Raw genomic sequence first — 71353 nt, 5'->3', positions numbered from 1 at the left:
TAACAAAGTACAGTGAAGACATGACATGAAACATGATGCGTATTGGGGGTTGTCCCGGGGTAGAAACAGTAGCATGCATCTGATCAAATTCAAGGTTAATTAATGAATGGGTTGTGATTAAGTTGAGATTAAAAATTAGGAGAAGAAGTGGGCTTTTGTCACTGGTATGTAAAATGCATAGCATAGATTATTTTAATTAATTTTTGTAGGTTGCTTAATAGTGGGTTGTCTACTTCTGAAAGTTGAGGTCCCCTTTAGTGTTTTTCCTAGTGTCCATACCTCACTGGATTCGGGAAGCATGTGTTCCAAGACAATGTGAACTGAAAGCCTGCAGCCTTGGACAGAAACTGGTTTTGTGATGTGATCTCGGACAAAGTCACAGCATGTTGTCCAATCAGGAAAATACACAAAGGCCTTGAGATAAAGAGAAGAAGGAACAACAATTAAATAAAAAAAAGTAAAAATAAAAATAAAAAACAGCTCCATTTAACTTGTAAAATTACAAACATTTTGTCCCTGTAACAGTCTACCCCTTACCCTCTTCTGCAGCATCAAGACCATCACGTTGTAGTACAGGCAGTGAAGGTTCTGTTTGGGGAAATAACGCCAGACCAGCTTTGCCACGTCCTTGTGCTTGTAGCCTTCTTCTGGTAAACCGGTCAACATGATTGTGGGAATCATGGAACCACGACCACTGGCCTTCTAGAAAACCCAAAGTTCAAAGACCAAAGTTTAGTTCATGCGTTGACACCAATTCCACTTCATGGTCCATTTTGATTACAGTACAGATCAGAGTGGCTCTGCTTCTGGTGCCAGTATGCCTCCAGTGTCTGATACTTGTTTGTCCTGTAAAGCCAGAAGAGTTCAGTGTCTTGTTTAACTTAAGTTACGGATGTCAAAAATCCAGATTTTTTTGGCCATGATCCTGATCCGACTCCATTGAGAACTGCCAATACAAAGTCTGCTCTGATATTTTTACCTAAATGTTGATAAAATAAAAATTTTCACAAATTACTTTAACCCAACCCTGAAGGTCTTGGGTCAAAACTATGAAGTCGATACGCACTGATTCAATATACTGTATCGGATAGGAAAGTTGGACTGAAAATAGGCTTACCTCAATGTCTTCCTTCCTCTGACTGTCAGGTAATCTTGGAGTAAAAAGTGAACAAAGGCAAACACATTTACTTTACTGAATACATTACTGTTAGAAAAATGATGCTACATACTTTTTCTCTGATTGTTATTAAAACCATATTATACTGATCACTCTAAACAAGAAAAGATGGAGCCATGGTCTGTCCTTGTGAAAGGCCCAGGATGTTTCTGGGGGCAGAGCAGGCCGAGGAGATTCCCAGACCCAATGAGATAAACGGACAACATCGACTTTGTTATGACTTTGTATCAACATCCACTTTTTATAAATAAGCAGCTGTAGAGAGCTTCCAGTTGGGCATTTTTCGTACTATTCTGTAATGTGGAAACTGCCTCGTGTTCAAGTAAAAATGATTTAACTTCTATATGATTTTTAAGGCCAACATCGATACAAATATTTCATTTTTTTAAAAGCCGATATTCCGATATATTGGCCAATATATAATTTAAAAGTTTTTATTTGAGTTCTCACTAAAATAATGATTTATTTTATTGTCACAACAGAACGGAGGAAAATCAATGTATTAAAGTTCTGATAAATAAAAATACAAACTTAAGATATTAAACTTAAAGTCCTTTGAACAAAAAAGACAGACAAAAAAACTTGTCAACAGGGACGTTGTAGAGCACCCTCTGGTGGATAAACTATGCAACGCAAACAGTCATAAAATGGTTGACAGTCCGTTTTTATTTTATTTTTAAATATTCATTTATCAGAATCATTTATTTGTCTATATATGTATATATTTTATCTGCCATTATAAATGCCGATACCGAGTTCGGGAAATGCCTAATATTGGCAGATAATATCGGCCTGCTGATATATCGGTTGGCCTCTATTCCTGTCGGCCTCTATTCCTGTCTATTCTTCATAATGAAATTATTCTAACAGTTACCATGGTAAATTTGGCACTATCAAAATATTACGTCACAATGTCACATGATAATGTGAGAAAGTGTCTCTTACCTGGGATGATGAACCAAGGAGACATGGTGGGGAACAGGAAAGGACTAGTTCTCAAGGGGACCCAGAATAGTCCAATGCTGCCAGCTGGAACACTCTCTCTTTCTGGCAGGATAGTTGCCCCATCAACAGCGCGTTTGCTGTCTGGTACAGCTTTCTCAGGAAGTCTTGGTGCTGTACAAAGAAATAAAAAAAAACAAATAAAAAAATAAGAGTTTAAAATAAGTTTTAAGAGTGCCAAAAAGCTTCCAATCTTTCAACTTGTACAGTTCAGGGAGTGAGCTACAGCTGCTTTTGACGTTAGTCCTATAGCCGGTTAGCTATGATGCCGCGGTTCGGATTTAATTTGATTTATTTGGCAAGTTAAATAAAAACAATTAACAAAAATGATACATTTAAGAGGCATTAAGTAAAAAAGAACATGCAAAGGGAACACAGGAACCCCTCAAGGAGCAGAAGGGAGATATCAGCATCAGGAAGCAAGTAGACAGTTGTAATCTTTACACATTTACAGTTGTGCTCATCAGGATACTATGCATCCTGGTTTGATTTGCATTGAGAGATGATTTTATGGAAAGTATCCCATGCCAATCTCTAGGTATGGTGAAGGGTATGTGATGATGGGGGCCTTTAATAATAAAAATCCTCCTGCCTCTATGGGAATTTAACATAGGGGTATGTTTACTTATGCCCCCTGCATTTTAAGGAAGATCATTTATTTATTTACAATTCATTATTTATTCACAAAGAAACTTGGTGTCCTTAAAGATTGGATTTTACCTCATTTTTTACTTAAGGCATTAAGATAAATTTCCAAAATATGATTTTTTTTATTCTTCTTTTTTATCCCTTGGGAGGAAAGGATTGAGGAGGCACACAAGCGCAAACTTGGAAAATATCAGTCCCTCAAAAGCCAGCGGTGGAGATGGAGAGCATGGAAACCCCTGAGTAAAAGTTGTTGTTTATGCCAACCGCCTCACATAAAATCAAATGCTTCAAGTTTCTAATGCCAGTAAAGCCAGGGAAGATTGTTCAGAGTGAAGACAGCGTTAAGCAAGTAGTTTCTTGAAGAAATTAACATGTAGAAAAGAATCAATCAATCAATCAATCAATCAATCAATATCCAGGTAACATATCCCAAACAGGACTTTAATTTCTTAAAACAGAGACTTACGTTGTGATGTACAGCTCGTGTATGGTATTCTTAGCCTGTGGACTTCGTAGCCAGGTGGTTGTTTCAGGAGACTCAACCAAACTCCAAGCCGATCAGCATCGTGAGGGAACTCAAATTCTATAAACACCTGAAACACACATGCCCATACAGTAAATACGTGACTGGTAAGACCCACAGGAAGTCTTTTTTTAAAGCCACTTAAAACGTTTTTAATTGTACGTGTTTGTTCATACCTTGTTGAGGAGAGGCAGGAAATTCTGAACAGAACTGATTTTTTCCAAATCTTTTCTGAGCTGGTCTGACTCACTCCATGAAATGTTCTTGATGAAGATTGTTTTCAATCCATCATCAAACACTTCCTGAATCAAGAACATCAGAACCATAAAATTAATAAGAGGACACATACAACCACTCTGCATTGTTTCATAAATACATCTTGCAATGAAAGACGAGGACTATGTTAATTAGTGTTTACTGTATCCCCCCCCACTGTTTTACGTCACTGTTGACAGTTTTCATCATTAATATATATTTTGGTAAAACAAACACAGGAATTAAGATTAACTATTAGGATGGCCCTTAAATTAAATTAGAACATCTAAAAGCACAAGTTTATTTATAAATTTTTAAGTCCATGTGTAAGTCCAGGGCTTGACCCTGTTAGCGGTCCGCTGACCCACTGCTGCTGGGTCTAACGTTAGCAGTCCGCTGACCCACTGCTGCTGGGTCTAACGTTAGCGGTCCGCTGACCCACTGCTGCTGGGTCCAACGTTAGCGGTCCGCTGACCCACTGCTGCTGGGTCCAACGTTAGCGGTCCGCTGACCCACTGCTGCAAGGTCCAACGTTAGTGGTCTGCTGACCCACTGCTGCAGGTTCTAACGTTAGTGGTCTGCTGACCCACTGCTGCAGGTTCTAACGTTAGCAGTCCGCTGACCCACTGCTGCTGGGTCCAACGTTAGCGGTCCACTGACCCACTGCTGCTGGGTCTAACGTTAGCGGTCCGCTGACCCACTGCTGCAGGGTCCAACGTTAGCGGTCAGTTAGTGAAAAAAAAAGAAAAAGATTTTGATTCAAATTGGTAACATAGACCTAATGAGTGGCACATAACGTAAGGTAACATGACATTTTATTTTTTTCAGTTTTCACTTGTCCAGTGGGGCAAGTAAATTATTTTTCACTTGCCCTACAAAAAATCCACTTGTCCCGGACAACCGGACAAGTCTTAATGTCGAGCCTTGAATTCCATGTGTAACATGAAAAATGGAGATGGAATACTTTACATACAACATTAAAAACAGTGTATGAATTAATGAGAAGTGTGTATGTTACTTACATTATGCACATGCTTCATCAGCCATTGATAAAACCCAAGCTTAAAAAGAAAGAGTAGGCAAAGGTTAAATGCAAAGATATTCAACACACCAAACCTATCCAATGCCAATAGACTCCATACTCTGAGTGTTTACAGTTGTGTTCAAAATAACAGCAGTCCAACATCACTAACCTCATACATCATATTAAACATAAAAACATAGCAAAAAACAGCAAAAATGATTTAACAGGCCTTGAAATGCCATCTAAAGCCTGAATGACGTGGGAGAAAACGGTCAACTACCATTTGAATGGATGGAAGAATAGCCAAAATGGCAAAGGCTCAAGCAATGATCTGCTCCAGGAACATCAAAGAAGACTTAAAGTTAACAGAGTACTGTTATGATCAGAAGGCTATGTGAATCAAAGCTATCGGCTAGAAGCCCCTGCAAAGTCCCATTGCTGAAAGAAAAAAAAAAAAAGACATGTTCTGAATAGGTTAAAATTTGCCAAAATGCTTACCAGTGTCATGTCGATGCCATTGGCAATGGCATGGAGACCAAGTTTAAAATTTCTGAGGAAAAAGCCCATGATTGCGTTGGCTTTCAATATCTTGCAAAAATCCTTCTTATTCGGCATCATGACAAAAGCCTGAGAGGAAAAAACAGATATGAAAATGTATTACTACTTTTTATTCACTTCTTCTTCTGAGCACTTTTTTCAATGTAGTTTGAATCAGTGTCATGAGTTTTGATTGGAGCAAACATGTCTTTTACATAACAATACATATACAAAAATTATAAATTATCAAACGATGTTTAGCTGCAATTTGTGATTTCACAACTTAAAAAGGCACAATTGTGCAATGTAAAAAATGAAAAATATTTGTCTCCAAATCTACTGTCTACAGAAACTACTAAGAAGCAACAGCAGAAACATGTGATATATAAACCAAAGCATGCAGATGTATAAACTGGTATCTACCATGCACGCCTGAGGAACAACAATGATGTTGTTATCTGCATATTTAAATCCAAAGGGTATGAGCAGATTGGCAAGATCCTTCTCTGTGTAGCAGCCGTCGTAATACTCCGGCAGGTTGGTTATGAGCAACTGCGTTCTTTTAAGGTACCTCAACTGTAAAAAGCAAAGAGGGGTAAACAATTAGGAGCCATAATGGTTTAGGTCAGTTTTTAATGAATAAAAGATTAAGATAAGCTCACTTAACATTTTTCCAGTGGAGGTTGACGTTATATGAGATAAAGAATTAACTGGAATCTTGTTTGGACATTTTAGAATCAACATACCAATTCATTATTTCAAGTTGTTTGTAGCGAATAAACTGATTACAAAAAACATTTACACACACAGTTAAATTGATCAGAAATTACATTTGTAAAGTTATGTAAGGAAACCTACCTTTTTCGAGTTCCCTCCTGCGTTCATCTTCAGGCACGCTGTGAAAAAGAAAATGTAAAAGAGAAAAAGTCAAAGACAGTAAAATTATGATCACATGCGGACATTTGTGACCGACGGTCTCTTCTTTTTGGATTTCTTACCTATTCTGGATGAACTCATGTACCTTTTAACCCTCTCCTCAGTAGTCAGATAGTCCTCATCATCATCTGTCACAGGAATTTCACAAGGTCAAATGTAATTAAATAAATGTCAGTATTTTGAAAGATCATAATCACCTTCTCTTCCTCATTTACATACATATTTATATGTTGAATTCAGGTCAACACCAAATAGTTTTGACCCACAGCCTAATTTTCCATCCATTTCAAATCTCCTATCTATTTCTTAAATACAACTCACGCGGGCGACACAATCAACCCTTTCATGGGAAATTCATTAGACTGAAACACATCTTTGAGAACACTGCGGCGCGCTTTGTCCTTGTCCTCACAAATGTGCTACTGCGTAAAGTTGGGACTTCAACAGGTCAGTTCGGGTGATTTAATATGCTTTATTATGTTTTTGCAGGCAAAATGAAGCCGACAAGACAATATTTAGGCGGCCAAAAATAAGTACGGCGACTTGCGAAATTTTTTCTGCATGTTTAGTCCATGGCTCTCACGACTGACTGCTGGATGGCGCTCACACAGAGAGCTACAAGACAGTTACATGCCCCAGTATCGATGAGGACTGGTGGGTTAAGTCAGACTTCCTACCAACAGAGTGTGTCAGGCCAACCCAAAGCTGACAACCATGCAGCTAAACTAATTGATGTGGTGGAAACTCTGGACTGGGAAAGTTTTCTGCGTCAACAACAATGCGCGCTACATTGTGGCTGCTAGCTCTCTTAGACGGGTGGACTTAGACTTAAGTCGGCTGATTGTTAATAAACGGTGAACACGGGCGGACCATTGGTCAGGAAAAAAAAAAAATCTAATAAGCATCCCTATTAGGATAAACAGATGCAATTTTTTTTTTACTCAAGCATGAAGTCCTGTGGGATTGAAGGTGTTTGTAATGACAGACCTGCAGGTCAGATGGACAAGCTAATAATAACCAAATGTAAACATATTGATATATAAACTTAAATCAGAGTATATAATTGTAAACCACATCTGTTGTACAAACCAATGTACATACCTCTTAGTATTGGTTTTGTCTTCACCCTTTTATCTGGCAGCTTTGGCTCCTCAGCGACTTCAGTCAGACTTCCTGCAGCCTGCTGTTGAAGGTGTGAAGCCTCTGTCTTTGTCTCCGGTCCTTGTGCAGTGGACTCTGGTTCTAACAAGGTGCTTTGTTGGACATGTGGTAAATCTGTTTCTGTCGGCAGGGTCTCAATTGTACTGTTTGGTGGTTGATTCTCACTGGAACTGCCAGGTACATTTTCAGGTGCCGCCTCTGAAGTTGCCGGTACAGCTTCTGTAGTTGTCATTTTTTCTCCTTGGTCCTTAGCACAACTTGCTACTTCCATGGGTTCTGCCACTTCAACTGCGATTTCCCCAATCTCCATTGGTTCTGCATCTTCAGCGGCACTGGCTTTGCCTAGTTCTGCCTGATGCTTGGGTTCAAAAACTGGGACATTCGCTTTTCCAACATCAGCTGTGTCTTTCAGCACATCTTCTTGAACCTTGGTTTCTGATTCTTTAGGCTTGGAATTTTCTACGTCAAGCTGATTTTCTGGATTTGTGGACTTTTTTTGCATCCCCATGGACTTTTTTACAGCTTTCTTTGCAGGTAACTTTCCTGTTTTTACCATTTTCGCAGGTTTGGTTACCATTTTTGTTATCGGCTTGGTTGAGACGTTTTTCGCCTTGGAAACCAAGACTTTTGCTTTAGTGACAGTCGGTGGGCCTTTTACTGAGCCTTTACCTGCACTTTTCTGATTTGTCTGTTTGCCTGTTGTAGCTTTTTTGGCTCCAGAAGGTAAAGATGAAGGCGTTTTGGGCCCTTTAAGCGGACGCATGTTAGGTGTAGGAAGAAGAACTTTTCTTTTGGTAGTGGTTTGCGATGTGGAAACACTGGACGTGGCAGGCTTTCTGTGAAATAAAGAGTTACATAGGTTAGAAAGGAGAGAGAAATGGAAAGTCCTTCACAGGTTGAATTCCTGGAATGTCTGTTATTCCAATCCCCAGTGCACACACAAACGTTGGCTGAAATATTTGTCATTAGAAAATTCCCAAAAAGTCACAAATTTCTCCTCCCCCCACTCCATTTAGGCAGAAACTGAGTATTTATAGTAAAATACTGACAAAAAACAAGATCATCGCTGGTAAAGAGAAGTCTGTGGGAAACATATCTTACCTCTGAGGAGGCTTCTTTTGCTCTTTAGAATCAGTCTCCTGTAAACAAAGAAATAGTTTTTTTTAGATTATTCTGATAATTGACACTCCCAGGGAGAGAAAGAAAGACAAAAAGTTGAATACCTGTTCTCTGACAACAGTGATTAGCATTCCTTTAACATCGAGGCTGTTCACGCTCTTCAATTTCTTTGCGTCTTCTTCTTTCTCGAAACACACGATTGCCTACATGTGCACACACAAACGCACACAACTTTGCATTACTACAGCCGTCAGGACCATTTACTCACTACATTTACGTGCTAAACATTGACAGCTCACCACTACATGCAGGGCTTATAGTGACAAAAAATTCATGAGCCTGAAACTTTTTTTGGAGGGGGAAGGGACCACAGTGTAATGTTTCAATATGCACTCAATAAAAGGTAATTTGACTGGCAAAAAAAAGTTAAAGTCCTTCTAACGTTACACAATAAGTCATTTTTTAAGAAGTAAACATTTTTGGATAATTTTTACTTCCGACCATATGTTAAATTAAGAGTCAATGTAGATTTTCATATTTCAATAATATCACAACCCTACATTGAATCATTGTGAAAACAAAACTTTCTAGATGTTGTGTTACTTTGGCCAGGTCATCTTTAAAAAAGTAAATTAGTACATTCATGATTTTATTCATGTTGACATTAGTTGCTTCATGTACATTTATTAAAAACTTTTCCTTGTTTAGCTTTTCATATAACCAGACGTCTAAACTCTGGGACAAGGCTGTTATTTGTAAGACATAAAGTTTATTATATACTTACAAAAAAAAAAAAAAAAAAAAACCAGGATAAGTTAATTGCATCTTTTCTTAGTTCTGTTGTTATAGTGCCCTCATTATTAAAGGAAGAATGCAACGCTTCTGAAACTGAGACAGACAAAAAAAGCCCAGGGCCGTGAGACGCAGTTGCAACTTCCATGTCACAGCTTCCAAATGCAGCAGTATTTGCTTCTCAGAGACATGGCTGCACAGACATTCAGGACAAGAACGGGACCATCACCAGCTTTGAGGCGGGACGGGTGGAAAGAGAAACTCAGGAGGAGCGGTACGAAGAAAAAAGGGGGGACTCTCAGTTGTAGCACATTATTATTAAAGAAAGAATCTGAAATCCAGATATCGAAGTGTTAGATGCAAGTCTCCTGTCCATATTATCTGCAGAGGGAGTTCACACGCGGCATCCTGCTACATTACTGTTTATATACCAACTACTCCGTGATCACTTACAGACTCAACACCTCTAGCTTTTTACTAAAATTAAGGCTGGAATTAAATGTTCCCAATCTTTTCTTATTCAGCCAGGTAGCAAAAACACATCACTCGCTGTATACATACCTCCAGTTTGGACCGAAACAGTACAACTGACTTGGTTTTTCCAAAGTGCTCCGCTGCAGCCAACACATCATTGTGAGAGATAGAACTACGAATTCCTTGGAGTTTCACCATGGTTGGAGGTGAAGATTTACCAGACTGAACAAACAGAGAGAAACACAAACTTAGACCAACTGAAGTGTTGATCATCATGAAAAGACTACTGAAACTAGTTGTCTTTAAAAATTGTTAGAAAGACGCAAAAAACCACTTAAAAAAACACTGATGCCAGTGTTTAAAGTATCCAATATAAACTTTATGTAACCCATCATTTCAAGCAACATAAATTTATGCATTGTATGTCACTATTAGGTGTAATATCTGTTGTCACTCACCCAACCACACACCACACACACACACACACACACACACACACACACACACACACACACACACACACACACCACACACACACACACACACACCACACACACACACACACACACACACACACACAACACCACACACACACACGTCATGGTGAAGGAACTGCCTTGCTCTTCTGCAGGCTAAGCTTTGCTTTCCATGGCTTTTTAGGGCACTCCTTCTTTGCTGTAGAAGAGGAAGAGGTAGTAGAAGATGAGGAAGGTTTCATCTTGGCTAGCTCGGCCAGTAAGGCAGGAGCCAGTGTCTTAACCACGGCCTCCAGATCAGAATGTTTTGACAGGGATTGGACAGCTAGAAGGACAAAAACAAAAAGCGTGTCAAAAAAAAAAAACTAGAGCGGTGTGTTGGTTGTAAAGCCCAATAGTGAGTCTCTATTGTAAGATGAAGAAACAGAGTTAATGATCACATTATCTTAAAGTTAACAGCTTTCTTGCTTGTTGCTTCAAATGCTGTTACTATATTTTCTCTGGGAAATTCTACTTTGCTTACAAGTCAACATTGGCATCTGAACCATTGGAAAGCGCGGTATAAATTACACACAATACATTTCTATACCTAAGAAGCACTTTTTTCCTAAGCATAAGTAAGCAAAAAGTAACACTTCAGCAATTCCTTAAAAAGGTTTCTGGTGACATGCATTCAACATCTCACTGCTGTAGAGGTGGCGGTAGGAAGATTTGAGAGGTAGCGTTTACCCCTAATCTAACTCTCGAAAGCAAGACAGCTTTTCAGTGCATGTCCCAAGTGTTCCTTGAATATTATATATGACAAAATAACAGTTTGTATAGACTACATATACTTGTGCATATAACAAATAATTTTGGTCACAGAATAATTCTTTCAACAGTCTCCTTAAAATATTCACAATTTCTCAAACCTGATGATTTCAGTAGTTTCCTAGTTAGGATCTCTGCGTTGCTTGAGTTCTTTCGTTGAGGGGATCGACTCTGATCACTTCTCCATGGTGGTGATCTTCTCTCATTACTCCTTCTTGATCCCAATCGCTTCTCGTCACTCCTCCTTGGCGAGGACTGTCTCTCACGGCTCCTCCTTGGCGATGACTGTCTCTCACGGTTCCTCCTTGGCGATGACTGTCTCTCGCGGCTCCTGCTCGGCGATGACTGTCTCTCACGGTTCCTCCTTGGAGATGACCGTCTCTCGCGGCTCCTGCTTGGCGATGACTGTCTCTCGCGGCTCCTGCTTGGCGATGACTGTCTCTCGCGGCTCCTGCTCGGCGATGACTGTCTCTCACGGCTCCTCCTTGGTGATGATCGTCTATTGCCTCTCCTTCGTGGTGAGGACCGTTCCTCGTCTCTCCTCCTCGGTGACGACCGTCTCTCTGGGCTCCTCGAACATGACCGATAGCGGAAGGAAGTAGGGCGCTCATACCATGGGGAACGAGAACGAGAGCGGGACCTGATGAAAGTTCAGGTGAAATGACAATAATAATTAACAAAATAGCAAACATTTAACAGCCAGTCTAATTCTAAATGGGGGACCAATCATATGCTAAGATGCTGATGTTGATGCAGACATTTTAAATGTTCTGCAGGAAAACATTTGGTCATTTGTTATTCATGTGCTGTTCAATCATGTTACTGCGACAGACCTGCGAGTGTATCTGGCTCTCTGCGGCGAACGTGATCGGCTACTGCGTTTCTCCTTTCTACCGTCTGAGCCATGCCGGCGATGTGGGCTAGACGAGTGAGAACGAGAGCGGCTTCCATGCTTGACTTTCTGTTGACGGTGCTGGGAAGTCTGTGAAGAAGTTGCGGGCGAAGGCTTGGCATCTTTACCTGCAGCACTGAAGAGAGCGATGGACAAGAAAAGCATAATGAAAGTAAGGAAATGTTACCATTTTCTTCACAACGGAGTGTGGTTAAAACGTGTTTGAACACTTAAGCCTGGCAGACACTGTGTGGATTTGGGTTTTTGGATGAATCTCTGCCAAATTAGTCTGATTAACTCCACCGTCTGATTTCCCACGTGGCTGCTGTCAAAAGCCTTTAGACTTCTGTGAAAATATTAAACTGAACAATATTATACAAAGTGACACTGCCCTCCCTCTTTAGTAACATTGAGGACACAACCAACTTCATTGTAATGGTTTGGAAAAACCTGGTGGTCCCTAGCCATTCTACAATGTGGCCGTGAACGATTAAATACAACTCGTGCTGCAAGTTGACTAAACGTACAAGATCAATGAAATCACACAGTATCTGCCAAGTCATTTAAATTTACCTGGGTTTTAGTGCTATTTCCCCATCCCACTCTGGGTATCTGTGAAAAAACAACAAAAACAACACAATTTAAACACGTATTAAAAACCGCAAGGGGGCCATATTGAGTTATGCAGGACGTGCTAGATGTTAGATAGCATAACGGCAAAGGTAGCCTATAAGTTTTTTAAGGAAATACAATGTTCAGGAAGAGGCTTTAATATTACAACCTCTTTTTCAGTATAGCGTTTCCTATACAGTATTTTGGCAGTTCCCCAGTGGGAATTCAGCAATAATGTTCTGAAAAAAAGGATAATCAAAAAATAACTTTGACAACAAGATTTCAAAAGAGAACGATAAAAGAAATAAAGACTGACCGTTTTCGGAGGAGTTTGCAGCTCTCAAGGTGAAGGCTGGTATTCTGATGAGAAATCCAATCCTAGTATTCAGAACAAACACACACCATTTAGACGGGTCCCGTTATCATCACAACTTATCCTCTTCATTATCATCATCACGTCTGACAACAGATATATTTTATTCAACATTACAGCATTCTTAAGAAACTGTTCCTTGGCTCTTCGGTTTGTCCTTCTTTGATGGTTTGTTGAGTCTCTTAAGTCCAAGTGTCCAATTCCATGTCTTTGCTCTTGGGTATAAAAACCTCACAATTTGTGTTGATATTAAAAAAGCAAGTGTAAAAAAAAAAAAAAAATGGCTTCTTTGAATCTTCAGCCAAAAGCATTCATCTGAATAACAAGAGCAACCTTGAGTCCACAATTAGCCAAAACAGTAGCATATAGACAAAATTGTTCATTGGCGACTCTCTCCTTTACAGTTAAAGCTGCCTTTTGTTCACTTCAAGGGCAATTCTTTATAATGGAACATGAATAAGTTCCAGCAAACAAACAAACAAAAATAAAAAATTCTTCTTGGGTTCTTGATAGAGCGATGTCTGGTTCTTGTGTAGCATCAGAAAGTTTCCCGAGGTTTCTTGGTCATCTCAGCAGAGGCCATTACCAGGTATGGATCAGGACAACACACAGGCTGAGACATCTGGAGTAGGCGGGAAGATGTGTAAACTGGGTAGAGTAGGAGGCTATTAATTAGACAAAATCTGAAATGTGTCCCAAGGGGGCACATTGTCGGAATTTATTTAGCTGATTTTTTGGTCCTTGAAGTACGATGCTGGTGACTTCATGTTTATGGTATCTGCAGACGTAAACAAAGGGAGCTTGGCTCCATAATAGCCAGTATTACAAAAAGACAATAAGTACTGTTACATACGGAATGCAATTAAGTAACATAACACTTTACTGATAGCTCCAATAGTGGGAATAATATCTATGTATTATAGACAGAGGTTTCAAAAAATTCTCACTGAATAAACAGTTGGACAATATCCAAAATAACAGAAACAAAAGACAAACCATCATCTTGCATCATCATCTGAAACAATAGTTCTTCCAATTTGCATATTCTTCCTCGTTACGTCTTCTAAGCCCTTGGCTCAATTTCCAACTACAGTCTTTAAAGTGGGTCGCATCACAAATTATAAACCAATGGCTTTGATCTTCATCTGTCTAAACTAGACAATCATGTTCCAAAAGTTTAGGACCGTCAAATCAAATGACAATCAGACATTGTAACCTTGATTTACAGAAAACAGTTAGCTGTGAACAAATTTATTTTGGAGCACATCAAAATCAGAGAACATTAAAAAATAAAAAAAACTCTCCCAAAGTTTGCAATCCAACATTGTTTTTGCAAAATGCAACATATCTTTTACAGACTTCTTACTAGCAATTCATAGTAATTACTGATTTACAAAAAAAACTATATAAAAAAAAATTGTATACATATTTTTAAAAAGAACAACCATTTTAAAAAACAAACAATTTCCAGAAAGTGACAGAGAACAGAGTGCAAACTTCCACTCACCTTCATACGAGTACATTCTTTGTTACACAGAGTACAGGTATGTGGAAAGATTCTCGGCGTGGCCGCCGCATAGTCATGCATCATGGCTGCCGTTGGTAGAACCTTGGAAGGTGGCGGCGACAGATGAGTAAGATTCATCAGGCCCGGGATTGGCCGAGGCAGAGCTGGAGGAATAGCACTGGGCTGAGGACCACCGAGGACATACAGCGGATGCTTCATGGTATTAGTGATGCTGGAGATTTGAGAAGCAGGGGGAACTGTTGTTGCAGCAGAAAAAAACGGAGGCCACATTGCTTGACCTGGTTGCAATACTGGCTGCTTCAGTGTCTGCTGTTCTGGCTGCTTCTGAATCGTTTGCTTCTGCATCGGCTGCTGCATCGGCTGCTGCTTCATCTGCTGCTGCTGCTTCGGCTGATTCTGCATCGGCTGATTCTGCATCGGCTGCTGCTTCGGCTGATTCTGCATCGGCTGCTGCTTTTTCATCTGCTCAGCAACTGTTGAACCTTGTCCTTGAGTTTTACTTGTACCTTTAGTGCCACTGGCTTCATTACTTCCAAGGACCACAAGGCCAGGTCGGCTGGGATGCACACCACGGTACAGAGTTGGGGGCGGTTGGGTTTTCAACGTTGACTGGCGGTCTACCTCTGGTTCTTTCAAAGGAACAGGTTTGGGGGCTTCGGACTTGAGAAATCTGATGTCGGTGTCTTTCTTTGGCAGAGAGAAAGAGCTGAGAACTGAAGTCTGTTTTAGTTGGGTGTGCAGTTGCTTGGTCTGATCGTTGCTCGGGGAAGCCACCGTGCTCATTATTGGACTATACCAAGAGCTGAGGCTGGAAACAGAACTCGTCTGGTCACGTGAAGATCCCAAGGCATTGTTTTTCACCTCTGTTGTATTTTTTTGCAGAGGTTCTCGAATGGGTCGGCTACTATCGTAAGTGTCCATCTGCAACATACTTCCACTCCCACCACTGTTAGCTTTACTGCTACCGGTCTTTCCAATTTCATTCCCAACCGCTCCTGTATATTTTCCAGTGTGTCCATAGTCAATCACTTTACTCTGCTGGAAAATAGCTGATGACATTTCCTTCTGGTGCATCCCTGCCCCTCCTGAACTGCTCAAACTATGACTGTCCATTCCACTTACATTTCTGGTGGGTGGGGGTTTGGGGCAGGGTTTTGACTGAAGTACAGTAGAAGTTCTCTTGTTCTTCTCAATGCAGATTTGCCGCAAAATGAACGGCAGGTTAGCAGGGGTGATCTGGTCTTCAGGGTAGGAGATGAGATGTTCCAAGTCCTCTTTTTCAAGCCCAAATTGCTGAAGGATGTTAGAAGCGGATTCAGAAGTGTACTTTGGTCGATTGGGCTCTGTGGGGCCCCCAGGTTTTTTTTCTGGCACTTGATAGTCGAAATCACCTAACCCCGGAATCGACTGCATATCACGTTCTCTTTCACTGGAGGCACTAAACCTACCTTCACCACAGCTTGCATAGTTAGACGAAGCAGATGAATACAATTGTGAGGGGTTATCAGCAGTGGGCCTGTTGTAGTTCGATGACCAGTCCAAGGAGTTACTGCAACTTTCAACGCCAGATTGTCTATGTCCTAGAGGGACAGAGGTTGAGGACATTGGGTAGGAGACCATCCCTGGACCTGACGGGAGAAACTCATTCCTTTGAGTGCTTGCAAAGCGATTGCCCTGGTCAATGGACTGATGAATCGGTTTGCCGAGAAGCCTTACTTCCTCTCTGGCTCTGCTAATATGCATGTCTATAGACCTCTCTATGTTCTCGTCTACTATGGCCCTACTCTGTTCAGGCCTGTAGTTCATTGACGGGAGCATTCCTCCAGAGATGGCAGGAGTCCCAGAAGAAGCTCCAGGAGAGTTGAAGCTGGACCCAGGTCCAAGGCGAGAAGATGCCGTCCGAGGGTCCCTTTCTGTCGGTATACTGGAGAGTCCATACTGTCCCTGGGTGGAACTTTGGTTTCCAGGGGCATAGGGGTTGTACAGGGGATGGGACATGGTGTTTGCAATCTTGAGAAGGTTAAGGAGATTGATGGCTGCAGCAGTTGGGGAGGTGGGTGTTGTGGGTATGTAGGGAGCAGTTGTGTTGGAGTTGGCTGTCAATGTCGCGGCTCTGCTGCCAACAGCAAGAGCATTGGTTATCTGTGTCAACGCTAGCTGGGCTTTCAGTTGAGCAAGCCGCAAGGATGCAGCCTGCTGGCCAAGCAGAAGTGAGCTCCCTGAGAGCCCTCCAAGCAGGGGGCTCGTTAGGGCCCCTTGAGCAGAAGAAGGGGCACAACGCTCCGATAGCAATGTAAAGCTGTTGAGTAAAAAACAAACAAAAAACAAAAAGGGGTTATTGAAATGCACTGGACTTCAGCTTCTTTGATGGGAAAAATCAATCATCTTGAAGGTCTTGTCTTGAGCTGTCCACTGTTTCCTGTTCAACGCTCAGGTCATCTACTTCACTTCCAGGTCTTCACTAGCAAGAAAGAAAAGATGAGGCAAAGGCAACAAAGCATAGACAAAGACAGAAAACTAAGTCACTGATGTTAACAGGAAACATTCCGAACAGACACAAACTCATTTATTTACTTTCCATGCTCATCCCTGGTGGAAATAGTTGACAACAGCACTCGCAGACAGAAAATGTATAGCAAAATGCGACATCTCAAAACTGTAATTCCCATTTCACAACGTCACATTAGATCATACCGAGGGAGTCAGATGGAAACATTCAACGACTAACGATGGTAGTGAATGACAGTGTAAATGAGACTGAAGTTCCTGTATGACTCTGAATCACAATTTATTGGTTAGAGGTAAGGTAGCGTAACAAAATAATATACAGATTGAATAATCAGGATTCCACAATTGACACATATTAGAAAAAAATCGTAAACCTCACAGACCCCCTCTCCCCCCAAAAAATGGGTCTAAGAATAACGGAAATAACCTTGTTTGTTTTAGGTTTCACCGCAGCAATGCAACCACTTTAAACGCAAAAGTTTGTCACTGAATTATGAAGTTACACCATTGGTCAGGGTGAGAGATGACGTTCGTGTTGGCCAAATGAATATGCACCAACAGTCCTCTAGGGCTTTCACAACAGCCATTGTGTTTGACTGTTCATTGCGAATCTTTAGCATGCTAAGAACAGAATATTTAGCTCGTCTTGGATTAATTGCATAACATTCTTACATTGGAGGCGCACGCTAGACAGGTGGCCTCCTACACGCATACATACTTAAACTCTGTATTACATGGGCCCCAGGGCTGAATTATTTCTCCACCCCCGCTGTGTGAAGGAGAGATACCACAGATCTTTCCTTCCAGCGGCCTCTGTTGTAGTCCAGCCTTTACTTCCGTGACAAACGTGCACCCCTTTGTAACACACATAATAATGATTGCCTAGCTGCTAGCATAGCCTAGTAAATGTGCCGTCAAGAGCATGCTAAACCTGTAGGTGGCAGTGTGACGACAAGCTCAAGCCCACTTTAGCCAATTAGAATACCAAAAATTGCGACAGCAACAAATCACTTCCTCTCTCTTCCTCACTGCCTAATGTGAGTCGAGTGCAGATTTGAGTCACGCATGCGTCCCTTTGCGACAAGTAACCTACAAGACACGAACGAGAGACTTCTGTAATGTCAATCCAGTAAAACTAGACCTACTTAACCAAGTTCGTTCACTGCTGGCTACATGTTAGCAATCAAACATCCATGGATAGCTAAAATGTTTTTGAAATGATTTCCATCTTCTGTAAACCGTTAAAATCTGAGCACGCGCAACCCACATCTGCACTCGACCAGAGCCGGTCTGACTCGACTCTCATTGGGTATGACACGTTATGCCGTGAACCGGTTAAATCTGAGCATGGGTGACTCAAATCTGCACTCGACTTACATCGGGGAGTGACACACCGCTCGGATGCCTAAACCTTTGTTTGCCTCAGTTTACATGCATATGAAAATTTCAAAAATATCCACTCTGGCTGGAGTTTTTAGAAAGACTCGTTTTCAGAGGCAAATTCTCCGTCTGTGTGTAAAGGAAGAGCACAAACAAAGGGAAATGTCTCTGCTCTGCTCGTTGTCTCTTGCTTGTAGACCTGTTCAAGTCGTAATTCACTCGGATCTTTAACCCAAGTCTTTAAATTGACTCAGACATCCCGAGTCTCTAGTATCATTTACCTGGATGAGTTCAGTCCTACTACAATTCAAAATGATAACAGCACCACACACAAACCTCTTGCGACGTTAGCTACTACTATTCCTAGCCATATTAGCTGCAAAAAGCTTAATAACTTACAATTTTGTGAGCAACAACTCCACAAGTCAACTCAAGCGACTGAGTGAGCAGAGAGAAAGTCCGACCCGCAGACTCAGGGCTGGAAGCTCGCAGACCAAGGAATTCACTCAAGAACTCACGAGCCCTTGATGACTAGTGCGAATCAACCGGCTACGTTGTCATGAGTGGATCTGATTCAGGCGAGCGAGTGAAGTCTTTCCTCAAGCTCAGAGTAAAGCAAATCCACAACAAAAGCCATTATTTCACTTCTAAAATAACAAAATGTTATGCATGTAGCCTAGCCAGGCCTACTAGTGTGGGTGTATCAATGTAGTGTGTTAAAATGCAACTAGGGTGGTAGAGCGGGCACACATGTACTTCAAGGTCTATGCCTTGACGCAGAGGTCCAGGGTTCGAATCCAACCTGTGACAATTTCCTGCATGTCTTCCCTCCCCTCTCTCAAAAAATAAAGGCGGAAAAGCTAGGTCAGCAGCCTGAAACATTGCAGGCTCTGGCTCGCCTTGCAGACAACTCACGAGTCCTCAATGACTTGTGAGCTCTCGCATGAGTCAGTCAATCGAGCGACTCAGCCGGCTATGAGTGGATCTGTAGCAGACGAGCAAATCAACAACAAAATCCATTCTTTCACTTCTGAAATAACAGTTTTCTGCACGTAGCCTAGCTAGGCCTACTGTATGTTTTGTGCATTTTGCAAAAATACAAAATGCAATTAGGTCGAGCACACAGTCGATCTTAACAATACTGACTCAAGTAATTCAAGTGACTCGCACAATCCGGTTGTGTGACTCAGAATATCCTGAATCCTTAAAAGGATCCCGGTTTGCCAGGCCTACTTGCTCACCGTTTGACACAAGCACAGTGCGCCTGCTCGGCAAGGGTGGTTGCCACTCCCCGATGTGAGTCGAATGCAGCTTTGAGTCGCGCGTGCTCAGATTTAAATGGTTTAAGGCATAACGTGTGAAACTAAAATTTGTGAAATCCATGAAATAAACTTTTTTCCTTAAAAACAGAAAATGGAAATCATTTCAAAAAAGTTTTAGCTATCTATGATTGGTTGATTGCTAACGTTAGTTCAAAACGCCATTCAAATGACAGCCTAGGTTGTGTTTGTTGCTAAATTGTAGCCAGCAGTGAATTAACGTCATCAAGTAGGTCTATTTTTAATGTGTTTACATCACAGAAGCCTCTCGTTAGCATCTTGTACGATACTTGTCGCAAAGTGACGCATGCGCAACTCCCATCTTCACTCGACTTACATCGGGGAGTGACGGTGGTTTGCCCCCATGCTGATGCTCCAACAGACAAACAAAAAACTATTTTTTATTAACTGTACTCATTACACGGAGAGAGAAAAAACTAACGTCAGGTTTTAAGTCCTAACTTTCTTTTTTCATCTCCCTCATATCAACACCAACACTTAGCTAGCTATAACCATTCGTATGTTAGCTAGCTACGGTATATTGTGTACGTTAATGTCCTGTACTAACTACGGGCCTGAGCCCAACCGTTGTGACCGTTACGGTTGGCTAGAGCCAAATTATAAAAGAAACAACGAGTACAATACCATCAAAGTGTTGTCAAACAGCTGTGTTTAGTCTCGAGCATTAAACACGAGCTGTTACACGAAATGTTAGCAGACCACAGAGCGCTAACATTGCTAAACCAGCCTCGCGTGCTCCTGCTAGCAAGCAAGCGCTAACGAGGCCCGGTTAAAACAAACAGTAAACACCGTTTTCCGTTAACAAACGCCACGTACAGCGATTATAAGTACGCAGTGATTCGCAGCGAGTTTCCATAACAACGTTGTTGAGTCATACCTTACGTTATTTGTATATCTCTCTCATCTTTAATGTGCTCAAAGTCGTCGTAAATAGCCAGGAAATCTTCACAGATATTGAAGGAAAGAAGAGATGACGGTTTTTCTTCTTCTTCGTTGGTGTTTTACGGGCAGCCGGCATCCAAAACGTGCATTGCTGCCACCTATGGAACTATCACCGTAGTGCACTGCATCCTGTTACACAGTCCAGTGCCCTTTGAAAAATGGAAAAAGCAGCGTTTTCCCTATTTCTTATAATTCTTCCAAACCATGAAAAATGAAATTCTTACACTTATCAGAAGTATTATACATTTTCATCACTTTTTTTGTAATGTCAGATTTGATGTGTTAAAAGACTACAATAATTGTTTCATTTCTTAATTCTCTCTGTGTGAAAGGAACTAGATGAGATTGTACAATGGATTGTACTCAGTTTATCAGGAAGACTCCCGGTTTTGGTGCCAAACCTTCAGAATAAAATCACAAATGGTTATAGACAATCTGAGATTGGGATTGCAACCATGGATGTATTTTACGATTGAGGGCTGAGCGCTGTATCTGGGGGCATGATTACAACCTGTCATTCCTAAATTGATCGATAGGTATTTTAATAAATATTCAACCAATTTTTTTTGCATTTTGATTAGCATTTGAGAATTAGAGAAAATGAAGGGTTAATTAAACCAAAGCTGAAATGATCAATTAGTTCTCGTTAAATTATTAAATTATTAGTATATAGTGATAATAATTAGTAAATTGGTCAATAAAACTGATTGTAAACAGTGACTATTCAAATAAATCAATTTACGAATTGAGCTTTATTTTTCAGAATTTTTTTAAAATCTTTTGTATATTTTAATGAATTTTTAATGACTTATTTTATTTAATGATTTGTTTTTTTTAGTTTTATCAATAATAATCGATATTTGCAGTCCATTTTTCTACATAGAACTATTTATAGTGTGGTATTTTAATTTGGTGCTCTTTTATTTTGAAGAAAAGGACCGTAATTGGTTATTCCTTTGAATGTTGTGTGATATCCGTTTATATGATTTATGTTTGTATTTACGAGTATATTTGTCTTAACAGTCATGTTTTTAACCCTTCACCTCATCATTGTTATCTTCTTGTCCACATACTGTAGTTGGGTTACACAAACCGTGTTATGTAAAAGGATACTTTTAATATAGGCTATATATTATTATAATATTTGGAAATCCAGGCCACAGAAATAGAGCAATCTAATTAGTTAATGTTTCCTTCAGTAGCCTACACACTTTAGGACACTGTAACATGTTTTTGTATATTATCATTATTCTGCCACAAAGTGGCGCTATTGTCACAGAAATTCAGTACAATAATAATTTAGGCCCATAGTGATATTCAAAATATTGTGTAGGTGGTGATTATGCTTCTTTTACCTTTTTTCACCATAAACATCTCTGAATACAAAACATATTGAAATGTTATCACTCCACTTTCCACCCACATTAGATCAACTTAAGAACAGATGCAAAAAATGTATAAATTAAGGGGAGGAAAATTGAAGGATGTTGCTATTAAAAAATATTTTAAAACTGTATGAATCAAAGTTTATTGTGAGGCACATTCCAGAGTTTTAAATAGCATTTACCCTTCTTAAGAGCTTATTGAGAAAAAGATTGATCTTGACACGACAGAGTAGATAGCGTTACATAAGCCTTAAAGGGAAGATTTCATAATAAACTCACTTTTACAGTACATGTGCACATAAACTTGTAGTATCTGGATTGCTTACTAACCCTCAAACTGTGAGTATTTCCACCCACGGCTTGAGAAATACCTAAGGTGCGCCATATTATTCTCACAAGCCAATCAGAACAGACTGGGGGGGGGGGGGGGGCTTAATTAAAGACACTGGCGCTAAAATGAGCCATTTCAGACAAAGGGTGAAAACATACAGGTATATTATATTTAACCCTCATGTTGTCCTGGGGTCAAATTTAACCAAGTTTTTTTTCAGAAAACAGAAATATGGGAGTTTGAAAATGTCGAACAAGGCGACAGAACATTGGGGGGGAAAAAAACGTAAAAAAATACAGGAAAAAGTGACAAAAACTACGGAAAAAAAACACTGGAAGTAAGCGTCAAAAACTTTGGAAAAAAACGGCTAAAATGTCAAAAAGTGACAAAACGTCAACAAAAGGACAAAGACATTGGGGGAAAAAAACATAAAAATGTTGAAAAAAAAACAAAAACGTAATACTCTTTTTTTGAAAAGCAACAAAACATTGAGATAGGGACAACAAAAGTGTTTTTTTTCATGTTGAGGGAAAGACAACACAAGGGTTAAACAGACAGTATGAGGAGAATAGTTTTTTGTTAACATTAAATAATTTAAACATGTTCTAGTAGAAATCCAAAATGAAAATATGAACCTGAAGATGAGCATGATATTTCTCCTTTAAGAAAAAATATGTATTCATTTAAAAAGCAACACACAACCAAACACGTCCCATATCTAAAGCCAGCACATAGTATGAGCCTTAAGCCCTTGATAATAAACAGCTATTGACTTTACAGACTGTTGAATCAACAGTTTATCAAAAGGTGATGATGAATATTTCATTAAAGGATCATTCTCCATTGGGGATTGCAGCAAATTAATAATATATCCCCTTTATCCCCTCCCCAGGACCACAGGGCTTAACACCTGACCACGGCACAACAGCTGACTGGCAGCTCTTCATCTCCGCTCTTAGATAGATTCCATGGCTGAAAATGCTAAGCTATTACGATCCTAGCAAGACAATTTAAAAATAACGTCCTGGGTTTAAATATTTTGATCAGTGCAACTTGCATTCAACTTCAGTTAGGTGCTGACATTTTTATTTTGTTTTTATCTCACATTGTAGCAGATACCCAGGATGTTTAGCTCTGATGTTAATGACGGACATTGTTTATCCATGTCTCTCACACACACACACACACACACACACACACACACACACACACACACACACACACACACACACACACACACACACACACACACATTTGCCTGCATTCATTTGTGTACCCACATGAATGTGCAGCATCTACCTCCCCCACCCAGTAACACAAGGTCGGATCCACTCTCATGATCTCAACAACTCGGACCAGCGGTAACCTGACCCCAGATCAGTGACGACGGACAGCGTCTGCTGCCAAGACTGTCGGGGAATGTGAAATCTCATATTAGTATATTCAATGGCGGGATCTTTCCAGAAAAAAAAACATGGCTCCTATTTCCTTAGCTTAGCAAAACTGAAAATCTGGACCACTAAGGTCTAAATAAAAGAGACTTCAGATCCAGTATTAGGGGACCACTAAGGTCTATATAAAAGAGACTTCAGATACAGTATTAGGGACCACTAAGGTCTATATAAAAGAGACTTCAGATACAGTATTAGGGACCACTAAGGTCTATATAAAAGAGACTTCAGATACAGTATTAGGGGACCACTAAGGTCTATATAAAAGAGACTCCAGATACAGTATTATTTATCTGTGTGTTGTGTTTTATGTTGCCAGAATGCCGAAGATGAATTTCCAGTGTATGTAAATTCAGTAGACAATAATTTTGTATCTATCTATCTATCTATCTATCTATCTATCTGTCTATCTATCTATCTATCTATCTATCTATCTATCTATCTATCTATCTATCTATCTATCTGTCTATCTATCTATCTATCTATCTATCTATCTATCTATCTGTCTATCTATCTATCTATCTATCTATCTATCTATCTATCTAGTTAATTCATTTTCCCATGCTTGAGTGACCAAGCTTGCTTTCCCTTTGTTGATGATTAAGCATATCTATTGATAGACACTGTATTTTTTATTATGTGCTATGGGACAGATAAAACCTTAATTATCGCCCCTTTAAGCAGGCCTCCCTCACCCAGACATGCCCTCCCTTCCAGCTTGCAGGGTGTGTGGTTCCGTCAGCGGCTCCCGGGAGCCCCCCTGAGACACACGCCCCAGCAACAGACGGATGGGTTTAAACCATCACTCAGCAGGGACAAGGATCGCACACGGTAACACACACCGGAGAAACCCTGCTGCTGCACATGTCAGGGTCATAAATCTCTCCGCAGCGTTGGCGTTTTAATGCACTTTGATATTTCTGACGGATGATTTGAAGGTGAAGACAAGGAGAGGGAAGGGAGGACGGCGAGTTCTACAGAATAGTTAAACTTTGGTTTTATGTGTGTCTTTCTGACAGTAGTCATGAATATTGTTTTTCATTATTTAGATAGAGGTAATATATAAGCGTCTCCCTGCATATTATTGTGTTATTTAATGTTAATTTCACTTAAGTACACATTCTTTCTTGTACTTTACTTGAGTATTTCCCTTGGATACTTGATACTTTTTTGTACTCCACTACATGTCTTTAATTACTTTAGAGATGACAGTTTTCATCCCTTTCCTATCCAGTGAAAACCATTTATCTCCAGATGTGTTGATGTTGAATGTTGTGATAAACTGAAGGATGAAGCGTTCCTTATTGTGTTTTAAAAAGTTAATTTTAAAAATCCTCTTGGATCAGCTAGAAAATGCATCGTCACAAAGCTGACAACAGGAAAACATCCTAATATGATGCATGGATGTAGATGAAACTACCCTGTGTGTGTGTGTGTGTGTGTGTGTGTGTGTGTGTGTGTGTGTGTGTGTGTGGACACAGAGAGCTGTTGCCATCCTCTGAGGAGCAGTTATCAGAGGGTCTAATAAGCGCTGATGAAACTGATGAAAATAAATCCCCGCCGGCTCAAATAGAGCTGCAGTCACTCAGCACTACAAAGCCTGGACATCTGTGGTGTGTGTGTGTGTGTGTGTGTGTGTGTGTGTGTGTGTGTGTGTCTGTGAGATATTTATAGATGTATAGTGGTGACATCGACATGTCATCATTTTATGCAGCCCATGTTTATGGCGTGCCCTCCAGAAGGTGCATGTGATGTGTTGTTGGTGAAAAATACATCGCACTGTTTTTAGGTGAAATTTCTTTTAACTTAAAGAAGTTTTTAAATCTTGTGAAAGCTCAATAGAAATCTGACTGGCTCGGTCTCATTTGTTCTTTGTTAGTCCAGGATTTCAACAGGTCAAGAAGAAGCACTTCATGTGTTTAGTGTGTGAACATCTTAATTTGTAAAGTAACTAAAGCTGTCAGATAAAAGTAGTGGAGTAAAGTAAGTGAAGTAGAAAGTGGTGTAAATGGAAAAGACTGAAGTAAAGTACAACATTTATACTACAGCACAGTACTACATTCCACCGCTTTCTTACCCTCACAGTAGATTGCCTTAACATTTCTCTATTCAAAAGGCAGATTTTAGCTTGAACGTTCCTAAAAATGCCACGGGGGGGGGGGGGGGGGGGGGGGGGAGCTCGAGCTCACCCAGTAAGAGCGTGCACCCCATCTAGGCTGAGTCCTTTGCGACGGCCCAGGTTTTAATCACTATCAAATAAAGGGAAAAGCCCCCAAAAAAGCCACTTGGGCAACGATGGAAACACTCCACGTCACACAAGTAGGAACACGTGATCGCCGGACCGATCCTCTCTAATATTTCCTCTCTGACCTCAGAGGGAGCTCAAATGAGACGGACAGCTGAAAATGACAGTACTGGATCATGTAGCGTGGCGCGAATATGTGTGTGTGTGTGTGTGGGTCTAGTTCCAATTACATCATCACACCTCGGCTTCATTTACAGCTGAGGAGAGTTTTCTTCACCATTGAGGGTGTGTGTCATTCTGTCTCAGAAATACAATATACTTGACACCGTATCAGCTGATATGGGGCGCTAGCTTCAAGACTTTGACTATTTTGGGGAACTGAAAATATCAACACTGCTGCTGAAAAGTTTGGAATCTCCTGTCACTGACCGGTCCGGTGTCTGAGAGGACTACTCTATATGTTTGATGCTTTTTGAGGCTTTTAAGGTGTAGAAAGTCCTCTTTACAAATAGATATTTTGTTTTGTAGTGTTCATGGAGGAAAAAACGCTGCGCAATGCTTCAACCAGACTGACAACAGAAAGAGACAAAGATCCCTCTGAGCAACAGTTGAGTAAGGAGAGAAGAATTCAGCCGTCACTGGTAAAAGAAAACTGGAAGCCTAGCATCATAATGTGTGCAGATTCAAATAGGAACAGGTTCCTCTTTAGTGCACAAGAACGCAGCCTAAAACAAGCTGGAATTAACATGTAGCAAAGCTCTTCTTCAAACTGAAGGTTAGTCTGTCTCCACGAGCTTCCTCTTCCGGAAATACTTCCAGATTTCACTCTTTTTGGCCAGATTTCCATTACCTTCCGATTTCTTAATTTGGTATTTTAGAACTATGGGTAACTGCTCCTCAGATCTCTGCAGGGTAAATCCAGACAAAATCTGAGCTTTCTGTTGCACGACTAAAACTACTTTTGAACGCACACACAATTCCCGAGGACATTTTGCAGCGGCACCGTGGCTCCGTCCGGTGCTTTAGAAACGCCCAAGACGATTGTGATTGGTTTAGAGAACCAATCACACCGATACACCAGAGCGCGTGTTTCTCCCATCCTGAAATGCTGTGTGGACTAGGCAGACCTTCCTCCACAGCGCTGTGGAAGAAGGTCTGGCAATGCGAGACTAATCTAGGATTAGTATAATAAAACATATCAGTTGAACATACTATGGATTGACATGTCAGTTTAAAAAGAAAGATGCAACAACTCAATATTTAAAGCCACAGTGCAGCGTTGTTTTTTTTTCTCTGTTCAATAGTTGAATCACTAGAACAGCTGATTACAAAGCTTTGAACAGTAAACTGAATCAAGGAATAATGAAATTCAGAGATAGGAAAGAGAGACACATGAAGATTTATATAATATTTAATAAAATAAAGATCAAGGAAGATTAGGATAACACTCCAATGTATCTTTTTTAATATTGACGCGCGTTTTTCTTTTTTCCACATGGACATTTCGGGCAATTTTTACGAATATTATTATTAATAATATAACATTATTTTTCATATTAAGGAGCCAGCACCAAGTGTTCAAGGTCTATTTGTGAGTAAAGTTTTTTAGATTACATTTTAGAAGATAAATATCATCAATGTACTGTAAAAGTATTAATACGGTGTCTTTCTTAAACCTGTGCAAATGGACTCTAATTTTAAACCTTGTGTTGTCTTTTCGTCAAAATTAAAAATTAACACTTTTATTGAGGCTTTTTATCTTAACTTTTTACGTTTTTGTCCCATTTTTCAATGTTTGTCACTTTTGTTGACAATTTTAACACTATACGTAACACTAACTTATTAACTTTAGTCGTACAGTTATTTTTGGAATTTATGGTCCATAAACCTTATTTATAGTAAATTAGACCTAATGTTTGAGTTAGAAAAGCAGAAATTAGGAATTATTGAGACTCAAATTAAAGGAATGGATGTTGATGGATAATCACAGACTGGAATATGTCAACTTTTAATACTATTTTTTTTTCAATACTATTTCAAAAACACTTCCATTTGTTTTTCAAATGCGATAAAATTGAATAAAACACCCCAAAATTAATGAAAGTAGATATTTGTACTTGCCAAAGAGCGTTGTGTGGAATCAGTCATGTTGTTTTGGGGAATTACAATTGGGTAGTTAAAAAGAACATTAATATAGGAAAATGGGTCAATTTGACCCGAGGACAACACGAGGGTTAAGATACATTTTGGACAACAAAATCTAAAAAGTACTTCATTTTTTCGTCTGGTCTTGGCTACTCTTCTCCATTTTTTTCCTCACACACGCAATTGAAAAGTCATGTCACTGACTTGCAGCCTGGTACGAGGACATCCTGTCCACAGTCATCACCCTTGGTAACCTGATTCGGAGACTGGACTGGCTGCTCGACCCAGAAACTCTTCTCACAGCTGGATGAGCTAATGGAGTCCAACACAATCGCTCGGCTCAAACGCACAAGGCAAACGGTTCACACGTGTGGGATTTATAGCACAAATCTGCACTGAAGTGACTTTATTTCCCAAACACCACATGTGAGATGATGCCGTGGATGTTTTAGTTTCTTCTCTCAAACTCTTAAAATATCTGAGATTATAGCGTCTACATTTAAACATTGTTAAAGTGGATTTTCCTTTAAAGGCGCCTGAATACTGCACAATGTTTTTAATTGTATTTAACCCTTGTGTTGTCCTGTGTTGACCCATTTTTAAAGTTTCAAAGTCAGAAATATGGGTTTCTTTCAACCAAATTGCCCCAAACCAACATAGATGCATGGATGTATGTTGTATGAGACCCATACAACCTTCTACAACAACAAAAAAATGTTTAAATGGTTTTAAAACAGTCTGCAGACTAAAAATTAGGCAAAGCATTACTGCTTCTGCTATTTGGGCGGAGTGGGAAGCCCCGTGGTGCGGAGCAGAGAGTAACAACGGCGCTTTGCAGCTGTTATCACTCCGCCCAGGTAGCAGTGCTTCGGCCTCTGTGGAGAATAGTTCCCAGCATGTATCCGGTTAGCAGATGGCTGTGTGTCATGTGACCTTGTTATTTGTACACGCTGTGACTTTACAAATCACACCATATAAATAGGAACATGTTGGCGTTATTTTGTCACTTATTGGGAGCAGTAGGCTAGTTAGAGCCGGTTACCTCCAGGATCTGTGGTGAGCGAGGCTAGCGGTGGGTGCGTCAGACAGAGTTACAACACGCACGGAGATGAGAAGGGTGTGTATGGACTTATATAACTCTGGGGTACATGGGTAACTAAGCTAAAGTCTCAATAAGTTGGCGTGTTCCTTTAAAAATAATTGAGAAAAATGTTATGAAATGCGACAAAAACGTTGGGGAAAATGTTGACCCGGAAGGACAGTAAGCTAATGGTCGACGGGAGGACAACACGATGGTTAATCAACTGTACTCGTATTCATGTCTCGGGAAAGTGGAGAGTAAAATATCTGCTTAAACAAACAAGATGTGTTAATCATAAAAGAAAAACCTGTCCATAAGCCAAATGGCTGAAGGCCCATTACCCCGACATCACGTTATTTAATGTTTTGAGAGGCTTATCATGAAAACTCGTGACGTTTTGCTCTTGGTACAAAGACATCTCACCAGAACATTCCTCTGGATCGCCTGCGATTCTAAAGTTGAAGCAGTGGTCGCAGTAAAAAACCAGACCGGAGGAGGACTGCGTGGAACGTCGTGTTAAAGTGTTAACGGTCAACAGGTGGGAGAGAACATGGGCGGCGGGGGGGTGGGGGTGGAGGACAGGACACTTACAAAACAAGGCAGCAGTGTGTGTACCTAAAAAACAAAGAGGGATTAATAAATGATCAGCAATAGGACTAAATGGAGGAAAAGCAGCAGCAGCATTTTAAAATCCACCTGGTTTCTCTTTCACACACACACACACACACACGCACACACGCACACACACACACACACACACGCACGCACACACGCACACACACAAACACACAAACACACACACACGTCAGGTTGTACAAACCGAGACCATCTGAAAAATGTACGAGCTGTATGGTCATCTGGGGAGTGTTTATTGTAGGCTAACTGTGTGTGTGTGTGTGTGTGTGTGTGTGTGTGTGTGTGTGTGTGTGTGTGTGTGTGTGTGTGTGTGTGACGTTGCTGCAGAGGTCGCGGTACAAGGTCAGTGTGCTTTTAGACATACGGAGCTTTTAGTTTCCACGTTTCCTCCAAATGAATGCCATTACCTCCGCTGGATCTTTAACCAGTGGTGGAATGGAACTAAGTACAAATACTTCAGTACTTTACTTAAAGGGATACTTCACCGATTAGCATTAAGCTTTGTATCAGTAGAAACCCGGTAGTATTGTCGAATGACCGTGCTTCCCTCCCTCATGTCCCCCTGAGACGAGAGATAGATGTACTGGGTGTCTGGGAAAAACCCTCTGATGACGCAAAAAATCGTTGTTTTGCGTCATCGGAGCTAGTGAACTACAAGGAGCTAGTTCCACATTGTTTTCAACCCGCCCATAGGGGGTTGGACCGAAAGCGAGCCAAAGCAAGTGTAGTGTCAGCCATCTTGGAGCTACAGCTATCTCATAAATTAAACAACAAACAAGTATGTGCATTAAAACTACAGCTCATGTGTACCACCGGGATACATAGGTCCAGATCGCCTATGTAGCTTCGCCTGCTACAGAGACCAGAACCTTACAAATAAGGTACATACTAGAGGTGACTCTAGCCAGGTAAGGGGACATCGACAGCGGTGTGCGCTAAAGCGGAAACCCCAAACGAGGGCAGGAGTTCCAGCTAAGTGGAGAGCGTGTGTGTCAGATAGACAGAGATGTTGATGATTGATGGCCAGAGACCTAAATGTAAAGCTGAAATGTGGACGACAGGCGGTCACATGAATATAACAGAGCAAAATACGAGGAATAGAAACATCCCAAAAAAAACTGTATGTGGCTGTAAATCAGACTTTTTATGAAGTGTGCTACAAGCATCGGGTGACAGAGCTGTAATAAAACCTGAAAATAGAGACAAGGAGGACAAGGAAGTAAATCTGATTTACTCTCTCACACATATAAACAGCCCTAAATCCAGCCGGCGAAATCCAAAGCCCCAGGGAGCTCAGATCAAAGCCCTGCTTCAGACCAACGCTGTTTCACACCTTCTATTAAATATATCATTACCCACTATTACTCTTTTCTTCCATCCACCTTTCTCAGTTTATTGCTTAAGTCTTGTCCCATCTCTCTCTCTCTCTCTCTCTTTTTCTATTACTTTTCTTCTCTTTTTTTCCACAGTAGTGACTCTTCTGGTGTTTACTTTCCTTCATACTATCATCCCATCAGAACACAGCCAAGGCCCGTAATGGCCTCAAGGCATGGGAAGGTAACACACACACACACACACACACACAGTAACAATTTGCCTCTCCAGCGTCAGTTCAAGACTTTGTACGAGCAATAGCAATAATCTCTGTTTATATTTTATAAGAGTTTAAGGAACGTGACTCTTTTTCTTTCAAAGTAACGAGACAGTAAGGCAAGGCAAGGCAAGGCAGCTTTATTTGTATAGCACATTTCAGCAACAAGGCAATTCAAAGTGCTTTACACAAAATCAGTTGAACAGATAAAACACAAGTAAAAACAGTTAAAAATCACAAGCATTAAAAACCGGTAAAACACATGAATAGACAGTTAAAAACAAAGAGAAACATAAAACACAAGAATAAAATTTACAGTGCAGCATAAGAAATTTAAAGAAATGATTAGTCATTTAAAGAAAGGCAGCATCAAATAGAAAGGTCTTCAGCCTTGATTTAAAAGAACTGAGAGTAGCAGCGGATCTACAGGTTTCTGGGAGTTTATTCCAGATATGAGGAGCATAGAAACTGAAAGCTGCTTCACCCTGTTTAGTTCTGACTCTGGGGACAGAAAGCAGACCTGTCCCAGATGACCTGAGAGGTCTGGGTGGTTCATAGTGTAGTAGCAGATCAGCAATATTTTGGACCTAAACCGTTAAGTGATTATAAAACTAGCAAGAGTACTTTGAAATCAATTCTTTGAGACACAGGAAGCCAGTGTAAAGACTTCAGAACTGGAGTGATGTGATCCAGTCTCTTGGTCTTAGTGAGGACTCGAGCAGCAGCGTTCTGAATCAGCTGCAGCTGTCTGATTGATTTTTTAGGGAGACCTGTAAAGACCCCGTTACAGTAGTCAAGTCTACTGAAGATAAAGGCATGGACAAGTTTTTCCAAATCCTGTTGACACATAAGTCCTTTAACCTTGATATATTCTTAAGGTGATAGTAGGCTGACTTTGTAATGTCTTAATGTGGCTGTTAAAGTTCAGGTCTGAGTCCATGACTACACCAAGATTTCTGGCTTTGTCTGTTGTTTTTAACATTGTTGTTTGAAGCTGAGCGCAGACTTTTAATCGTTCCTCTCTTGCTCCAAAAACAACCACCTCAGTTTTTCCTTCATTTAATTTCAGAAAGTTCTGGCACATCCAGCCGTTAATTTGTTCGATGCACTTAGTCAGTTTTTGTATTGGACTATAGTCCCCTGGCGATAAGGTTATGTAAATTTGTGTGTCGTCCGCATAACTATGGTAACTTATTTTGTTTTTCTCCATAATCTGAGCCAGTGGAAGCATGTAGATGTTAAACAGAAGAGGCCCCAGAATGGAGCCTTGCGGAACTCCGCACGTCATATTTGTACGCTCAGATGCATAATTACCTATAGACACAAAGTAATCCCTATTCTTTAGGTAGGATTCAAACCAGTTTAGTACTGAGCCAGAAAGGCCAACGCAGTTTTCCAATCGGTCTAGTAGTATATCGTGGTCGACCGTGTCAAATGCAGCACTGAGATCAAGTAATACTAAGATTGAAATTTTGCCATTATCTGTGTTAAGGTGGATGTCATTAAAGACTTTGACAAGAGCCGTTTCAGTGCTGTGGTGTGGTCGGAAACCCGACTGAAAGGTATCAAAACTGTTGCTTAGTGACAAGAAATGGTTGAGTGTTGAAAGACTACTTTTTCAATGATTTTACTTAAAACGGAAGGTTTGATATTGGCCTATAGTTGCTCATTAGTGACTTGTCTAGGTTGTCTTTTTTAAGAGTGGCTTGATTACTGCAGTTTTCAGGGCCTGTGGAAAGATACCTGAAAGAAGAGATGTGTCACAATCTGTAGAAGATCAGAAGTCAAACATTGGAAACATTTTTGAAAAGTCCCGTTGGTAGAACATCAAGGCAACAGGTCGAGGTTTTCAGATGTTGAATAATGTCCTCCAGGTTTGTATGGTTGATCGTGTGAAATTCTGTCATATTGGAACTATTTTTGCTTGAACACTGTGACAAACACATATCCTGGACTTGATATGGAGGCACTGACTGTTTGTCTAATCTTTTGAATTTTGTCTTTGAAGAAGGAGGCAAAGTCATTGCAGGCCCTTGGTAGATAAAGTTCAGATGCTACTGGTACTGGAGGGTTTGTTAACCTATCAACAGTAGCAAACAAAGCACGGGAATTATTATTGTTCTAGAGATAATATCAGAGAAAAAGGACCTTCTTGCATTCCTCAGTTCCAAATTATAAATGCGAAGTCTCTCTTTATAGGAGTTATATGGACCAGGAGATTTGTTTTTCGCCACCTTCGTTCAGCTTTCCTACACTCTCTTTTTTCTGTTCTCACCAGTAGGACATTTCTCCATGGAGATCTTTTCTACCAGATACAACTTTGACCTTAGTGGGAGCAATGGCATCAATAACATTTGTGATTTTACAGTTGAAATATCTACAAGCTCACTGACTGATAGCCCAGAGAGGGCTGGTGTGGAGGAGAAAAGCTGAATAAATGTGTCACTGGTGTTTTCAGTGATATACCGTTTTCTGATTATCTTTGTTTGGACACTTTTGGGCACAGAGATAGTGCCGTTAAAGAAAACACAGGAATGATCTGAGAGAGCAACGTCAGTCACCACAACCTTGTAGAGTACAGTAGAGTCCTACAACAGTGCTGTTTGAAATCTGGGATCCCTGCGTAACCTCACATTTAAAGACCGTTCTTCTAAATTCAGGACTGGCTGAAAAATGAGACTGCTCTGCTCTCTGGTTGATGTCGAACCACTGAATGGGTTTTGGAGAAATGAAAAAAATATGTCATCAGAAGTGGAATAAGTACTCAGATCTTTTACTTAAGTTAAACTAGTAATTCCACAGAGTAGAAATAGTCTGTTACGATTGAAGGTCCCGCATTCAAAACGTCACTTAGGTACAAGCACAAAAGTACTGGTAGTAATAATCTAGGTGATCTTCATGACAAGTAATGTCTGTTACGTCACTAGCTATCGCCCAATGAGGTAACACAGTGGTGATTGGGCCAATGGTCCACTGATGACAGCTCTTGTGCTGGCAGTATGAAGCCGTCTACACACGTGATCAGAGGGAAAGGTAGGTCTCGGAGAATAGTGAGAGTGCAGATATACATCATTCCTCCTGGCTACCGCTTTTCATGGTTGTGCCTTGAAGGGTCAGCGGCAACAAGGTCAAAGTTGAAAGAAACTTGAACTTGAAATCCGACGGAGCGTTGGTAGCAAATGCAGCAATTTCGAGCGGTGTGTCACCCCAAGGGTAGCGCTTCCTCCTAGTTTTCTCCTACGCTCTTCCCAGAGGAAAGCAACGGCACAGCCAGCGCAGAGCGGTTAGGTGGTGAAGCGGCGTGCTTTTTTGTTTCGATCTGCAGCTAGATTTGCGTGTAAGCGGTTACTATGGCCAAAATGGACAAACACAGAAAAGAGCGGCGACTACAGACGATGAAACGAAAAACAAGTGAAAGTAAGATCCAAAAACACACCTGCAATTACCGCTTACCGCCACAGGTATTGGCAATTATTTCTTTATGGTGTAACACAGGTTTAAATGTCCCAACTCTCTCCTGGACTCAATTCAATCTAAAGATGAAACCACTTGAATAAATCGTTCCCGTCATGATCTGTCAGCCAAAACTGAGTAACGCGTGGTGGTACCTTGGGTCTGGACAGTATGTGTGAAATGCATTGCTGAGGAAAACTGTTGAAAGCCTTTTAGACATACGAGGTACGGACACATACATACATGCATGACGCTCACAGACACAGCTCTTGTTTCAGCTGTGGGGTCAGTACGGCTAGCCGGGGTTAATACCACATGACTATTTCACACTTCCTAATTACTCCATAAGCACACATGACCACACAAGAATGTGGTCACTTGAAACTCACTGTGGGTAGAAGACAACATCAGCAACATTTATTAAATTTATTTGCATTGCTGACATTGATGTTTCCTGTCAATGGCAAAGTTTGGCCAAATTAAAGGTGCAGTAAGTGATTCTGCGCACAGATTGTAGATATTTGAACTCAAATGCCCCCAACCCCCACCCCCAGATTCAAGGACAGATAACTAAGCGCAGGCACATTTAAATGCCCCCCACCCCCCAGCCCCCGCCCCCTACCATCAACAGCCGATTGGCTGGAACAGTGTTGTTTTTTGTCTATTGCACTCTTTTCTGTTGGTTTCCCATTTACACAGACAGGGCTGTACTGGATTAACATCACTTACTATACCTTTAAGCAACAAATTAAATCCCTTACATTCCTTTCGTGTTATTGTTTTAGTAGGGTGAGGTAACACCTTCAAGGTAGTTTAAAAAAAGAAAAGAAAAAGAAATTCTCGTCCTCACCGGCGTGCAGGTTTGCTGCTGCTGTTGTTGGAGATGTGGTTGGTTTTACCCTCAGCCACCTTGCGGGTGCTGCTGTTGATCCTCAACGCTTTTGGGTGGCCTGCATCCGCTGAGCCCTGTCGCAGAGAATCCCGGGCCTTCTTTTCCTCCAGCATGGCCAAAAATACACATACGAATACACGCAAAAACACACACAAACATATAAACAGAACACTCGTTCTTAATGTCTTTAATCACACACGTGCACATCTGTTTTTGAGTGAGTTTGATTTCCTTCGTCGAGAAGCATGTTACACTTCCAGAAGCCAAAGATAAATCCCCCAAGTTAAGAAAAAGGGAAAAAGTGGCGCCTTTCTTTTAATATTTTGATTGAACTATTGCCATGGAAGAAAAAAAAAAAAATCCAAAAGTAATTCCAGAGGAAACAATTCCTAATTCTCTCACAGTATTAAGACAATAGATCTGCTTTCACGTAGATCAGTGATCGGCCAATTTAAAGCAAAAAATAAAGAAATGCAAAACTAAGTCAGTAAATCATCCATCATCCAGTATTCCAAGAAGAAGAAGAGTTCAGGCAACCCAGGTGTTCCTGCACTCGAGCGTTTCGCATGTCTGAAGACTTAAAGCCATTTTAGTGACTCAGGGGGATTCGAGCAGCGAGAGACTGAAGGGTGAAACAAGAGTAACGCTGCTCAGAACTACACACAGTCCCTCTGAGCAAGCAGCTGGAGGGAGAGAGAGAGAGAGAGAGAGAGAGAGAGAGAGAGAGAGAGAGAGGGTGTATAATAAGTTGAACTTATAAATGGAGGGTCACAAAATATCACTTACACCTAAGTTTAACTAATGTGATTTTTCTAAAATTAAGGTGCCAGCTAGTTATTAGTGGCAGTTTGATGGGAATGAAAGGGGTGTGTGTTAGTCTCCCGGGTCCTAACATCCTCTTTATGTGACACATTAAGGACACCGTTTAAAGTGGTTTCATGTTCTCAGCAAGGCGTTTCCCTATCAGTCAAATGTTTCAGCCATCATCTTTGTCCAAAACAGATGACAAACTGATACAACTACAAATAGGTCCATTTGGTACCATGTTGTTATTTGATGCCTGTAGCACATGTACAGACAAAAGAGGAAATCAAATTACAGTACGTAGCGTTATAGATCCAAGAAGCAAATGCAACAGAATTACTGTGTAATGGCGCTAACCAACTACGCCCCCAACCCCCCCATAGTGTTCTATTTATTACTTACAAATGTACATACTGTAAATACACTTATACATATATTCTACTGCTCTTCATACTATTCATCCTGCACATACACTGATTCTTACCACTCTTATGTTACTTATTCTGCACTACAGTACATTGGCACTGTTACCACACTGCACATAGCTGTACATACTGTACATATCTGTCTATATGGTTCATACTGAATATCCATATTTATTCTGTTTTTCTTATAATAACCCACTGCATACATCTATATTATTGTCACTATTATAATGTTACCGCTACTACATTGCACATATCTGTACATGCTGTTCATTCATTGTTCATATTACATAGGCATATTTATTCTGTTCTTATTGGTAACTGCTAATACACTGCAAGTATTTATATTTAATTCACATTACTCTAAACCACCGTCTGTAAACCAACTGTACACTTCTGTCTACATTGCATTATATTTCTTGTATTTTCACATTGCACTTTTCTGCTCTTTTTGCACTTCTGGTTGGATGCATCCTGCATTTTGTTTTCTTTGGATTTGAACCCTGCACAATGACAATCATGTTGAATCCAATCTGGATGTGTTTTGAAGGTGGTGAACGAGGACTCTGGTGTGAGCTGCTGATGGCCACAGTCCTTAGGATTGATAAACTGCACAATAAGAATTTCACTGAATAAAAGCAATGCCCACCAGACTGACCAGGTGACCAATATCGCCACCTTCAGATCAACAAACGGGGGTAAAAAGGAACGACTGAGCCCAAACATTAATATTAAGTAGTTCCAGTATATTTATAATTCAGTGTAGGAGAGAGAATGTGTGCCATCTATGGACAGACAATCTTAAACTTTATAATATGCAATAGCAAAAAGCGTTGTTGATTCTAAAGTCTTTTGGGGAATCAAAGTTGATCATGTGCTATGTAACTATAAAATGGTGTCCTACCCCTCACCCTCTGCCCCCCATAAACTCTGGAATCTGATTATTACTTATCATTTTATCTTTATTTGAATATATATTTATTATATTTTGTACTGTACTAGTCGTACTTGTCCTTATTGCACCGAGGGTCAGAAAAAAAAACTATTTTCAATTTCTCTGTATGTCTGGCACATCTTGCAGAGCGGTCAATAAAGTTGACTTGAACTTGAACGTCTTCACTGCCTGACTGACCTCTAGTGGTTCTCACTGAATAACTGGACATCATTTTGTTGAAAAGAATACACATTTGAGTCAGATGACCTTTTTAAAAGTATTACTTTGTTTTACAATATACAAAAAAAAAAAAGATAATCCATCCCGGGAGTAATATTGACAGAAACATCCAGTAGTACATCAGTACGTTGTAGTGCAACGTGTTTCACAGTCAGCGGGTACTCACATCAGTCAGTCACAAGGGGGAAGCAACAGCTCGGATTATTATTACAACCCAAAACATGATCAACATCCTGCTGAATATATTATATTTACACTTAAACAGAGAGGTGTTCCTAGCGTCAGCTGAAGTCAGTAGAATTCAAATAAGACGGACGTACGGAAGCCCTTAGAGGCAAAAAAGAAGAAGACATTCTGGTGATCCATTTTATAAGTTTGTCTAAATAGGTTCTCTCCTGTGATTCATGAACAAGTGAAGGTACATTTTTTGGTCAGGATTTTCTTCATAAATTTCCTTAAAAAAATTACTTTAGTGTGTGAAAAAAAAACCTTTGCCAAGATTTTGTTTTTGTTTTTTGTTTGCTGTTGTAATATGAATTTCGGCTACTATAGGCTATATATAGGCTATATATATATATCACAAAAACGGCAGATTAGCGACAATTAACATATGTTCTAGCCATATGAAAGACATGTATTTAATGTTACATAACCTGATAACACACAATATATGTACCTTGCATTTAGAGTGCTTGGAGAAAATTATATTAAATGCTTTTAGTCCTATTAAGAACACAGGGTAATACTTGGAAAAAATGTTTATTTAGTTTAAAATCTTTTAAGGAAAAATTGTACTGGGAAAAAAATAATAATATTTTGCCGGGTTGTAAGTCATAAACACAGGAGAGACAACAATTTACACTTCAGACTTAGAAAATAGATCAGCACAATTTGTTTTCTCAGGGCTTCAACCCAGACGGGAATTAACGAGAGAAGATAAATAAATAAATCGTTTTTTCTATCAGTGACTCAACCAGGGTAAAACTGCACTTTCCTAGCTTTAGTTGAACAAAAAAGAAGCTTTTCAGCAGAATATGACCACTTTACTTCTGAATCTTACATGTTATATAATATTTTCACCTATTACCAGTCCAGTTTAGAGAATCAGCTCAGGACACGTTATCACTGTGCACGTCTCTTTGACATGAATCGTTTTCAAAACAAAACCACAGGGAATTTAATCAAATGCCCCAAAATCCCTGTGTGAGATGATCTTAACGCTGACATGCTTACTAGAACTTAAAAGAAAATGAATGCCGCTTGCTCTGATTTCACGGCTGCTTCTTGATTTATACATTTCCCCATATACATCCTCTATTAATTACATCTCCCTCATCGTGTTACGCATGTTATCTTGTTGTTATCAATGCCCCAAAACAAAATGCAAACATGCTTCCTCGGATAAATTGTAGTTATATGATATGTGCACTGGGACTTCAGTTGAAAAGACTAATTCAACGTTTTGCAAAATACACTAATTCGCTCTCTTTTGCCGAGAGTCGGATGAGAATAACGATATGTCTCATGTCTGTGTATTAAATATGAAGCGACAGCCATAAACTGGTTGGCATAGCTTAGCATAAAGACTGGAAACTGCTAGCTTAGCTTTAAAAAAAAAAAAGGTTTATGAAAAAAAACTCTTGGGCGAGAAATAATCCCACGCATAACACCACGTAAAAGTCTTCTCACACTTCAGTGTCAAACAAATGAGATATCTTCTTTTAATTAGTTTGCCGTCTCCAGGTTTTATGCTAAGCTAAGCGTACAGATGTCAGAGTGCCATCTACCTTCTCTGAGCTTTCTCAATCCAACAGTTGTCAAGAAAGAAAAATATGTGTCCCCAAAACGTCCAAATATTCTACTAAAAAGGGGAGCGTCATTTATTTAATGGTCTAGTTCTTTTCTAGTTGAGAGAATAGCAAAAAGATAACAAAAGTACACACCTCCTAATCCCTCACTCCGATGTGCTTCGTTAGATTAGGATTAATTATTGATTGATATGGTTATATAACTTAACTAAAACACCCCCTTCACTGCCGTCCTCCTTCGATCTGTCCATTCAAATCTCAGTTCCACTGATAATTTGATTTAGCTGAATCTTATGTTTCTAATGGTTCAACCCACTTCTCTCATGTCATCTTTATCGGGAACTTCCCTCTTTTAGTCTCCCACCATCCCGGAATAGAAAAAAAAAAATCTTCATCCCGTAATGACATTTTTTTTTTTTTTACTATTGACAGCTCATCTTTGGGGTAAATCCAATCTGACATGAATGTAGAGTGAGATTTTTTTTCTTCTTGAATGCAATTATTTTTTTTTTCTTCTTCTCTTGTTGTCTCTTATCTTTTGTTTCCTTCCTCTCTTTTGCTCTGTGATTTTAGAAATGAGACTCCCCTACTTTACTCTTTCCACTCTTCCCTTTTCCACTTGCCCTCTCACCTTCCTTCGTCCTCCGCCCGCCCCCCTCTTCTCTTCTCTCTCTCTCTCTCCCTCCCTCTCTCTCCCTCTCTCTCTCCCTCTCTCCTCTCTACGCGAGATTGGATATGGGGTCGCTGATTTTCAGACACCTCCAGTAGACGGTTCTTGCCATTGTGAAGAGAGCGAGCAGGATCAGCAGGACCCACGAAACGTAGATCCCTTTAGAGTCCTGGGCTCGCCTCCATGTACCGACCTGAACACAGAGACAGATTAGGTTTATTACACAACTTCAAAACTTTTTTGTATTGTTGTTTTCCTGTGAAATATGTTCACTTCTTTAGGTCTCTAAAATTAAATCAAATGCAACAATGTGAGAAGGAAACATCTTGTCATGTTTTTCACAGGGTTAGGGGTCAAAAGCAGACACGGCACCATTTAAAGGAGTCAACAAGACAAAAAGGTTAAAAGCATTTATCTACAGTTTTATGTCAAAGCACACACACACACCACCCCCCCCCCCACACACACACCACAAGTCCTGCAGTGGAGGCCACGAGGATGACGAACAGCAGGAAGCACAGTAGGCTCCTCCTCCTGGGGTACCGCCGACCAATAGAAGAGCTGCAATAAAAATCGGGAAACACATTTAATTAAAAAGTTAAAAAAGGAAAAACAAAATGTTTGTGGGGCCATTTTGAGGGAATTGTTGAGGCACATACACTTTTCGGCAGTGCGGACATCGCGCCAAGGTCCGGTCTGAAAACTCTGTCCACTGGAAGAAAAACAGGAAGTGAAACATCAGTAAAACTGAATAATAAAGAAGTGAAATTTGCACCGCAAGTTGCCATTTGTGTGTGGTGGTGTGTGGTGTGGTGTGTGTGTGTGTGTGTGTGTGTGTGTGTGTGTGTGTGCGTGCGTGCGTGCGTGCGTGCGTGCGTGCGTGTGTGTGCGTGTCCCCTACCAGGAATGTATTGGAGCAGTGTCCACAGATGATCCGGATGCCAACGGGCTGACGCTGCGGTTCAGGACTCTCCCTGCCGATGTGAACTGGTCCAAGGTTGATGACGCGTTTACTGGCAGATACAACAAAACAAAAAACAAAACAAAAAAAAGGATGATAAGAATTTTTAAGCGGGCCTTGCTTACACTTTAATGTCACAATTGAACACGTCCAAATCCACTGTGTAAGATACAAGATAACTGTGAGAAAAATCACTTGATCCTGGCATGACTTCCCTTTAACTGGGGCTGGATATCGACCCTAAATACCTTTTTGTAAACTTATATTCTCAGAAAAACTTGTTTTGTTTTCTTTGATGGCACACATGGAGATATGCCCGAATTGAAGGTGTGTTTTTTGGAAAATCACTTTTACTTAGTTATTGCTCTTTTCTTTGTTCGGCCACAGTAACAGTTTAGAAACGATTCTGATGCGATAGATTCACATACCCTCTCCGTTATCGCTTGGGAATTTCTCCCGGGAATATGGCTACAGACGCCCAGCTCATAATACTGCAAATGCAAAGCTTTCTATCATAAAAAAAGAAAGAAAGATCATCAGCTGTATAAGATAAAAGGTTAGTGTGAGAAAAGTCAGTTGATCCTGTCATGATATCCATTCTCACTGGGTCTGGGCTTCAATCCTCAAGTTCTTTTTTTTTAAGTTACAATCTCAGAAAAAAACTAAAAACTCGGTTTCTCTTTGGCAGCAACTATGGCAATAAGCAGGATATGCGGCTGTGTTTTTGAATATCACTTTTACTTGTTTGCGTTTGTTTTGTCTGTAGTCATGGCTTTCTTCTTTGGTTTTTGGCCACAGTAACCAATTACCTAAACCAGTGGTTGTCAGACCTTTTCACATCTTTTCGACATGCGGGAAACCTAACGGGGCGAGCTACCCAACGTCCACAACTTTGACATATTAACTAATGTGTGGATGACAGCTTTGTTGTTGTTCCAATGAGATTTAGTCTGTCTTCATTTTAGTAAAAACTGGCGCAGCTCAAATAGTAAATATTAAAAATAAATACTAAAAACTATCAAAAGAATTTCTCAGGTCAGCTGCGCACAAGTAGAATGACTTCAAAACAACAGCAGCTGCTAAAAACTCTCTTCCAATGACTGTATTGAAAATGAAGGCCTGCTCTCAAATGTCCCTCCGAGAACTAGATAAAGGTCGGGGATGATAGTGAATCTGATGAATGGCTTCTTCTGCACAGAAGAACAACACTGGCTGAAAATAAAACGCTGTTTGTGTCTCACCAGTACGGTCTGGGACAGGCGATCCTCTGCGATGTGACTTTGCAGATCAGGAGACAGTTACATGGACAGCGGACGTACTTCTTTCCAACAGGAGCGTTCTTTATCGGCTACAGAGACACAAAGCAGGGGCAAATTTAAAAAAATAAATAAACACTTTTTGTTTTTTTGTTTCAGTGTCGAGGTTTTACCCATTTTGGGGATCTAAAATAGCTCTCAGTGGTTCAGTTTTGATCTCATCATCTTCTCAGATGAGACCATGGAAAGACTTTCTCACACGGCCGTGTCTCAAACAGAAAATTCGAGACACTGCCAGTGTCTTGTTGCTGAAGCGTGACACTCGGTACACTTTGTGACTGCAGTCGCTCTAAACCTTCAGACGCTTCCAGATCTGTGAAAACATGGTAAAAAGCTAAAAAACTCTCCATTCTGTTGTTACATTTTTTGTGATTTCACTCCATAATTTGGCTTCTGGCATCAGATATGAACGTTGCATATTGTTAAAAGCTGAACTGCTGCAGCAGCAAAAGCTAATGTGAGGCAGCAAATAACAGCAGTAGTTCACCAATGTATAAAGATAGGGCTGCACGATATTAGGAAAATATCTAATTGCTATTATTTTGACTGATATTGCATTATGAGTCACGATATTGGAGGGAATGATCATTTTTGTATCATTATTCACATTTTCATTGAGAAATGAAAGAAAAAAAAAAAATGATTGAAGATTTTTTTTCTCTGATCAGATATGATATCATCACGATACTTGTGCCACACTATTTTTGTGATTTTAAACATATGGCAATTTTCTGCAATATTTTGCCATTTATAACCTTTTTTATTATTTCTAATTTTTCCCAATTTCAAATGACGTCCCCAAAACATTGTCAACATCTGTTTAATCTAAAAAGAAACATGTCTCTGTTTGTTCATCTCACTTGAATTTTTATTGCTGCATAATGGGATTGTCAACCAGACAAACTGACCAACACATGCATAATAACAGATCTATATTGGGTGCCTGTGTATTGATACAGTATTGCCACTTAAAACATCGCGATACTATGCTGTATCGGTGTGTTTCCCCACCCCTACTGATCACTGCATGCATTAAGACAAGGCAAAACACTGTTCCTGCTGTCGCCATCTGGTGTGTGGGAGCCAGTGTGACGCTGGGAAGAGAACAGGCGCCCCTGGACTGTGAGAAACCGACAACATTGACGCTTATTGTGACTAAAGAGATTTATCTTATTCTACATTGTATTACAAGAGCTGCTCTAGAAAGCTTTTTCAGTTGTCATTTTCTGTACTGATGCTGTGAGTACTGCAAATGGATTCTACTTGCAAGTAAACCTGACTTTGATACACAGTAACTTCAGTGGTTCCGGTCTATTCTTGATAATGAGAATATTTTAACATTAGGCGATCCTGTCGGAGAGCTGGAAGACAGAGCAGTTGTTGTTTTAGGGGTTGGAGCGGCCAAATCACAAGTTCAAAGTCCTGTGACACGACCTAAGAAGACTTATCTACGGGGTGTGAATCCAACGCTGTGTGACTCACCGTAGCTTCGTTGCAGATGCTGCACTTCACCACGTGCTGGTGCGCCTTGCCCTCCACAGATATGGCGCTCTGACAGACGCGGCAGCTGATGACCGGAACGCTGCTGCTGTCCGGGCTGCCCTGCGGCGAGTAGGGGGGCGGAGGCTCACCTGTTGCCACCGCGCTGGGGAACGGCGCAAAACCTGGAGACAGCGACAAGCAGGAAGCAACGGTTTAGTTACAGCTTACTGTCAGTGTAGTCTATATCCTCAACCTTCCAATCCGGGATTGCCCCGTTGCCGCAAGAAATTCCGCCATTTGTGCTTATTTTTGGCCAGATTTCCGTTACCTCACGCTTCTTTTCTGTTAAGAGTTTTAATTCCTGTGGATTTATGAGGACTACAGTGTTTCACAGAGAATTAATCTCTCTTTGTGGTTGGAGCTGACCCGGGGTGGGAGGTGCACACGCGGAAAGCAGTGCAGACTTCTTAAATAAACTGCAAATAGAGCTGGGCAATGTGGAGAAAGTCAAATATCCCGACCTATATTGACTTTAATGGAAACCTAATGACTCTGCCGCCGTTCTGGAGCGGATCCGCAGCCATTAAGCATCCTGTGGAAATTGGGGGTAAATTAACTTTTTAGTGCAGCGCTGTGGCGGACGGTCTGGCAAAAGCAAGACTACAGTCAGTGTGATATCGGAGTTTTGTAAGCTGTAACAATTCCAAATTTTGCTGTACAATTCACTGACTCAGAAATAATTGTGATTAGGGCTGGGCAATTTTCAGTATGATAATTTATCATCTTTCGATAGAATCATATCGTGATGAAATCAAATATAAGATATCATGATATACAATAACATTGTCTAAAATAATAACAACAAGCACATACTAACTCCATTTTCTCAGAAAATCTGTTGTGAAACATTTTGAGGGAATATCATTTGAAGAATTGCGGACACACTATTTTGTGCTTTCATGTAAACATAGTCAGATTATAGCTTGGGCGCATCATCTACAGACAGATGGTGTTTCTCCACACTGGGAAAAAAGATATTTATTTTGTCTCTATAATTTCACTTGAAACTGTTTCCCACATTATTGATGATTATTATCTAAAATCTCATTGTAAAAAATATTTTGTGAAAGCACCAATTGTCAACCCTACAATATTGTCACAATATCAACATTGATGTATTTGATCAAAAATATTGTGATATCTGATTTTCTCTATATCGCCCGGCCCTAATTGTAATTAACAATATATTTGTCTTTTTCAGTCAAATTCAAAAAATATATTTATTTATTCATCACTCAAAAAAAAGCTTTGAATGAAGTCCAGGATACGTCCTCAATATATCCCTGTTACGCGACCCAGATAACAGGCTCATTATATACTTAATAAGGTTGTGTACTATAGTCAATAGTCAATACAGACAATATAATATAGTCAATACAACAATAATATATAAAATACAGTCATTTATTTTTGTTGAAATGGATTAAAAAAAATAGTAATGAAAAAGTATCGAACCGGAATCGAACACTTGTGAACGATTCCCAGCCCTTAGCTAGTATTTTTACTTTTACTACAGCTAATAGTAAAGGATCTGAATACTACTTCCACCACTGCTATTGTGCATTTGAGGATAAGTATCACTAGCTACGCTGTGGTAAAAACCCGTTGCTAAACTTTATTAACGACACATAAAGTGAATTTCCGGGAGTTAGCTAACTAGCTAGCTAGCTAAAGCTTTGCGTCTGTTACTGTAACTTCATTATTCACAGCTAACGTCGGCCAAACCGCCATCTAAAACTAACGCTAGCTTACATTTGTTTACAAGTTGACGGCAGCTAGTCTCCATCTTAAACACAAAATAAAATAAAGTAGCTGTTACGAAACCTATAAATATAACTGTTGACATACTCTGTGGTTTTGACAGATATCCATGTAAGCTGCCGTTAGTGCCGTCGTACTGGTCGGACAGCAGCGGCGACCGTTCCCCGTCCGCCATCGCTCCCTACGGATCCTTTTCGGATAAACACCCTCAAGAAGAGCGTGCGTGCTGCGGCGGGGGAAATCCTGAGACCCCCGGTACTACAGAGCTCAAACCCCAAAGCCTGTCAGTTACTTTGAGTTTTTGACATCCACATGACACGGCGAGAACACTGAAGGCGGAAGCGAAAAAACATAAACATCTGATTGGGGCGTTATTATGGAATCCACGCAACTTCTACGTAAGTCCCGCCCTTTAATAGCATTCACACACTACTATTGGCCAGGTGTCCATGCCTACGCAATGTAACGTAACTCGATTTGTTTCTTTAACTGTCTATGATTTGTTTAGGTCCTATCCCCTGACCAATCGGCTATCCTAACCTTAACCACAGTGCCTAACCCCAACCAATCGAGTTGCTTCACAGGGCGGGACTTGCCTAAATTACATGGGATCCATGATAGCGCCTGACGGGGATCTGAGTCACCGCTGTGATGGACAGCGCCCTCGCCCAATCAGCGACTTTCTTTTTTTTTTTTTTTTTATTCCTTTCTTCTTTAGTTTTATAAGCGGGCTACAAACCAACGTTTAGGTGCATGCCGCCACCTACTGTTCTGGCACGTGTAACATTATGACTTTAAATTAGTGGCGTGAGATTCCAAGAGTGTATAGCTGCAGCCTGGAGCGTCCCATGTCATCCGCCCCGTCTCATGCGGTCTCATCTCATGCGGAGGCGTGTCCAACGGTAACTCCAGAGGGTAAAAAATGCAAAATCACGAATAATTTTTTTTTTAATTCATTTGTATGATTGCCGTTATAGGCAAACTAAAAAAATCCTTCTGCCATCCCCGAGTTTCTTCTTTTCAAAATAAAAGCTTGCATCTGGAATAAAATACTAATATCTCTCTTACTTTCCAAAGTAAAAGCTCACGTCAACTATCTTTTCAAGTAATAACTGGACATATGTATCACAAAGATAGACTTTGTGTAGTGTCAGAGGCATCATCCAACTATAAGTCAAGAACATATGTGTGTGTGTGTGTGTGTGTGTGTGTGTGTGTGGCTGTAGAATTGTTAATTTTGTGGTTAAAATGTGAATCTGCAACGTAACCAGTAACATTCCTCTGCAGGTAAATGTAGTAGTACAATGTTGTTTTTCTCCGTAGTAGAAGTACACAGTAAGTCAGTAGTACATAGGGTTACATATTAAGTGCCTTGGGCGACAACTCAGAGTAGTTTCCTGTATATGTGTGATGTGTGAAGTGTGATGTGTGATGTGGGCTCCACTACGCCTCTTCATGAGACTGGGGGCAGGTCCTGGGTGTATTGATTCCAATGGGAGAAGTGTACGTGAACACAGATTATGAGCAATTCTTTTGCCCCATAGACGGTAAATATTGGAGCCATTCTTCAGAAGACACATATCTCCACAAGTCACAATTCAAACCGGACCGAAAAATAATTGTCATCTCTCATTGATTCCCATTCATATTTTTTTTGAAAGCTAGCTCCCATGGACCGGATGCATAAGGGTGTGACTTTGGCTCTCTGTTTACACAGAAAGTGAATTTAAGTATAATAACCAGGTTTTATTTGAACAAAGAATGATAATTCTAATTAATGGAACACCAAAGTTATGTCTTGGTAAAGACACTGAATGTTTTTAAGATAAGCATTTGGTCAAAAAAATAATTTCAGCATTATTTTTAGCAATAAGTTGTGTTTTTGACTGTATTACAGTGAAATGACTCCATGATTAATGTAAAAACTAAGCCTTAATACTATTTTTACTCTCACTAAAATCCTTGGTAAAAAATGCCATTACCCAACCAGTAAAGGTGACCGTGCCTCAACACTGTAGGGTGTGACTGATTTATATATATATATATATATAGTTAATAATTACCTTTTTTTTTTACCAAGTTTTTTACAAGTATCTCTTTTGATTGTTTTGGCTCTGTTCCCCACCTCCATGCAATCTCCAGACAAGGTCCTTAGATATAACCACACCAGTCTTGGCATTTGGTTTTTACCCTATGTTTGCCCACGGTAACGCCCTGCTTCACATGAAGACAGTTACAATATTTGCACCTGGCAGCAGCTCCACTTGGGACTTAGGGGCTTAATGGTCAATCCATCAAACTTACAAAAAAATGCTTTTTACAGTTGTTGTTTTTACCCGATAAATCAGAGAGTAACCACTGATGTAAAAGTGACTGGAGGAAGGATGGGAGTTGCTTGTACCACGGCAGCGGAGAAGTAGAGGCGAGCTTGCCAAGGTCTCAGGCAGAGGCCTAACCCCCACCCTAACCATAACCTAATTCTAACCCTAATCCTAAAACCAAGACTTAACCCTTAAACAGCCCTTTAAAGTTGGAAGGTCCAGCATTTTGGTCCCACAAAGTTGTTGGGACCCCACAAGTATACTGAACTCCCGGTTCTTGGACCCCCATGAATATAGTTAAACAAAACACAACACACACACACACACACACACACACACACAACACAGCACACTAGTGGTCTGGAGAAAGTTTTACTTCCCAGGTTTTGAATACTTGTCTCTTTGGACCTGAAGCCACCTTATTATTAAATATATTATTATTATTATTATTTATTATTATTATTATTATTATATTATTATAGAGAGTCTATTGTTGACTGCTCTGGACCTCAACCTAACTCTCTCTGGAGATAGTAAAGTTTAAACTGACTGAAATCCCAAAACACACCTCTGAGCCATGTTGTAACTGTGTTATCCACCGTGAGACAGTACAGAAACACACTCTGCACGTCTACATTGTGAGACAGCTGCCCTTTAAAGAGATGAAACGTGAAACAGTGCTGGTGGAGAAAATGCAGTGCAGTGCCATAGGCTGCCCTTATTGCCACTAAATGGTTAAATAGTGAATAGTACCCTAAAGGTTATTTTTTTTAGAAAGTTGTAGTAGTTATACTTTAAGTCTGAGTCCCATTAAAGAATCTTAACCAAGGTTTGGAACTGTTTCATCATTAATTGATCACAACTTTCTGACCACTGCTGCCCCCCCCCCCCCCCCCCTGCAGCAGCGCCCTTTTCCCTTTTTTAATATAATCATTTAATATTTCATCTTCTCCAGCCATCTTTTATCTTTACAGTTTGTCCTTCAGTTGTCCAGGTCTACAGGTGGCGAGTCATTCTTCATTGGAAAGATCCTGTTCTACAGGATCAGTCAAAAGCAATAGATTTTTTTATAGCCCATTGTTCATTGAGGTGGAGTAGGTGGAGATATTTGTTCAAAGCAAACCTAGATAGATATTTCACTGTATATAAGAGCTGGTGTTTCTCTTGTTCATCACCTCCACACAGGAACACTATAGCTGACCCTGGGACGGAAGACAATAATCCTGCAGAAGGTTTGCTTCATCTCTTTTCTCACTACCTTTGTTGCCTCCTTTTACCATCTCTACTTCCTCTTGTCCTGTCCTCAAAGGGGCTCTCTTCAGAAATATCACCAACACATCTGTTTCTCTTTGTAGAAGATCATTTTTACCATTTGTATCATCTCGACCATGAAGATGCTGACTGGGTCTCTACTGGTCTGTGCCATGATGGCTCTGACCACAGCTGCTGGTGAGGATCAACTACGGTTTGTAAGACCACAAACTGTCCACATGCTTTGTCACTTATTGAGTTAGTCTTCTCTAAAGACAGTTGTGCTCATAAGTTTACATACCCATGCCTTAGTTGACTAAAAAGAGGAATAAAAAAATCATGTTTTGGAAATGTATCTTAATGTGATGATATGGGGCTATTTTAATTCCAAAGGCCAAGAGAACTTTATCAGTTTATCTGATAAAAAGATGATAAAGAAATGATTTTATGGAAAGTACCCCATGCCAATCTCTATGTAGGGTGAAGGGTATGGGATGATGATGATGATGTGTGGGTGGGGGGGCTATTTCAATTCCAAAGGTCAAGGGAACTTATCAGGATGCATAGTATCCTGATCCATGAAATAACTGGCCTTTAATAATAAAAGATCTGCCTGCCTCTATGGGAATTTAACATAGGGGGTATATACTTATGCCCCCTGTATTTTAAGGAAGAACATTTATTTATGTACAATACATTAGTCATTCATAAAGAAAATTGGTGTCCTCAAAGGTTGGATTTTACCTCATTTTTATTTAAGGCATAAGATAAATTTCCAAAACATGATTTTTTTATTCCTCTTTTTAGTCAACTTAAGCATGGACATGTAAACATATGAGCACCACTGTATGTCCTGTTATTTACTGACATCCATGCAGCGTTCCTCCTGTTCTGTTTCTTTTATTTATCATTACAATCAATATTTCCTGAAAAATCCTTTTCTATTCTGGCTGGTCATTGAAGAGATTTGGTATTCATGGGTCAAAGTCCTATTAAGTGGACCATGAGAGGAATTAATTTAGAACTGGAAGTAAATCGGTCTGGTCTGTCTTCACTGTAAAGAATAGGGAGCACATAGACTTCACTCACTTAGTTATGTGTCAAACCTCCAGCTGTTCCAGAAGCAGAGGCGCCTGAGAAGGCAGGACGACCCCTTGAGGAATGTGAGTTAGTTTTTGTTCAGATTTTTCCAGAAACACATTCTTATGATCAACTCTGCAAAGTGTTTGGGTCATTCACCTTTTACAGCTGAAACGTTACGGTTTCACCTGCTCTTGTCAACTCCATTTACAGCCGACACGGTTTTCTCGTGTTCAGTTTTTTCACCAATTTGTTTTCAGGGAAAAGGCTCATCGTGGTCAAGAGGTCTACATCTTGTCCAAGCGGTTGGACTGGCTACAACGGTCGCTGTTTCCTTTACGTTCCAACACCCATGACTTGGGCGGATGCTGAGGTAATGCGGATGATTTCTTCGACACCACGTCCAGTTTGCTGTCACACCTCGTGTTCGGCATATTCTTCTTCTACAATTTCAGAAAAACTGCCTGTACCATGGTGGAAACCTCGCCTCAGTGCACGGCTTCGATGAGCATCACGTGATTCAGAGCATGATACAGCGGATCACTCACATGTATCCACTCACATGGCTCGGAGGCTCCGATGCACAACAGGTACTTTACTGATTACACCAAATCTGAAACAAACCAAAAAAGCGTGCCTAAACCAAACTGTCTGTATGATCATCTTCTAGGAGGGTTCCTGGTTCTGGAGTGATGGTACACCTTTTAAGTTCAACTACTGGTCTCCAAGACAGCCTGATAATCAAGCGAATGCTGACTGTCTGTTGATGAACTTTGGAGGTATATACACTGTGTATATAGCTTAAGAAACATTTTAGCTTGAAAAACAAAGCACACAATTTAACCCAGACTTACTCCTTCTGTCTTTTTACAGATCAGAAGAAATTTGACGATCAGCCTTGTCATTACCACATGCCGTTCGTCTGTGCTAAAAAGCAAGAAAATGTAGTTGGATAACAGAGAAACATGCATTACCCATCACAACCACAGGAGTTGGAGTTGGGTAGATTTGCAATTGTATCTGTGTCTTTATCATCTGTAGCCTTGTGAATCTACTAATCCATACCTTTTTTCTGACTTTTTGCATTACTTAAAGAACGTAGCCTTTTAGGCATTTTATTCTGAAAACCAAACTGTTTTTCTTGTCTGAAAACAAATTAAACGGCTCAAGTGTTGAAAAAAGCCAGTCTGTGAGTCTGAGAAGCCTACATAGCGCCTGAATCCAACCTCAAAAAACTCCTCTTTGTATACAGCACTACATAAGCACATTCTCTGACACTAGAGGATCAATTATGTGAATAAAAAAGTCCAAAACCTATTGTCAGTTAATGCCCTACAGGCCATGGTGAAGGAAGTGTTCCGATCCTCTACTTGAGGAAAAGTACTGATACTGTTATATTATTTTGTTAGATTATTATTACTCATGCACCGATGTAAAAGCAGAACTTTAATGTTGGACTTGGTTGATCTGGAGTTCATTTTAAACTATTATCTACTGTTTCTTTTCATTATGCAAATTATTTTCTCCATTAATTGATCGCTTGGTTTGTAAAAATAGTGAGAAATGGCGTCACTATTACCCAGAGTCCAAAGTGATTAGAGCTATGAAAAAAAATGACTATGTTTAATTGGATACAATTATGTATCCATCCTCAAGTTCAAGATAAGTAATCAAAAATAGTGTAATTGCTTTTAGATCTGCAACTTTTTAGTCGATTAATTGGGAAACAGAAACTTAACTGACAACAAGGTTTTGTCATTTAAGCAAAAAAGTGTCCAATGTGAAGATTCAGTACGATTGTGATAGGGTTAAAGAAATGCCAATAAACCAGAGCGTGGTTTTCTCCCATTGTGGAATGCTGTGTGGACTAGCCAGACCCTCCTGCACTGCACTGTGGAGGAGGGTCTGGCAAAGCGAGACCAGTTATAAGATAGACAGGGGAAACGAGAAGGTGCTACACTTTATGAGAAACGTGCTCTCCTCACTCCAAATGCCAAAGCAAAGCATGTTTGTGAATCTGCATACCACACTCGCTGTGCACCTTATCACATGTTAAATGTTTCAAGCAAGTGCGGATTGATGCGGTCCACGTACAGCTCTGATTCTAATCAGCGGCCTCTCAAGTTTCACCGGTTTTCACAGGTTTGGAAGAAGTTGGTTGGACCGAACAAACATTTCTTGTGTTTGGGCTTGGAATAATCATAACGCCATTCTCTCATTATTACTATTAAATAATAATAAACAATTAATCAATCAATTTAGAATGGAGAAAATAATCTGTGAATTAACCCTGTGTGTGTGTGTGTGTGTGTGTGTGTGTGTGTGTGTTACAAGGACAGTACATATTAACGAACGTTTCTTTCAATAAGCCACAGTCTATAATAAAGGCTATTTTTCATCTGCAGTCCCTAGACAGATGGTAAAAGTCACCCTTAAAGAAGTAAAATTACATATTTACATAACAATTACAATACATTTGGTAAAAAGTACTATTAAGATAAAATGTACAATAGAAACATTGCTGACCAACAATCAGACAAACATCAGACAAAGACATGAACACACACAAGGCAAGAAGCCAGCGGGGGGGCAGCGAGAGCAGGTCTAAACGTTGATGTTAATGTTGACAGCTCTAATTGTCAATGAGCCATTTTTTAAACTGGATCTTGACTGCACTATATGTTTTTAATTTTCTGATGGTTATGGGGGTGAAGTTCCACTCATTAAGTATCACTTTTCCTAAATGGACTGATACAATCTCCCTTTGCTGCACCTCTGGTTCTGCTTTGATTGGATGCACGAATGTTGACAAACCGGTAGAGAGGAGGGGATGAAAAACTGGGACTAATTTCATAGACAAGACTTAGATTTGAATATTTGCCCATGTTTTCCCATGTGTTTTTATAATTTTGGACTATGATGAAAAATGCTTGGCTTCTTATCCAGAATTTTAACAGTTTGTTTGTAATGTGATTAAAAGGTTTCAGAGATGTAACACTAGCTTGTGTAAACAGTAAGTGATATGGGAGACGATCATAGCGTGCACGTACATTTTTGTTGCCTGTGTGGACATTTGATGGCGACTGTATGAAAATTACTGATGTTGAATTTGATTTGATTACAGACCCTTTTTACATGTGATGTAAATGACAACTTTGAATCAACTAAACACGCCAGATCTTTGTATTCTGGCACGATCTGCAGCGTTTCCCCTAACACTAACTCATCCGGCTCAACACTGACGTTTCTGTGGGACTTGGCGAACAACATTGTTTTTGTTTTTTATCAACTGCAGGCAGGATTGTTTCAGCCAAGTTGTAATATTAACCATGCAGTTATTCTCAGCCACCTGAGAGATAATATTACCATGAATGTAGACTACGGTATCATCGGCATACATCTGCACTGAAACATCAGAACAGACGGATGTAAGGTCATTCATAGAAAGTGAGAACAAAAAAGGTCCTAAATTTGATCCTTGGGGAAGACCGGTGGACAGACTTAGGGCGGCTGAATTAAATGACTGGACTGGTGTGTGTGTTCTTTTGTTTAACTATATTCATGGGGTCCAAAAACCGAGAGTTCAGTATAATTGTGGGGTCCCGACAGCTTTGTGGGGCCAGAATGCTGGGATTAAGACCTGGTTTTAGGATCAGGGTTAGAATTAGGTTATGATTAGGGTGAGGGTAAGGGTTAAGGTCAGGCATTTAGTTGTGATGGTTAAGGTTAGGGTAAGGGGCTAGGGAATGCATTATGTCAATGACGGGTCCCCATAAAGATAGTGAGACGCACTATGTGCGTGTGTTAACATTAGTATAACAGGTCAGGTTTAAAAAAAAAAAAGATGAGTTTTTGGCCTTTATTTGTATAGGACAGTTTTGACTTGAAAAGGGAGAGAGAAGGGGGATTAAATGCAGCGTTGAGGAGTGAACCTCTGTGCATGGTCGCACACTCTACCAGGTTCATAATCTTTTAAACATTACACAAAACGTTTCCTCATACCACACAGTTTCCTGGTTCATTGTTTCAAACTAAATGAAAGAAAATCCATGTGAAAGACACAATAGGGAAGGGGAGAGAGAGAGTGAAGGAGAGGCTGTGTGTGTTGAAAGTAGGCTACACACAGCATGCGTTGGTGTTGGTATTCATTTAGTGTCTTTGCGTGGAGAGACTCACACATTCACTATGTCGCTCTCTCTGCTGCTGCTGCTGCTGCTGCTGCCCATCTGCAGCAGCCAGGCTAGTTTTTATGGGACAGTGATGACTTACTATCCAAAAAACACTTACGCAGATGGATCTGTCACGGTACGTACCGTTTTATTCTAATTCAATAATGCCCTGTTGAAGTTAGAGAATAACTACATAATATACCTTTTCATAACTAACTCTAACTGTGAAGCTATTGTTATGTTCAACAATAAGGGTTGCCCAACGCTGCGTCGGGAAAGTAAATCTAACAACCCACGTACCAGTTCAGGCATCATCGTGTCATAATCGTTTGAGTTGAATGTTGTTGGCCAATCAAGAATTGAGTTAGTCCTTGATGCTATGACGTCTTTCATCTCAAAAAAGTACACTTTTGATGCTTTCAGTGTTCGACTTTTATTCAAATTTCTTTTTTATTTGACGCTTTTTGAACTTTTTCTCATGTATTTTTAAATGTTTTTTTGATGTATTATTTTTTCAAAGTTTGACATTTTTTTCTGTTTTTACCTTTTCTTCCGAAAAAAAGTTTTAAAGCCTTTTTTTTTTTTTTTTTTTTTTTACCTTTTTCATTGGGAATTTTTTGTTTGTCTAGGAGCAGTAATAATTGACTTTGGACAAGTACTTTTTTATTTTTTTCTCGCCCAACCGGACAAGGGGAAAAAAACAAACCTTAGCGTTGAACCCTGAATAAAAATCCTAAGAATGCAGGATAGATTTATCACGTATTGTATGTGTCGATCTTCCCTTTTTGTGTCACTGTGATCCCACAGGTGGTCCTACGCTATAAGCTAAGCTTCCGCACTTGCCAAGAGAATGCGTCGTGGACCTGCGGCAGTGGGGATTGTGGGAATGAGAGTTCTTTAGTGCTAAACATAGTGGACCAGAACAGCAGTGGAGCGGTGTGTCAGAGAGAGGGAATCATGACTCGCCAGGCTCCTAGCAACGCTCCGTTTCAGCTGGTGTGAGTGCACAATGACAATGCAAAAAAACAAAGATTACACTTCACACTTATCTCACAGAGGGTCAACAATTTAATTTTTAAATAGCCACTCAAAGATGAAAACTTAAACCAACCAAGCAACCTACCAACGAGTTAATTTAATTTCTCTGGTGGCTTCATGAAATAATATAGTATATTTATTAACGCACTTTGTACTAGGAGTTAAAGGTTCAGTATGTATATTTTAGAAAAATACCTATTTATTTATTTTAACCATCTGAGGACTAAGGGCATTTTCACATATCCTATTAAATCTACCTTTTTATGGTATTTGCATACAATTGATCCCCATGTAGTTCATATCAAAATGTTGAGAACCAACTCAGCTTTCCATATAGTGCACACACATTTTTTTTGGAGCAATGTGTAAAGAGATCATTTGGTGCTCAAGCTGAAAGATCAATGTGGGCTTCCTCATATCTCATATCATAACAAGTCTTTGTTTCAGTGCTTTAAAAAGGATTTACCAAAGTCTTAGGTTATATGTGATTAAAATAGTAAATAAATGTGTCTGAAATGAAATTTTATAATATCACTTTTTGAGTGGGAGTTTTGTCAAATACTGTTTGGACATGCCGGTGCGCCTTTCATCCTCAGAGGGTTAATGATGTCATATTTGTTGAAACTGTCACAATATGTCCTGACAGTAGTAAATGGGCAAGGGGGAATCTGAGGTCACAGAAATTTTGTATTATTTTTTGCAGCTTTAAAACAAATGAAATTAAAAAAAAAAAAAAAAAAAAAAAAAAAACTCTCAACACCGAGCGAAGAATCATATTCATCCTGGATTACCGCTGAAACTGAGAAACACAACCTGTGAGTGAAAACATTCCTGTTCCTCTGGCTCCAAAAAGCAGATTACCATGTTTTTTTTCCCACAGATTATCTGTTTTATCTGATTCTGTCAGGATATAGTGACGGTTTGAGCAAAATATGATTCAAATAACTACATAACTACATAAAAAAGTTACTTAATATGGCATTAATAATACCTGGCAAGTGTATGCACTGGGTCCTGTGTAGCACAGCACAAAAACAGACTTTCTCATGAACAGTTTGAACGGGACGTCCTGGATAGAGAACATACAAAACATCTCTGGGTGGAATGCTGTGACTCGGGTTGAACTGAGGAACCGGTCGGACACCGGCCGAGCCAACACATCCCCCCAGACCACCATCCTGCCAGATCTGAGGTAAGCCTCCTACCATTTCTGCCTCCTTCTGCCTCCTACCATTTCCGTGTCTTTAGTAAGACATTATACACTTTGTGTATTTAAAACCATTTCATTTGTCACAATACATTTAACAGAAAACCTTCAGACTCTGTGTGAATAGTTTTATTTGTTTATCCAAAATGTATTTTTTTTTACTCAACTTAAACTTGTCATGCCCAGAATTGTTTTTTTTGAAAAATGTATTCAATTTCAACACAATGACACTAATCTGAAATTTGACATTCAAAGGTGCAATTTGTAATACTGACAACTAGCATTTAAAATAGTTACTGCGGTCCAAAAACGGAAATACTGGAGAGCGTCGCGTCCCCGCCCCCTCCTCTCCAGGCTTCACGGAGGTCGCCAGGCTGAGACCGCAGCATCCACAACAATGTTGCTAGACGCTAGCCTCAGGGCTGCCAACTCTCACGCATTGGCCGTGAGACACACGCATTTGACTGGTTTCACACGCGCACACGCCACACCCCCGATTTCTCACGCTGAAGTGTCAACCCGGTCGGTCAAATTTATGAAAGATGAGTTTATCTATGTTTTTACCTGTTGAGCCACTTGTGATCGACTAGTTGTGCTTTCAGAGACTGTGAGTGGGTTCAAGAGCGCTCCCTGTCTGTGGAATTTTCAAATTGTCGCAAAATGAGAACATTTTTTTCACGAGCCATCCCAGGTGCATTTCCCCTGCTTCAGGTATGAGCTCTGAGTCTCACAGACCGTCCGTCGCTTCGTGTCCACTCTCTCTGTAAAGATAGAGGTGAGCAGCGTGGCTGGTAGTGTAGCGACTTCAGTTCATTGTAGTGGACTCGCTCTGCTGGGGGCTGTGACGCGTTGCATCCATGCGTAGTCCTCCGATAAAGAGCAGCGTACGGCCACCTCTAAACTCTGTCAGAGACCAGAAACCCAAATGGGCCTCTGCGTCTGTCAGACGGTCTGAATGAGATCTACCATATCAGCGGAGGAATGACATGCACAGCAGACTATATTACAACTCTCCACATCTCGGACAACAGAGATGGGAGGAGTTATGTGCACAAAGTTGTAAATATGAGCAGAAATCTGGTGAAACACACCTGAGCTATACTAGCCTATATATACTATAATATATATATATATATATATAATATATATATATATATATATATATATATATATATATAATATATATATATATATATATATATATATATATATAATATATATATATATATATAGCAACGTTGGGCCACTATTGTGCATCTCTAACCTCTGCATCTCTAAATGTAACTGTAAATAATTAATTTGATGTTTTTTAAAATGAACAAATAGTCTTTATTTTCACAAAAAAGTAAAAACAGTAAGTGGGGCCAGAGGATGACAGCCAAACATTACTGAGCCTTGGCACAAAGGTTAAAGGATTAGAATTTATGCAACTCAGTGGTTCTCATTCTTTAGAATTTCAGTGGTCTAAGTTGATCCCTCAACATTAATTTAACTTTGGGTCCCTGGTCCCTACACCAGGGATTCCTGGACCTGTTCACCACAGACCCAAATCTTCTCAGCTGTTGCTGACATATGCTACTGTCTCTTCATGTGGTTCATTATGTTTGGCACATTGTGTGGGTCAGTTCTTATATTATAAGAAGTTAATAATCTATATAATGTAAATGCTGAATGCCCTAAAACCTGTTGATACAACAACACAAAGGCTCCTAACCCTACAGTTTTGCACATATCATGTAAGACTTGATTTCTCCATTTTTTTTGCAAAAAAACTCTCCAGAAAGTGCCATTTAATGGTTTATTTTTCGATTTTTTTTCCTGGGGGGGCATACCCCCAGACCCCCCTAGGGAGTCCCCCATCCACCCACATATACCAAATCCCAATTTAAAGCCTAAAGGATAAAGACCAAAAGAAATTGCTTTGTAAGCGGCAAAATATGGGTTGGCCCCCCCAAAATCTCACTCCAAGGTTTTTGGAAAAGTTGGCAGCCCTGTAGCCTCACATAGCCAGACATTACTCCACAGAGCAGCGGGGAAGCTAACGTATGCTAGCTATTTTGACAGTCATAAAAGCCTGTCTCTGTACCCGCCTGACAACCACCTTGTCTCAACTTTAAAATACCGCAACAACCTCTAAAAGCACCACTACCTCGCTGGTCCTCTCTACCCGACTCACAGACACTTTCTCGGCTTAAATTTACGACAACAACAGCTAAAAACAGGGCAAACCCACGGCCCTCTCTACCCGATTTACAGCAACCCTTTCTTGGTTTAAAATGACCCACCGTTTGTCGGCTACAGCCACTAACAGGATATACGTTGTAAACAACTGTGGCCCACTTACCTGGTCCTCCGGTAACGTTAGCAGGTATGGCGTGTTAGCATGGCGGCGTTAGCCACGACCAGTCGGGATCATTTTACTGGTTGTGTCTCATTCGTTTTTTCGCAACTAACCAACTGGAGTACTCTATATAATTCAAAGTGAGTACAAAAATGTTGTAATCCGTGATAAATTAGCCTAAAGCTTATTTAAGTCAACTCGGCGTCCTTTTGGGCTCTAAGTTGTCTCCATCTTTCAAATAAATCTCCGGAAATTTCCAAAGGAGAAAATACTGTTGTCAGAAAAGATAGTATTTCAGCTTAGCATATTTCCTTATTATCTGGTGACACATTGTGGTCATGTTTGGATAGAATACAGTAAAAGTATTACATATTGCACCTTTATTACATCTTAGTCTAGACAAAACTGATGCAGTTGCAGCTAGGTTGGCGACCTGCCTTGTGATTTACATGGTAATTAATGCAAGGTGCTCAATGTTTCTTTCTGTCAGAGTTCCTTCAAACTGTCAGAGAGATTTCAGCCTGTTGGCGTTTGACCCTGATGGAGATGAAGTTAGATGCAGATTTGGAGACATAACAATAGTAAGTAGCTAAAGTCCGCAGACACTGATGCTTGAAGATATCACCATTATAATCCAATCCTAATCATTATTTTGGCGCTACAAACCACGTACTGTTTAACCGGCGTGACAAAAAAGATCAAACTAAGAAAACAGGCAAAGAAACTAGATCATGATGTAGTCCAGATCCTTTTTAACTGGTTTAAGGTTTTTTTTCTATTTATTTAAATTCTGGGTCTAGTCTTTTTCTCACTTTACTGTACATTTTTCAATGGGTCACATAATGCAAAGACATAATGTGTCCTATCACCGTTATGCGGATGACAACCAGCTGTATAGACCCAACATTCCTAATGACGCCAGTAGCCCAATTTCCCTGCATAATTACCTAAAAAATCAGAGACCGGATGAATCAAAAACATCTGCAACTTAACAAAAAAAGCTTCATTTACAGTTTAGAATATATTTTAACATGCTATTACTTACTTTTAAAGCACAACTTGGACCCCAGAGTATCAGATGAATCTCCTAACACCCTATGAGCCTCTGGAATGCACTTCTTGTACATAATTGATCATCTATTGTACTTTTAAAAATGAACATTTTTTTGGGATGGCACTTTGATAAGGGCCCATAGTTAAATGTCTGTATGTGCAAAGTTTGTTAATGTGCACATGTGTGGTGAAGACTCTATATATGTATTGTATACATGTATTATACACCTGTTTGTTTTATTTATTTCTATGAGTTTGTTTTTCCACTACTATTCACATTATTGACATGGCACTGCTCTGATTCAGTAGTTTTTTTTCATGTATCTGTTCTATTCTTCTTCTTATTATTGTTATTGACCTTGTGTCCCTTTCTGTCTCTTGCAGCCCTCCTGTACTCTGTCATTCATCCCAGTAGGCAACAGTTTTGAACGCGTGTACGTCCAACAGCTGGTGATGGAGGACTTTCCCAGGCAGAACATCAGCCTGACTCAAACTGGCGGTTCGCAGTCGATCATAACTCCCAACGAAGCTATCAGCCAAATACCTGTCCAGTTTGCTTTTGCACGTAAGATTTTTTTGTTTTGGCAGGCTGCACTCTTTTCAGCACAGAATTTGGAAATAATCTCAGTGGTTGATCTTCAGTCAGTGGATCCTTATTCTAACGCCCATTGCAACTGGTAATTCTGTAACAATAAATTGTGTAATACCGTATACCATGATACCGTGAAATCGTGATATATTTTGAAATGGTTATCATACTGTGAAAATCAAACAATGTTATAAAAAATGTTCTTAACCCTCATGTTGTCCTTGGGTCAAATTGACCCGTTTTCATATAATTTTAAATTCTTTTTGTCACAAAAAAAAGGGCCTTCAAAATAGGACAACATTAAAAATATCAAAAACCTTTGGAAAAAAACACCAAAATCGTAAAAAAACAAAACACCCACAACATTGAATAAGTGACAAAAATGTTGGGAAAAAGCGATAATAATGTTGAAAAAAAAGGACCAATGTTGACAGCAAGACAACACAAGGGTTAAATGTTGTATATTCACAAACAAAGAACTTTGTGTGAACAAAATAGTCTTTATGTGATATTTTTAAAAATGTAATGGATCCAGTTTTGTAAGCAGCTAGCAAGTTTGTTCCAATCGATATGGTAGATTTTTCACAGAAGTGAAAATATTGACCTGCTGGTTGCACAATAGGAAAAGTTGTGGGGTCACTAATTTATTAGGATTTACATTAGGATTCATTCTCTTGGTCCCATGAATGTCTGGACATCAAACAGAGATTGTGGTGGATGGACATACCGACCGGCATTGTCATCCTTAGAAAACGTTTTGCTTTTCTTTATTGTTCCAGTGGACCCTGCGGTGCCGTCTTGCACAGAAGGACTCTATCTGCCCAAATTCCTGCCTCCAACCTCAGTCAACAGAGCTGAGCTGTACACCTCTGTCAATCACACCCTGGAAATCAACATCCGTGCTGAGGCAAATGTCTCCACGTAAGTCAAAGAAAAAACAAATTTGAACAAACTTACGTATCAAAATACAAACAGGTAACTGATACAGAATGTTCTCTGGTTAGATAAGATATACTATTTTTCACATTAGCCACACGCACAAAAAAAAGGTTTTCATGCCCAGGTTTTCACGTGCACAAGGAATCTGATCTGTTGTGTTGTGCAACTGCAACACTCATGAGGAAGACCGGTTTGACAAGAGTGCAACAAGTGCAGCAGGACCAACTCTATATTACTGTTAGGATATACGCAGTGGGTTAAACATGCAGTACGCATTCCAAGCCTAAAGACGTCATGAAATACCTCCTACAGTATATTTTGTATAAGGACCGTGTTGTTTCAGTAGTAGTTTCACAATCTCAGAGTTTTAAAGGCTAATAACTGGTTAGACCCATAGACTGTAAATATAAGGTTAGACCACTTCATTGAAACAGCAGATGTGATTCACCAAAAATCAGCCAGCCGTGATTGGATGAAGGAAACAGCATTAAAAAGAAAGCTGAGTCAGATGCCAGATGAGAATTTCAATTGCATTTCACTTATATCGTCACAGAAAACAGATGTGCTTCATTGGTGGGTGGGGTGTTTTTGTAAAATATTGACCTTCTTGTTAAACTTTGTTAAAGAATATCTGAGCTGCTGTTCAGCGGGCCATACAACACAGTCCAGACTACATCAGGAACAGGACAGTACACCCTGAGATGGACGCCGTCTGAACAAGAAGATGGAGAAAGCCACCCGATCTGCTTTGTTGTCCAGGCAGTTTCCAAGTCAGTCCCATGAACCGTACCTTAGAGAATGTGGAATGGTATCCGTTGAATCAATTACTTTAAGTTGAACTTTTGCCTCCAGGCTCATTCACTTTCTTGCCGGGGTAAAAGAGAAGATTGATTCCACTCTTGTCTCTGTGTTGACAATACATAGGTTGTTATCTTAGCTTAGCCTAAAGATTGGAAACAGGTGGAAACAGCTGGAATGGCTCTGTCTCTGTTGATGGAAAAATCCACCTGCCACCACCTCTAAAGCTCAACATTTAAGATTAATTATATATTTTGTACGATTAATTTGTGCAAAAACAATCTAAGCCTGAAGATCGAGCAGTAGTTTTTCAGGGGGTTAGGTGCAGATGATTTATTTCCTGTTGTAAAGAGTGACTCCAGGCTGTTAATTCATATTGATCTGACATGTAGACTTGTATATTGGTGCCATATATCTTTTAATCTAATTATTAGCAATAAAAAAGCCAACCAAATTTTTTTTAACCAAAATAGTGAAATATTCCTTAGCCATTGTATTGTCTTCACTTCCGGGACCCTCTTGTATTCCTCGGGTCAAATTTACCCACGACTTATCTGGGGCTTTAAAAACAATTCTGAAATAAGATTTTACTTCATAATCTATTAACAAATATTGTCTTTATGTCAACTTCATACAATGGAGATAACTTATGTTTAGGGAATGCAATCAGCCTCTACTAGAACACAATTAAAAATGGAAGTTTCTGTCATAAGGTTATAATTCATGTTAAAAATCCACTATGGAAAAACATAATTGTCATATCCAGAATAATGCTCTGAATTGAGTCAGGAATACATGTTTATCACAGAAAATAAGATAAGGCCGTTGATTTGAAGGTAGAAGAAATGTAACTTGTACCATTTTTCTTCTTGTAAAATTTTTAAATGGGTTAATTTGACCCGAATCCAATACAAGGGTTAAGACATAGGAGAGCTTGCGCGAGAAATACATTTTGTCTAAAAAATATCTTAAAAATTATTTGGGAGATAATTTCGTAAAAAAAATAACCCGACTGTATTGCTTTATCTCAACAGTTCCAGCACGTATCAGTCTGAGCTTCGATGTGTCATTGTGATTGTTGAAAACGGTGAGTTGAACCTTTCCTTGTTTTTGCAAATGTTTTGAATTGGTTTTCTGATTTCCTGGATTGATATATTGATGTGTAATCTACATTCTGTCTATGTATTCACTTCTGTTTACACAAACAGCAGTCCTTCCTTCAGCTACAACACCAGAAGTAAGAACCAGCATCAATATAACAACCACACGAAGCACAATCACTGCTAACCCCAACCTAACTACAACAACCCCACAAACAACCACAGAACCCCCAACAAGTACCCCACTGACAACGTCACCCATCACCACGCCAATTACAACAACCCCACAAACAACCACTGATCCCCCAACAATTACCCCACTGACCACATCACCCATCACTACACCAACTACAACAACCCCACAAACAACAACTATCCCACTGACCACATCACCCATCACTACACCAAATACAACAACCATCATCAATGTAACAACCACACAAAGCACAATCACTGCTAACCCCAACCTAACTACAACAACCCCACAAACAACCACAGAACCCCCAACAAGTACCCCACTGACAACGTCACCCATCACCACGCCAATTACAACAACCCCACAAACAACCACTGATCCCCCAACAATTACCCCACTGACCACATCACCCATCACTACACCAACTACAACAACCCCACAAACAACAACTATCCCACTGATCACATCACCCATCACTACACCAAATACAACAACCATCATCAATGTAACAACCACACAAAGCACAATCACTGCTAACCCCAACCTAACTACAACAACCCCACAAACAACCACTGATCCCCAAACACTTACCCCACTGACAACATCACCCATCACTACGCCAAATACAACAACAATCATCATCAATGTAACAACCACACAAAGCACAATCACTACTAACAACAACCTAACTACAACAACCCCACAAACAACCACAGAACCCCCAACAACTACCCCACTGAGCACATCACCCATCACTACGCCAAATACAACAACCATCATCAATGTAACAACCACACAAAGCACAATCACTGCTAACAACAACCTAACTACAACAACCCCACAAACAACCACTGATCCCCCAACACTTACCCCACTGACCACATCACCCATCACTACGCCAAATGCAACAACCATCATCAATGTAACAACCACACAAAGCACAATCACTACTAACAACAACCTAACTACAACAACCCCACAAACAACCACTGATCCCCCAACACTTACCCCACTGACCACATCACCCATCACTACGCCAAATGCAACAACCATCATCAATGTAACAACCACACAAAGCACAATCACTACTAACAACAACCTAACTACAACAACCCCACAAACAACCACAGAACCCCCAACAACTACCCCACTGACCACATCACCCATCACTACGCCAAATACAACAACCATCATCAATGTAACAAGCACACAAAGCACAATCACTACTAACAACAACCTAACTACAACAACCCCACAAACAACCACTGATCCCCCAACACTTACCCCACTGACCACATCACCCATCACTACGCCAAATGCAACAACCATCATCAATGTAACAACCACACAAAGCACAATCACTGCTAACCCCAACCTAACTACAACAACCCCACAAACAACCACTGATCCCCCAACACTTACCCCACTGACCACATCACCCATCACTACGCCAAATACAACAACCATCATCAATGTAACAACCACACAAAGCACAATCACTACAAACCCCAACCTAACTACAACAACCCCACAAACAACCACAGAACCCCCAACAACTACCCCACTGACCATATCCCCCATCACCACGCCAACTACAACAACCCCACAAACAACAACCACCCCACTGACCATATCACCCATCACTACGCCAAATACAACAACCATCATTAATTTAACAACCACACAAAGCACAATCATTACTAACCCCAACCTAACTACAACAACCCCACAAACAACCACTGATCCCCCAACACTTACCCCACTGACCACATCAATCATCACCATGCCAACTATAACAACCCCACAAACAACAACTATCCCACTGACTACATTACCCACCACTACGCCAACTACAACAACCCCACAAACAGCTATCCCACTGACCACATCACCCACCACTACGCCAACTACAACAACCCCCCAAACAACAATTATCCCACTGACCACATCACCCACCACTACGCCAACTACAGCAAGTCCACCACCAGTTACTACACCTGAGGTCACAACAGGTGTAAACATCATCTCAAACCCATGTGAGTATGACAAATGTTGATGTTTTACTCTCTATAATCATCTCTTTATGGACATACTCCATACATAGCTAAGTGACAGAGCTAAGAGAGAACAATGGAATTTGAATGGCTTAAACATTGAATACCTTGTCTAAGTCAAGTCTGTTTTACTCAGTTTCAGCACCCTTCTGGCCTGTGTTGTAATGTTGAATCACTGTGCTTCTAGTTGTTGTTGTTTTGAAAATGAAGCTTTCCTCTCCGTCTCCGCTGTCTGAAGACTACATCAGGACTACTGTCATGCAACAGGTCAGACTCTTCTTATTTTATCAGAAATCAAAGCAGGTCAAAGCTTTAGATAACTGCACCTGCTGGATCTAGATGCAGGTGTAAAGGAGCACTATAATATACAGTTTTCAAAGTTCATAACTGTATTTTGTGAGTAGAGTATAAAGCAGGACTTTGTACCGTGAACTAATAAAGACTTCTGACTTAAATACAACAAACAGACTTTTTCCAGAAGGAACATGATCCAGAATTGGGAACAGGTTAACATCATCAACCAAGATTACAGATTTTCCTGGCGTTAGCATGTTGCAATCTAGTGAGCAGTGGATTCAAATGAAATATATAGCAGCACTTTGTACCGTCAACAATCACAAATAAAGGCTTTAAACAAAATACTACACAACAGAATATGTTCCAGCAGGAATGTGACCGGAAATTGGGGAGTAATTCACATCAATAGCCAAGACTTCAGCTTTCCCTTCCCTAGAGTAGGAAAAGACTGATGTAACCAGACCCTTCAGGAGGACATCTAAGGTTTTGGCTCACAGGAATTACTTTTAAAGATGATTTCACCTCATTATTTAAAGCTTTGGCAATGTTAAATATGAACATCCAACATTGTAAAATTATAGATATGACAGAAAATACAGAAAAGCATAACAGGTCTTCTTAATTGTATGTCAGTGGCGCTACGGAAAGAAAAAAAACAAGGCTAGATGCAAATGTGTCAGCTGTAAATCAGCTACACAACTGATGATTCAGAAGGACATAGAATATAACAAAGCTCCCTTCACACAGAACATCATATCTGATGGTTGCCACAATCACATTTCAGTGCCACATTCTTTTTCTTTTCCAGATCAGAGATGAACTGGCGAGATATGGACTGCCTTTAACTGGCACTATACGCCTTCTGAGTAGTGTGCAAACATAATTTACGTGAACATTTATTGACCCCTGGAAAGAAATGTATTCAGTTTCCTGTCAAATTCAAAACGTTTAAACATATTCACACTTTATTGCTTAGATACCATGGATGTAAACCAAGAAGTTCACTGTTTGAATGTGTAAGCTTCCTGTTGGGGTGTGTTTTAAAATGTTTTTGTCCGATGGGAACTACATATCAATATCACTAAAATACATGCTGACACGCTGTACACATAGACGCATGTACAGCTACGTCTACATACAAAAGTGTCCTCAATACAAAAACAGGAGAGCCATTTAAAAAACAAATGCATGATTAAATAAAAAATAACAAACCAGATAACAGATAACACACAATTACAGCTACTGTAGGTCACAACTTAGGTGGCAACACAACAAATAAGTGAGTATATCAAACCAAAAAATGCGCAACACACAAATCATGATTTGAATGTCAATTTGGGATAATACTAATTCTTTAGCATAAGTAAAAAACATATCCCATGTTGTATTAAATTTGGTAGTTAAAGACCTTACAGCATTCATAATATTTCTACTTTAACAAATTGATAAACGTCCATAACTCATGAGATAACTGTACAAACAATAATCGGGGAGAGGTTTGCATTGTGGTTTCAAACAACAACTTCATTCTCAGAATTACAGCGTTTATTCACCATCATGAGTTACTGAACCGAATTGTCTGTTTCAAAGTTTTGCACTCATCACATTTGCGGGAGCCATTGCCAAGAGAGACACATCAAACATACCGTACAGATGTCACCAATGAGTCCAAACCATCATTTAAGCTCTTTGCAAAAAACCCGTCTGTCCGCTCGTTGCGGTCTTCACAAAGGAAAGTGGTGTTAGTTTATGTCTGAAATTGGAGCCCTGAGGCTTGTTTCAACAGTGGTTTAGTTGCAGTGTCATTCATCCACTGCCGAAGCTGGTTTTGGATCTGAAAGAATTATGGGACTGATTACAACAGACATTTGATATTGTTGGCAGTATTTTGGCTCTAGATGACTATGTTGGAGCCAACAGAAAGGTAAAAGTGGTGTTTATTTAAATGAGAGCTTGGATAATGTAAGTATAGAGGGTTTAGTCTAAGTCTAATAAACAGCCCTGCAATAAGTCACACCTAAATGAGGGTTATACTGTTGAGTTTTTAGATATGAGGGTCTTTTTAGAGGCTGTAGTTTGTAGGGCTGTTGAATTGTGTTTTACTGTGAGGTGTTTCAGAGCAAAACTGAAACAGAACAACAGTTCTACACTGGCATTACACACTGACTTCTGTTATTAATAGACATTAATTCAAAAGCAATTATTTAAATGGTTCTCAGAGGACAGATGTCAACTAAAAAAGAAATCAAAATGTATGTTTTGTGTTATGATGGTCGGTATGATTACATCTTCCAGAAATATGCTGAGGCATTGGTAGAAGAAAATGGGTAAATGCAATGGTAGTATTTTATGAGTCTATGAAAATCTGGGATGTGCTTGTGGCCTTTTTGGATTAAAAATCAACAAAGTGCCTGTTTAGACTTTATTCGCATCTGAGAATCTCATGTATAGGTTTATCTTTTTTTTCCTTTGTATTCATTGTTGACAGGTGGATCACATTTCTATGTGATCCTCATTTTTTAGCCATCCATCTATTTGTTGTACGTGTCAAATGGAATAAATACTATAAATGTAGTTGTTAACCATGTACCAAGAATTTTCTTGAAAATAAAAAGTTATAATGTGAACGTAAACCAATAATAAAGAAAAAAAAAAGTGGAAATACATAAAATGTAATTACTCTATACTGGGTATGAATAGAAGGGACATGGAACACAAAGTTTCTCTTTATGCTGAGGATCTTTTCTACATATCTCACACTGGAATACTTCGATTACTTTAATCTTTAAAGATGTATTAAATTTTGACAGTTCGACACTCGAGGATGTAAGATTACCTTTTAACAAATAACTTCACTTACCTTTAAAGTAACAAAGACTTTTTTAGACAATTTAAGCAAAACTTTTCAATAAATATAAAAAAATCTTTTTTTTTTTTTTTTTTTTTTTACAACCTGGACCTATTTTTCCCATGTTTTGTGTGTAAATGACTGATGGGAACAACACTCTTTAAATTGGTCCAGTATGAAGCGTGCACACTGTAAGTGGCAGCCACAGACCGTGCTGCAGTGTAACCCTATGGGGCAAATGTGCAACGTCAGTTTGGTCCACTAAAGGTCTTCTGAGACTGCAAGCGCTAAACCCACCAGACTCCATTTTAAAAAACAATACTTTTAGCATGTATAGAGCCAACATTTTTACATGTAAATCGGTAAACTATGTGTTGAGTTGTGATGGTTGGAAAAGTGGAACGATTACCCAAAAAGTATTTTCATAGTGTTATTTAGTTTCTGTCGACTTTGAATGAAGAGTATTTTACGTTGCTTAAATGACTGTTTATTTACATGGAGTCTGGGGGCTTTAGTGAACACGTAATGTTTAAAAAAAGGATCTTACTCTGTAACAGAAAGGTCGACCTCCCTGGAAATCCTTTCCATAATGTTGTCAGACACTCAGAACATTAATCTGAGCCTGTCAGTGGCAAAACAGGCACTAATGTGTAGGTAACTACAAACTTGCCCTGTTAACTTATAGTGTAGCTTGTTTAGCCGCTGCCGAGTGCAGCGATCTCGCTTAATACTGGACCAGTGTCCAACACTGTTAGTCCCATCAGTCACTTAGACACAAAAAGTTGGTCCAGGTTGATCATTAATTGCCCCATTACCATGAGAAATTTCCTCATACTGGTGACTTCCTGGTTCGTTGTCTGACCTATAAGAGAGTCTTTGTGTGGGACAGAGACAGATTAACATAGACACACACCCACCAGTCTATATGTTAGGGTTCGCATTCATTTACTGTCTGTTACATTCACAATGTCGCTCTCTCGGCTGCTGCTGCTGCTGCTTGCTTGGAGCTCCCATGCGACTCATTTCTTTGGGACTGTGATGACTTATTCCCCCAAAACGACTAACAACGATGGATCTGTCACGGTATGTATTATAATGAAAATAATAAGCTTAATTAATTTACACATTTACACTGCATACATCTATTTTTTTCATATATTGTTTGAATAGATTGTAGTAGAAGGCACATATTTTAACGTACTAATTTTCTAATACTTTGTTACTTTGTCTATGTGTGTATATATATATATATAATATATATATATATATATATATATCCCGTATATATATATATATATATATATATATATATATATATATATATCCCGTTTCTCCGTTTCAGCTTATGTAAGTGAGCCTACTGTTAAAAATAACTTATCAGATACTTTTTGGGTAATCCACCCATTGGGAAAGAGATGACTTCCACAGCAGAAATTAAAGGCACATGTGGCTTTTAAGCTTTTTTACTTTCCATTGTTGTTGTTTTTGTTGCTCTATGTCTGATGGATTTGGAGGAGCGTGGGATTGAACCACCAATCTTGTGGTTGAGGGGTGATCCACTCTGAGACACAGCCACCCTTTTCTGGTGGCTCTTGGCAATCGTAGAACGAAATGAATTACCCAACTCTTTTAGTCTCATTTTATCCTGATATCGTTGTTCCTGTTAACTGATTAAGTTTCTATTATTTTCTCTGATCAACAAACTTTTAGTGTCTCCTGAATGAATTGAGTCTGTCTGCCTTTTGTCTAGCTCAGTGTTAAGACATTTTACTTTGGTCACTGTGAGTGAGACCTTTTGTTTAGAGACCTGGTTGGGTCCAGTGGAGATTCACAAAGGAGCTTCTTTTTTTAGTTTTTTTTTTTTTAGTTTGAGCAAACGGTATTGGGTCTGC

At 39.8% G+C, this 71353-nt stretch overlaps 4 protein-coding genes and 2 long non-coding RNA genes across 10 annotated transcripts in view; 3 read left to right on the top strand and 3 right to left on the bottom strand.

The window, feature by feature from the left end:
• The window catches only part of LOC116669485 (uncharacterized), a 30018-nt gene extending 9551 nt beyond the window's left edge, over positions 1-20467 (bottom strand). The window contains 23 exon segments of the mRNA XM_032499360.1: positions 280-414; positions 538-702; positions 1118-1137; positions 1140-1151; positions 2123-2293; positions 3294-3420; positions 3527-3652; positions 4628-4666; positions 5128-5256; positions 5590-5742; positions 6025-6062; positions 6165-6230; positions 7204-8099; positions 8365-8402; positions 8487-8585; positions 9736-9870; positions 10265-10449; positions 11036-11574; positions 11768-11962; positions 12400-12438; positions 12755-12816; positions 14319-16638; positions 20450-20467. Coding sequence (XP_032355251.1) covers positions 280-414; positions 538-702; positions 1118-1137; positions 1140-1151; positions 2123-2293; positions 3294-3420; positions 3527-3652; positions 4628-4666; positions 5128-5256; positions 5590-5742; positions 6025-6062; positions 6165-6230; positions 7204-8099; positions 8365-8402; positions 8487-8585; positions 9736-9870; positions 10265-10449; positions 11036-11574; positions 11768-11962; positions 12400-12438; positions 12755-12816; positions 14319-16337 — 5388 coding nt within the window. The 5' untranslated portion in view covers positions 16338-16638; positions 20450-20467.
• Positions 20468-38676: 18209 nt separating this feature from the next.
• LOC116669519 (type I phosphatidylinositol 4,5-bisphosphate 4-phosphatase-B) lies at positions 38677-47393 on the bottom strand. 2 transcript variants are annotated; one of them, XM_032499451.1, is made up of 8 exons: positions 47366-47393; positions 46268-46398; positions 44360-44541; positions 42803-42909; positions 41502-41613; positions 41260-41312; positions 41071-41161; positions 38677-40793 (listed from the first exon to the last, which is right to left on the bottom strand). In XM_032499451.1, exons 2-8 carry the CDS (start codon positions 46353-46355, stop codon positions 40650-40652), a joined length of 777 nt encoding a protein of 258 aa, XP_032355342.1. In that variant the 5' UTR covers positions 46356-46398; positions 47366-47393; the 3' UTR covers positions 38677-40649. The 2 variants fall into 2 exon arrangements, with proteins under 2 accessions (XP_032355342.1, XP_032355341.1); XM_032499450.1 differs by lacking the exon at positions 47366-47393 and having other exon boundaries at positions 46268-46567.
• Positions 45136-45470, top strand: LOC116669534 (uncharacterized). The gene is made up of 2 exons (XR_004326788.1): positions 45136-45329; positions 45394-45470. It is a non-coding gene; the product is annotated as an uncharacterized LOC116669534 (long non-coding RNA).
• A 2214-nt stretch (positions 47394-49607) lies between the features above and the next one.
• Positions 49608-52013, top strand: LOC116669523 (type-2 ice-structuring protein). Its single transcript, XM_032499457.1, has 7 exons — positions 49608-49733; positions 49860-49950; positions 50865-50915; positions 51093-51205; positions 51288-51422; positions 51503-51611; positions 51706-52013. The coding sequence occupies exons 2-7, from the start codon at positions 49890-49892 to the stop codon at positions 51786-51788; spliced, it is 552 nt and encodes a 183-aa protein (XP_032355348.1). The 5' UTR covers positions 49608-49733; positions 49860-49889; the 3' UTR covers positions 51789-52013.
• Positions 52014-54863: 2850 nt separating this feature from the next.
• Positions 54864-71353, top strand: part of LOC116669493 (mucin-2) — a 23887-nt gene continuing 7397 nt past the window's right edge. Inside the window, exons 1-11 of one of the 4 annotated variants that reach the window (XM_032499401.1) lie at positions 54864-55137; positions 55809-55999; positions 57094-57231; positions 60078-60168; positions 61025-61205; positions 62009-62150; positions 62795-62938; positions 64001-64053; positions 64178-66298; positions 66504-66583; positions 67422-67810. In XM_032499401.1, coding sequence (XP_032355292.1) covers positions 54868-55137; positions 55809-55999; positions 57094-57231; positions 60078-60168; positions 61025-61205; positions 62009-62150; positions 62795-62938; positions 64001-64053; positions 64178-66298; positions 66504-66583; positions 67422-67496 — 3486 coding nt within the window. In that variant the 5' untranslated portion in view covers positions 54864-54867 and the 3' untranslated portion in view covers positions 67497-67810. Of the gene's footprint in view, positions 55138-55808; positions 56000-57093; positions 57232-60077; positions 60169-61024; positions 61206-62008; positions 62151-62794; positions 62939-64000; positions 64054-64174; positions 66299-66503; positions 66584-67421; positions 67811-71353 lie in introns of those variants that run through there. The other 3 variants (XM_032499400.1, XM_032499402.1, XM_032499403.1) reach the window with 3 other exon arrangements.
• Positions 69596-71353, bottom strand: part of LOC116669542 (uncharacterized) — an 8940-nt gene continuing 7182 nt past the window's right edge. The window contains exon 3 of the long non-coding RNA XR_004326796.1: positions 69596-69730. This is a non-coding gene — a long non-coding RNA (uncharacterized LOC116669542). The remainder of the gene's footprint in view (positions 69731-71353) is intronic.

This window comes from Etheostoma spectabile, chromosome 19 (genome assembly GCF_008692095.1).
Source record: "Etheostoma spectabile isolate EspeVRDwgs_2016 chromosome 19, UIUC_Espe_1.0, whole genome shotgun sequence".
NCBI classification, from domain to species: Eukaryota; Metazoa; Chordata; class Actinopteri; order Perciformes; family Percidae; genus Etheostoma; species Etheostoma spectabile.
This window is presented reverse-complemented; position numbering and strand designations above follow the sequence as displayed.

Bases quoted from the DNA above. Each gene is read 5' to 3' on its own strand.
- LOC116669519 (XM_032499451.1), bottom strand. From the start codon at position 46,355: ATGGCGGACGGGGAACGGTCGCCGCTGCTGTCCGACCAGTACGACGGC. The intron at 42,910-44,359 runs GTGAGTCACACA...GTGTCTCTGTAG, and splicing joins GCATCTGCAACGAAGCTACG to CCGATAAAGAACGCTCCTGT. The intron at 41,162-41,259 runs GTATGTGCCTCA...TTTTTATTGCAG, and splicing joins TGTCCGCACTGCCGAAAAGT to CTCTTCTATTGGTCGGCGGT.
- LOC116669523 (XM_032499457.1), top strand. From the start codon at position 49,890: ATGAAGATGCTGACTGGGTCTCTACTGGTCTGTGCCATGATGGCTCTG. The intron at 50,916-51,092 runs GTGAGTTAGTTT...ATTTGTTTTCAG, and splicing joins AGGACGACCCCTTGAGGAAT to GGAAAAGGCTCATCGTGGTC. The intron at 51,206-51,287 runs GTAATGCGGATG...CTACAATTTCAG, and splicing joins TGACTTGGGCGGATGCTGAG to AAAAACTGCCTGTACCATGG.